General features: G+C 41.9%; 5 protein-coding genes, 1 non-coding gene and 1 pseudogene across 6 annotated transcripts; 2 read left to right on the top strand and 5 right to left on the bottom strand.

Moving 5' to 3' along the window:
• Nucleotides 1-1,060: 1,060 nt before the first annotated feature.
• On the top strand, nt 1,061-1,156 carry Trnai-uau. Its single transcript has 2 exons — nt 1,061-1,098; nt 1,121-1,156. It is a non-coding gene; the product is annotated as a tRNA-Ile (tRNA).
• A 5,934-nt stretch (nt 1,157-7,090) lies between these two features.
• On the bottom strand, nt 7,091-7,993 carry LOC119816525 (putative vomeronasal receptor-like protein 4). Its single transcript, XM_038333270.1, has one exon. It carries the CDS (start codon nt 7,991-7,993, stop codon nt 7,091-7,093), a length of 903 nt encoding a protein of 300 aa, XP_038189198.1.
• A 10,476-nt stretch (nt 7,994-18,469) lies between these two features.
• Nucleotides 18,470-19,478, bottom strand: LOC119816542 (putative vomeronasal receptor-like protein 4). Its single transcript, XM_038333288.1, has one exon. It carries the CDS (start codon nt 19,364-19,366, stop codon nt 18,470-18,472), a length of 897 nt encoding a protein of 298 aa, XP_038189216.1. The 5' UTR covers nt 19,367-19,478.
• Nucleotides 19,479-26,169: 6,691 nt separating this feature from the next.
• On the bottom strand, nt 26,170-27,587 carry LOC119817098 (vomeronasal type-1 receptor 4-like). The gene is made up of 3 exons (XM_042055325.1): nt 27,418-27,587; nt 27,179-27,310; nt 26,170-27,031 (listed from the first exon to the last, which is right to left on the bottom strand). The coding sequence occupies exons 1-3, from the start codon at nt 27,585-27,587 to the stop codon at nt 26,170-26,172; spliced, it is 1,164 nt and encodes a 387-aa protein (XP_041911259.1).
• Nucleotides 27,588-28,398: 811 nt separating this feature from the next.
• On the bottom strand, nt 28,399-29,360 carry LOC119816520 (annotated as a pseudogene).
• An 8,334-nt stretch (nt 29,361-37,694) lies between these two features.
• LOC119817097 (putative vomeronasal receptor-like protein 4) lies at nt 37,695-38,582 on the bottom strand. Its single transcript, XM_038334292.1, has one exon. The coding sequence runs from the start codon at nt 38,580-38,582 to the stop codon at nt 37,695-37,697; it is 888 nt and encodes a 295-aa protein (XP_038190220.1).
• Nucleotides 38,583-53,511: 14,929 nt separating this feature from the next.
• Nucleotides 53,512-54,509, top strand: LOC119816543 (vomeronasal type-1 receptor 4-like). The gene is given in 2 exon segments (XM_038333289.1): nt 53,512-53,554; nt 53,557-54,509. Coding segments are annotated over 2 exon segments (993 nt in total). The 5' UTR covers nt 53,512-53,514.
• Nucleotides 54,510-60,948: the final 6,439 nt, after the last annotated feature.

Genomic DNA, 60,948 nt, shown 5'->3' with positions numbered 1-60,948 from the left:
TATCTTGAAATTTTCAGGCAAATGGATGGAGAAAGAAAACATCATATTGAGTCAGATAACCCAGGCACAGACAGACAATTATCATATGTACTCACTCATAAGTGGTTTTTAAACATAAAGCAAGAAAGCCAGCCTACAAACCACAATCCCTGAGAACTTAGACAACAATGAGGACACTAAGTGAGACCTACATAGATCTAATCTACATGGGAAGTAGAAAAAGACAAGATCTCCTGAGTAAATTGAGAGCATGGGGACCATGAGAGAGGGTTGAAGGGGAGGAGAGAGACAAGGGGGGGGGAGAGCAGGGAAAAATGTAGAGCTCAGTAAAATCAACAATAAAAAAAAGAAGTACCCTTTCTCTAGTTTCCCTTCATCAAAACATGCTTTATTATGGGATCTTTAACACAGATGTTTCTCAAATATCTAGTTTAATTTTAAACGGAGACAGGTAGAATTTCATACCCAATCCTGGGATACTTTCCCTACTTTCAACTCAGGACTTTCACACAGTTGCCTGAGGAATACAGAGCCCTGGTTCCCTCCCAGACTGTGTGTGGCGACTGCACAACACAAAAGCAAAGCCCCAGGAACGTCCTAGTCTCTCTGGAACTAAGTACTTTGGTTTCTCCAGCTTTTGTTTGACCGAACCAAAGCAGAAGAAAAAACGCAGCTTTTGGGGGATCCCATTTGCCGCCGGGGCTCCACGTCTTCTTAGGGAGTTTTCTTTCACGCTAAGGTAGAGGACAGGGAATAGCTTTGGAGCCACGCAGATAGCAGCCTCCTCCTGGGTTGCGAAGGCTGTAGTACCTAGCCGCTTGGTGGGAAGGCTGGAGGATGTGCTATTCTTCCGCCTCGGCTTCAGAGCCGCAGTCAGGGCATCCGTGGTTGAACTCTGCGCGCCTGCACAGCACCACCAGAAGAGCCCGCTCCGGGGGGTGGGGCGGGGTGACGGCGGCGACACTCAATGCCTGCCCGGTGTGCATCCATACTGTGGTCTAGCAAACGTTGGATGTTGCACGTAGGACGTATAACGAGTGACCGGAAGTGTTTTGCGGGTGCTCCAGTGGCGCAATCGGTTAGCGCGCGGTACTTATACAGCAGTGTGTGCGCGAGAGCGATGCCGAGGTTGTGAGTTCGAGCCTCACCTGGAGCATTGTTTTCAAGTTTGAGGCAGGATCTTCTAAACACCCTCCTTCTCCTGTTCTTTAATTTGGCCTATACTGGCTTTGTTGTGTGTTGCTTAGCAATTGGACCTCTGCCTGTCCTACCTTGCTTTCATGCTCTGGCTGGGGAGAAATACAGTAGTAGTATTATGGTAGCAGCTTGGGCTTCACTATTTTTTTTTTTTTCCAGCGCAAACGAAAAGTCACATGATAATGCTGGTGGTGTGGGACGATAGATAGAGTCTGTTTTAGAACTTCCTGGGAATGTTGAATTAGTTTTAGATTACCTAGTAACAGGCTTCTTTCCTGCTCTTGTTTTAATGCTGTGATACGTTAGAGCCTTAGGACAAAATGTGCTGTAGCTGTGCCTGTCTAGCATTTGAGATGTTAAGGCAGGAGGATGGCCACTTCTAGATCAGCCTAAGGTACATAGCGAAATCCTGTTTATTTATTTTTTAGTTCAGGCAGAATGAAGGGAGAGCACTTAAGATGCACTCCAGCAGGTACCTACCAGATCAGCTCTGCAGATCAGGATAAAGCGGCAGAGAGCAGCTAACAACAGTCAGAACTGCCTTAGCGATTAGCATCATGGAGTCAAGCACCACCATGGAGCCTGTGCTCGAGGAGAGGATGAAATCTATCCAATCTGGTTTGGCAAAGCAGAAGCACTGGTCTTTCAAAGGACAGAAGGTTATCTAGTTGCCGCCCAGCCTCTCTGAGCTAGCAGGTTTTCAACCCAGCCTTTGACTCTTAAGTCTTATTTATAAATAGAATAGTAGAGATATAATCAAAGCTACTTTTAGCGTCAGTGGCAGAGCCTGTGCTTGCAGGAACAGAATTTCCTCCGGACTGTGGCCTGAGCCACCAGGCCGCTGCTAGAGAAGGAGCCAGTAACTGCTGAGTTGGAACTGCTGCTTGGAATAGCAGTAAGTTAAGGCACCACCATTGTACGGAAGTTAAAACAACAACCATTGATAAAGAGAAGATCCCGAACTGTGAAGGACAAATCAGAATTATGATGGACATGTGACGCGTTGCCTGTTTCATGAGGGATAAAGCAAATGGAAGAGGTTTCTGCTTCAAAGGCTCATTGTGACTGCAATATAGGAAGTGAAGAATGGGGAGAGAAGATGCCATTCAGAAAGTGATCATATTCGCAGCATGAGATACTAGGGAGGACTGGGGGATTTCTGATGAGAACATGACTAGCCTGAACCAACCTTAAAATATATAGCCTTCTGTGCCCTCCTGGAGGGGCTGTCAGCCTGTCGCTAAGGAACAGACACCGACTTCCCACCAGAGCAGTAGAAAGGTTCCCTGTAACATTTAATTGAGATTATGATTTTTCGGTCTACTGAATAATGACAGTCTCCATGTTTCTTGCTGTCTATACCTTGTTAAACTTCCTGAATCTCAGTTTGAGTTTGTGCTGTGAGCTATAGGCAACCGAAGATGTAGATTTATTAACTGCTGTGTTTGTAAACAAAGTCAAATGCTGCTTTAAGAATTAGTTGCAAGCAAACACTGCTAGTACTTTTAGCATTTAAAATTTTGATTTAAATATATTGCAATACTTTTCTTACTCTCATGTTTTAAATATACATTTTTGTTAAGTTTTCCTTTTCTGTCACATAAATAACAGAGACATTATAAAACAAAGAAAAAAGAATTAATTACAAGCTGGGAATACTGGTGCTTGCCTTTAATTCCAGCACTCAGGAGGCAGAGGGATGTAGGTGGATATCTGACTTTGAAGCCAGCCTATCTACAGAGTTTCAGGACAGTCAAGGTGACATAGAGAATCTCTGTCTTGGAAAAAGCAAAAATTATTTATTATTATTATTATTATTATTATTAATAGGTGAGTAGGCCATGGATGTGATACTTGATATTTTAAGGTAAACTCCCTTGCTTGTGTGTATTATACCTGAAAGCTTTTTAAAAGAAATGTATTTTCATGATAAAAAAATGATCAGCAAGTTATTCCTTGTGGGGTCTCTAAAAGACCAGTGGCCGCCCTGGGAGTCCTTCCTCATGCTTCATTGTGGAAGAGTTCATATTGAAGGTGAGTTTTTCCCATGTGCCTGTTCTTAGTCCAGACCTTCTTGATTTTACCCAGATCTAACATTGGCAGCACAAAGTTTACCATCACATTATTCCCCTCTGGAGGACAGCTAACTGGACTTATCTACTTTTCTGCCTCTCTGACCTCTGTGTCATTTATGGCCAAAGGGCTAAGGAGAGAAAAGTCGCAGATAATTTCCCCTGGGAAGCTGTTCCATTTAACCAAGCATTTTTTTTTTTTTGAGAAATAACTCTTTTTTAATTCAACCATCATTTGCGTGTGGATGTGTGTAATGTAAAAGGGCGGGAGGGTACATTGGTAGGTTCTAAGAGCATGAGGTCATTTGTTAGTACAAGTAATGGAAAGAGGAGGGGGAGTCTGAAGCTGGTCCTGGTGATGCTGCTCAGGGCCATCACTAAGCCACCCTCGACTTCCTATTCGTCTGGGAAAAGAGCCACCAGGGGTTTTAGAAATGAAGGACACAAAGAAAGGTCTTCCGGAAAGGCAGACAGGTGCATTAGCATGGAATTTGTGTGCAAACTGTGCTTATCATTAGACGCATATCTGAGGTGTCAGTGGAAACAAAACAAGAAGAAAAAATGCAAAAAAAAAAAAAATAAGGTCAGGTGCCTGGCAGGAGAAAACCATTTACATTTACTTCAGATGCCATTCTTTTCATCAGAATGAACAGAAATTTCTCCATGTGTTTCTCAGATGATTTCCCCTAGAGCTGTGTAAAGTCACAGACACGAACCTCCCTGGGAAACCTGGAGCAGAGGGAGCTGCAGGGAAGCAAGGTCAGGGGGCATCCTGAACCCTCTCTGTCCTCCTGTGAGTGCTCAGCACAAGCATCATCCTTTTGCTTGGTAAAGCCGTGGTTCTTGGCCTTCACCAAGCTAATGTCTTTAGTATCCTCGCGCCCCAGGTCTCCTAGTCCATAGCTCAGCAGCGTGACCTGTGCAGGTCAGTGGTGAAGGAGCGTGGATTTACAGGCAAAGTGATTAGCAAACCCCCGATGTTCAGTGTTGGCCATAGTGATTGACAGAGGGCGAGACCCTGTGCCAGTGAGGCTCTGGCCTGGAGTGTGGTCTACAGACCCACGATGGCATCATTTGAGAGTCTGTTTGCCAGAGCTTCTCCTGGTGATTAGTTGAGAACTAGGATTGTTGGGGAGATCGAAGAATGCAGGCCCATTTCCACCTTGTCTGATGGTCAGAGAGTTTGCAGACTAACAAGCTTAATTGCACCTTCTAACTCAGGAGGTGGTTACCTGGCTCTTTTGAAGTTAAGATAGCTTGGTGCCATGTAGTGTGAAGCGGCGGGGCAACAGTGCCAACCTGACAGGTTGTCAGGATATGCAGATGTACTTCTGCTCTTTTCTTTTGTAACTATGAGGTTACCTAGGGAAGGGCAGTCTTCAGTGTATGTGACGTGGGGTACCTCAGCTACCTAGAGGACAGAATGCTAAGGATTTTGTGTTCAGAGTGATAAGGCCATCAACTATGTGAGAGTTCAGATTTGTATCAAAAGTATGTTTATTGAAGATTAATTATATATCGGTTTTATTTTTAATAATGCAAGGGAAAATACAGAAAATGAAAAGGCTTTGGATAGAAATGTCAGGTGGGGCACTGCCCTGTCATTTTTACCACATTGCCCACTCCTTAAGAAAGATGGAGGATACACCCTGGAAACAGCCACAAGGTCTTTGGAGAGGCAGCCCTTCCCTCCTCTACCACGCAGAGCCCTGCCTGGAAAAGGTGGCGGTTTCAGTTAGCGTTCCACAGAGGAACAGAACCAAGGGGATTAAAAAATATTTTATATATATATATATATATTGTGTATAATAAATAGGATATTATATATATGTGCATATATAATGCTAGAATTTATTAAGTCAGTTTTAAATTAGTAACAAGAGCTAATTCCCTCTAGAGCAGCTGAGAACCCGATATTCTCTAGGTCCTTGAGGTTGGGTGCCTTACCAATCGGAGTAGTCTCCACGTAGCTGTCTCTGCCCATAGCTGTCTCTGCCCATAGCTGTCTCTCTCCATAGCTGTCTCTCCCCATAGCTGCCTCTCCCCATAGCTGTGTCTCACTGGGGCCATAACTGGCAGTTAGTCCACAATCAGGTGCCTCAGTAGTCCCACTCTGGCTCCAGAAGCCTGGAAGTTTCCTAGACAGCAGCTGGCTCTGCTCTCAGCAAAGGAATCAGCCCCAGCAGCAGCAACAGAGCAAAGCAACTCAGAGGCATGAGGGAAGGACAAGCAAACACAAGTCAGGAAGCTCTTCCCTCTGACACATCCTTTTAATGTGAACAGTTCCAATTAGGGACCATCCACAATCGGGGCAGGGCTTCCCACATCAATCAAGGCAATCAGAAGAACTCTAGGGGAGACTCCCTAATCAAAGGATTGGCAAAGAATCTAACCACAATAGTGGTCTTAAATCTATATTATCAAAACAAAGAGCAAAGAGCAGTATTTCAGAGACCCACTGCCTGGCCTACCTCTTTAGTCCGGAGAGTTTCAACTCTTGGACCCAGGAAGGAGTGCGGCTGCATTGGCTCCCCTCCGGGCACAGCACTCAGCTGCAGGAAAGAGCAATTCAACATCATTCCCTAAGGTTTGGGTCTTTCTCTGTATCCTTGGCAGGAACCGCAGTGAGCTGATGGACGGCTATGGTGAAGAGCTCTTTAGGCTCCTGCATCCCTTCAGAAGCAGCCTCCATACAGCTCAGAGCAGATGGGAGCCTCCCTGGACAACTGCAGCCCATAGTGCCCTGAGAATGTGGGACTGGTGAGATTTCTGGATTCTCTGAGTACACTTGGGCTGGAGGCTGTGGAGTTCTTGGCACCACCAGTATGCTACTGTTTGGCAAGGTCATGCCACCTCGGCTTCACCAAGCAGATCCCCAGCATTCCTTCAGCACCCTGGTTCCCTTGTCTGTAAGCCAGCAGGGTGTCCTGCACTTTGTAAGGGATTCAGGGGCCAAGGAAGTCCTAGCCAACACAGGGATGTTCACTAGAGGCCACAGTGAGTGTGTGGGAGCCAGTGGGAAAAACTCCATTGTTAACAATCTGTCATCAAGGCTTTACACATTGGTGTGCCAGTGAGGGCCTGGTTAGGGGCATTGTCTCCAGGCCTGCAATGGCATCGTTCGAGAGAGCTTGTTTTCCAGAGTGTCCTGCGGTAGGACTTTAAGACCTGACCTGGTTATGATCCCACTGCAATGCTATTAGTTTTCTAAGCAACTTTGGGACTTGGCTGTGTCATACAGTTGTCTGGCCTTGATGTGGTGATGCCACGCATCTTCTCCTCTGCTTTACCCTCTGTACAAACTCACCTCAGATAAGGGTCATCTCCTCAGCTCTGCCTACCCTCTCTTGCTCTCATGCTCTGCCTTTGGAGGCAAAATGAAATACTGATTTCTGACATTAGCTATACATGCAGCATTTCCCCCAGTGCTAATGAGAAGCTGAAAGTCACATGACAACCTTGGTGGAATGGGAAAATGGTAAGAATCCACTTTCCACCTTCCTAGAAACCCTGAATTTAAGATGGTGTGGTGCCAGACTTCTTAAGAAAATGAAATGTATTGTTATATTATCTAATTTAATGCTGCAACACACTAATATATCAAGGCAAATGGAGTTTGGTGGGGAATGCCTGCAATATCAGCATTTGGGATTTCGAAGCATATCAAAGTCAGCCTCTGCTATGTACTGACTGCCAGGTCAGCATGTGATATATATAAAACGTAGGTCTTCCAACTCTAACGTTCATCATGGCAAAGCAGTTTATAATGTACATATCCTCAGCTCATAGAGAATATGTGTAGAATGTACTTTCTACACTTCTCAGTGAGCGTGCAAGACATTAGGAACACGGATGTCTCTGCTAATTATAACATAAGGACTGAAACTAGCATAGCCAAATTCTAAAACTGCTTTAATATTTAGTAAAATAGAATCATGTGCCCCTGTGAAACCAGTGTATAAGGAGAGAATGAAATCTACCCAGTAGAAGAAAAGGAAGCAGGTCATTAGAATGAGAACGCTCCAGGTAGCTCTGATTTCTGGAGGGGAATTGTGTGCACACCTGGAGCTGTGAAGGTAGAGGACGCGCTTGTGATGCTCATACAGACGGAGAGCCATGGACCCGCTGCTCCAGCCCATCAGACTCTGAAAGATGACATCTCGAAGTGCCATGAGGGAGAGAAAAAGCCACTTGATTTTATGTCTTGATGGCAGCATATAACAATGGTCAATGAATATTCCAGGTAGAGACATGTTCAAGCTGTTCCCTGATTTGATGTAGAAGAGTAAGTAAGAGCTTATGAGAACATTAACCATCCAAAAGAGGAGGAAAAAGGGAAGGACTTGCCATGAGGTCTGTGGTTTTAGTTTTGTCCAAAGGGTGGTCCTGGGACTGATGGTGACAGCCTGGACCACACTGAGGAGACAGGTGGTACAGATGGATAAACCCCGTGCCATCCTTGCCAGAAAAACCATAGCTTTACAGCCAATATCTCCAAGGAAGTTTCTGAAATAAAACAGTGTGGCTATGTCTGTGATCCCTGTGGTACAAATAATTATCATATTAGAAAAGGCCAAATGAATGAGGATAAGGTCCATGGGCTTTTTCTCAGTCCCCAAAGCAGAAGTGTACACATACCTTATGAATACTATGATATTTCCTACAATTCCAGGTATGGCAAGAGAAAGGAAGACTATTGCCAGGGTAATGCTATTCCACTTCATCTTCTGACTTCATGCAGTGCACTGGGGAAAATCATCTGAGAAACACGTGTAAGGGTTCTCTGTTTATTATGACGACAAGAATGGTCTCAAGTTCCTTCCTTGATGATGCCTGATCTTAGTTTGTTGTTCTTTTTGTTTTGCTTGGTTTTTTCATTTTCGGTTTTCAATTCTGGTAGAAATGATGATAATTACAGTCAAGGCGTAAACGTGATAGTTTCCTGAATTCGCAAAGATCTATCATCCCTCAAGGTCATATGACTATACTCTCCCCAGACAAAAGCTAAATGCCTGGCACCACTCTGCCAGTTTTCTAAGTAATACAGTCCTGAGGATTAGCCTGACAGCCTCCATCTTTTTCCCTTATCACACCCAGTGGGACCTCAGGCTCCTGGGCAGTGTTGATGCCTCAACCTGATCCTCTTCACTGCCCCATATACAACCATCACTCAAAGTTTGTGGAACTAATAAAAAGCCTTGCAACTTCTCAAAAAGTTGTTCTTGGCCAATGGTCCAGGTTCTCAGAGGAGATGGTATGGTATTCTCTCCCCCAAGCCCTTTGATCATAAATTAGACAGAGGTTAGTGATGTAGTGGGGACATGGACATCTAGATTACTGTCCTCCATGTGGAACTAAGTGTGATTAAAGATTGTGTTCCCAATTTTTGTGGGTAGAATTGTATTGAACGAGATTTCCTGTTTACTTCACTTTATCCTGTTGTTACTCTTTCTCCTGGGATCTCTTCCCCAGTATAACACCAGGAAAACTGTTCCTGTGGAGTCTTAACAAAGGCTTGGCTTGCTGATTGTTTTAAGGTTGGTTCTGTCTAGTGATATTCTCAGTCAGAAATCCCCCAGCCTGCGAGTCCTCCCTGCTGTCTCACACTGTGATTGCCATCGTTTTATGTATGGTATTGCTTTCCCCTTTTCTTTAGTTTCTACATTGAACACGAAATGAGCCTTTGAAGCAGAAACTTACTCCATTTGTTTCACACCTCACAAAACACAGAGAGCCTCACATGACAACCTTAATTTCTATTTGTCCTCTACAATTTGACATCTTCTCCTTATCAAAATTATTTCTGACTTACCTTGAATCTCCTCTTACAAATATAACATTGGCACCCACCTTTCCCCAGGAACATGAAATATCCAAGGCTCATCTTTAGTTAGGGAAAAAGATACTCACATTCTCTCTTGATGGTTTCTTTCTTTATTCTCAATTCTTCTGCATTCTCTCTATGTTCTTTCATAGTCAATTAAAAAAAAGGCATTTCACGATGAAATTTTAAGATGTATATGGCAGCAGGAAAGCCCAGCTTCTTCTGATGGACTGAACTGGATGGACGATTGTTACATGTGGGAGCCCACATATAACTCAGTTTCTCTCTGGAGTCATTTCTGACTTAAAGAAATCATTTGAGTTCCTGCTTGCCTGCTGTGCTTTTTCCAGTAACCTTGAGGGCTGTGAGTAACATCTGTGTTAGCTCATAGGAAGGGCATTTTTGCCCAGATAAAGAACACATTTTTTCTATTAAGATTTGGGCTGGGGTATGCCAGGCAGAGCACTCCTTGTTAGAGAATAGAAGCTGCTTAGCTGAATGAGTTAATGCACCTGCTTGAGCTTCCTCCCAAGAACAGTGCAGGAAGGTGGTTAGCTGACTGTACTGCTCTTTGTTCTGCCTTTTGCCTGTAGTTAGTACATATTCTGGCTAAAAGTGAACTCGGGGCTGTTTGGTATTAACCTTCAGTCCTTCCAGTCTATCCTATGTTTTCTTTTTAAATTGATTTTTATTGAGCTCTACATTTTTCTCTGCTCCCTATCCTGTGTTTTCTGTCTTCATTTCTCTTAACCTAACATTTCTTCAGCCTCAGGGTCCCCTCTCAGGGTAACCCCAGTGGATTCCTTCTGGAGCAAGCTCCAACAGCTACACACATCTTACTGAAAGGGACCATCACAAGCCTCCATGATTCTAGTCCTTTATTATGCATTGTGTACAATAAATACACAATAATACAAGTACCTCAGATGTGCCTGAGGTATCTTGTGACCAAAGTCATGGAATGGACACAAGGGGTCCTCAGCAAAACAATAAGTTTTCTACAAGGATTCTTCAAGGTCAAGGCACTTCTAAAAAACCTGTTCATCCTAATTTCTACCCCGTGCAGTGATTCTGCTGAATTCCTACAGAGCACAGGGAAAACTTTCTTTCAGCTATTGATGCACACAGAAACTTGTGACTGCGTCTCTCAGCGTTAGCGTCTTTCAGCATTAAGATGAAAAGAATTCGAGTCAGCCTGGCTCCTCGCAGTTAACTGTTCCTCTTAATCATTAACTTGAGCTATGATCTAGGCAGCTCCTTAAGAGAAACCCACAGAATGTTACAGCTGTGTAACATTCCCTTGTATTTTTTTTTATTCATGAAAACTCTGTATAAGCTAGCATTATTATTAGCAAGTACACAGTACAGCTTAGGGAGGGGTCATGTTTTATCATAACCCACAGGTAAAAATGCCTAGTAGAATGGAATATTTCCATGAGAGAAACTCATCCCCATACAGGCACTGGGGAATCTCCCCACACCCAGTTCAACCATACCAGATACCAGAGAAAGATAGCAGGAGCAAACACGACAAGGCAGAGCAGAAGCAAAAGACATTCTGGGGTCTGTGGTCTCGGGGCCTTGCCTAACTGGGATGGATCCATCAGAGTCTCCTGGTGGGCAGACACCTTTAACTTCAGTTGCCACCTGCTGCTCCTCTGACATGGGCACAGGGACACTGGTTTTCTATGTTTTATGTAAGTGTCAGCATAATGCCTGATCAAAACCTTTGTAGGTTGCAAAGGAAGCTGTTGGTTTTAAAACCACTTTAATCACAGAGATGAACTGACAAGCCAATTTGGGGACGAATTTGAGTTGATCTCTTTCCTTAAGCTTGATAGAGCTGAGTATCCTGGAGAAGTCAATTCACTTTGGATGGTACATTGGGGAAGTAGTCTGTACTTCTCCACTTGTGCAATGATGTGGGATACCAGGTTTCAGCCAATTAGTGGAGGGCATGGGTTAGCCTTCAAGAAACTTAAATACAATATTTTCTCACAAAATCCGTCTGTATTGATCTGTTCACAATTTGATAGCTTTTCACATGGTCCTATGTGATCACTTACAGCAAAACTTATAGTGATGAAGCTGTTTTTGATTTCCTAAACAGTGTGACATGTGAGTTGAAAAAACTGCCCCCATACACAAAGACACACAGACACACACAGACACACACCACACATCTATTTCAGGGTGATTATTAAGAGATATTTACATACATATTTATTAAGCTTTCTCAACTCTTACTCTTAGCATGTAAGAAATAACAAAGAGTTTGGGCTGGAGAGACAGCTCAGAAGTTAAGAGCACTGGCTGCTCTTCTAGAGGACCTGGTTTCAGTTTCCAGTACCCTTGTGGCTGCTCCCAATGTCTCTAACTGCAGTTCCAGGGGACCCGAAGGCCTCCTCTTGTCTCTATCACACATGCACACAGTGCACAGACATACATGCAGGCAAAACATCCATACACATAAAATAAACAGATTGTCATTTAAGAAAGGGCTGAGGATGTAACTCAGTAGGTAGAGCACTTGCCTAGCATGTACTGGGTCCAGTCCCCAGCAGTACATAAAGTCCGGTAGTGAGCAACTCTAATCCTAACACTGAGATGCAGGCAGAAAATACTGAAGTTCCAGCTCATCCTTAGCTATAATGAACTGGGAGGTCAGCCTGGAATATATAAGATAATTCCCCCCCCCCCAAAATAGAAATAGCAAAAAGCAACCTGTGTGAAACTAATCAAGACAGGGTTTTTTTTTTTTTTTCTTTTTTCAAAAATAGGCCATGGACTCTAGGGGCTGATGCAAGGCCCAGTGGCATGAAAGAGAAATCCATCAACTAGAAAAGGATAAATTGCAAAATCGACAAGCTCAAGTTTGGGACCAGCTATCCCATCTGTCAAACTCCATCTTTCCTAACTGCTCTATGCCTGGCTTTGAACATTTTGCTTGGGTCCTTTAGGAATCACTAATGTAGGGATGGTGCTTGGTGTCATTCACATGTGTTGTAAGAATCAGTGGAGCAGAGATGTGAGAAACTTAGGATAGTGCCTGCCCAGTGTTAACCACGCTCTAAAGCATTGTTCTGTGATCTTGTGTCATGTCAGGTTCCTCCACGATTCTCTGCACTGCCACACTGTGTTATGTTTTGAGTCTAGGCAGGAAAGCCTCAGGAATAATAAAACCAGAACAAAGAAGGGCAAAGTCCCCTGCCCCTTTCTGAGAGATGAGAGGGCACCAGACCTAAGATACTGTACAGTGGAACCTTTCTCTCCTATGAGGACAGCACACAGACTGGACTGTAGAGAGGAAAAGCTTCCTCACACTCAAGCTGAAATCTCAGGCTGTGTCTGCTCTACCTGCCTGGGCTGTCATGAGCATCTCTGGCCCAGTGCAGCCCGTGCAGCTGCACAGGGCTCCCTTGTGGACATGGAAACAATTCCGCATTGCAGGTGGAAATGAGAGCCTGCTTTTTCTTGGTTCTTGTCACCTTTCTTTCTCACAGTGACAGAGGAACCCAGACCCTTCTCTTCAACCACCTTCCGTCCGCATTCCTACCTCACAGCCCCTCTGTGAAGGTGAAATGCAGCTTTAGTCCACTGTGACTTGGCGGAACACTTACCTGTGGAGTCTGTGCAGGGCTCAGGGTGGGTGTTCTCACAGTACAGCCAGGCCCTGTTTATTATCCTTAAGCCCGTGTTCCTAGCAACTGTCACTGCTATAAGGACAGCAGTTTGGCTTCTCCAGGGGAAAAAGGCTCCTTATGCACATCCATCCTGGGTGCCAGCTCTGCGCACTCCCTGGTGGCCTGCCATTTGCTGAGGCTGAAACTTTCTGTTCCTAATTAGAGTCCCTGTGCTGTGACAGGAGGGCTGTGAGGATGAACGGCACCCTGGGTTTCCCGGCTCCTGGGAAGTTTGCTTTTTTTCTCCAAGTCAGGAACTAAATTGGGAGAAACTTCTGTGAATCTGAACACAAGGCCTGGAAGAGAGGACTTAAGCACTTGTTCCTCCAGAGGACCCAGGTTCAATTCTAAGCATGCACACAGTGGGTCACAGCCATATTTAGCTCCAGAGGTTCTAATGCCTTCTTCTGATGTATATGGTCATCAAGCATATATATGATACACCAACATATACACAGGCAACACACATTAAATGAATAAATCTAATAAAAATAAAGTTTATTTTATTTTACTTTTCCAAAATGCTCAGTACACTAAGAACAAAGATGTTCAAGGGCCAGAGCCAATGGCTGGTCTTCAGGTGCGGTGTCCAGGGTGGAGTCTCAGGGGACAGTTTGGAGTCTGTCTGTTTGTTGTTCTGAGTGCTGGCTTCATGCAGAGCAGTCAACTCCTCTCCTTGCTGAATTCTCCATTTCTCCTCTCATTTCTTTTTTCTTCAATATCTCAATTTTCTTGCTGAATGTCTAATATGGATTGCTGACTTTCTGGTCTACATCCTGAATTTACCTCTTTCATCTTGTTTTCTGAATCTTCTTTAAGGTCACTGATTATTTGAAAACAATTTTTCTTTCATTCAGCATTTTAAACATTTCATTGTTTTCATGTATAGCATAATATGTGTGACAAAGGGAGACCCTCAGAGTGAATTCATAGAAGAATATTGCCATTAAATTCAGTCAATATAAGATGAATGAATAGAGTAAAAAAGCAAAAGGTAGCACATTGGTGCCCAGAAACTCACCAAACTCAGATGAACAAATTTCCCAAACTACAACGATGCAGCCAGCAGCACAAAGCCAGACACAGCGGCAGCTGAAGAACAGTGAGGGTAAGGACCTTGGGTAGAGTTTCTGGACGAAGCGCTGAGATAGCCTCGTGCACAGGTCACCCTGCAGCTCTGTGATGAGAGCAGATCCTGAACACAGGACAGAGATGCTCAAGACTGCTGGGGGAGACCTGCCAGTGGAACTTCCAGCATTCCGGGCCCCAGGCACACACCTTTCCGTCTCAGGTAGAGAGGGAAGGTCCTCGGGTTCACCCTTCCCAGTTCCCTGATCATCCAAAGAGAGAGCAGCATGTGTGCTTCTGAGGGAAACTGACACATGCAAGGGAATCAAACAACTGTCAGGTCTGCTCACCATGATGGCTGTGGAGCAGACAAGCTGTGGTGAGTTCTTCTAGCAGGTGATGTTTGTTTGGCAGTATGTGTATCTCCAGGGTTTGCAGAGTTCTTGGCTACCATAAAATATCAGCGACACTTCAATATCCAAGTTGTCACATGTCAGGGAGAAGCAAACCTACTGTGAATCTCAGTCCCTGATACACAGTTTTCACCTCCAACCTTCCACACACCTTGTGAGTGTGCTAAGTTTGGTGGTGAGCTTGCCCTGACCTGTGGGTCTCCTTACCCCGTCCAATGGGAATAATTCAATCTGAAGGAAACAGCTATTTACTAATGAGCAAGAAGAATACGGTAAGCAGTTAGTGTTTATAATAAACCTCATGGTAAACAAGTTTGTGGCAAGGATTTATCTTCGTGTGCTGTAATGCCTGTAGGAGACAATTTAGTGGGGAAAATAAATAGTTTAAAGGCAGTGAAGGCTTCACATGATGCACAAATGCCTCCTCTAGCCCCAATTGAAATGGCCTCCATTGCCTCTCGAGAGAATATCTAAGGACTTCCCAATGCTGTTTCCCCTTCTTGACTTTTAAATAGATTGGTTAGTGCATATTTAGACAAGATCTTTCTGCTTGAATATTGTCAACAGCATTAAATAAAATCAACCATAGGCCAAGAGTAAGAGTTTGCAACCAGTTGACAGGAAAAAAAAAAAACCCATAAAGAGTAACAGGAAATCAGTAAGACTGAGAGAGAGATGCACAGGAAGTAGGAGGGAGGGACATCTGGTTGGAGTTTTTTTCTTTTCTTTTCTTGGAGATGGCAAAGGAGAAAGCTCTTTTTCTGGGATGATGAAGGAAGCAGTTGGGTGCTTTCTCTGCCTCTCTGAGCCAGCAGGTTTTCACCTCAGCATTTGACTCCCAAGTTTTTTTTTTTTTTGATAAAATAGAACAATAGAGACTTTGTTAAAATCAACAGACCATCCCAGGTGCAACTTTTCCACAGTTATAATGCAGCCATCAGCTCCAGAATCATTCTTCTACAGGTTGACATCCAGTTATGCCAGCACCATTTGTTGAAGATGCTTTCTTTCTTCCATTGTATACTTTTAGCTCCTTTGTCAAAATTCAGGTGTTCATAGGTTTGTGGGTTAACATCCGGGTCTTCTATTCGATTCCATTGGTCGACTTCTCTGTTTTTATGCCAGTACCAAGCTGTTTTCATTACTGAAGCTCTGTAATAGAGTTTGAAGTCAGGGATGGTAATGCCTCCAGAAGTTCCTTTATTGTATAAGATTGTTTCAGCTATCCTGGATTTTTTTTATCCTCATCTAGGGTCAATGACTTTTTAAAAACGTCTTCCTAAGAAAAGTCACATGATGGGGAGAATTTGAAGGTGAAGACTGTAAAGCTCTGAGTAGCCACATCTTCATATTTTCGATTATATGGAGGAACCAGACACAAGCACAAACACCTCACAAATATGAAGTAGTTTCTGAGGGCTGTAGGCTGCAGACCATACTCTGAAGGCTCTATTCTCTGTTCTATTAGGTTCCACTTACTAGTAAAATCACGTGGTATTTGTCTATATGCAGATGACCGATTTCACTTAGCATAATGCACATGGGTCCATGCTAGTTACAAACAATGTGTCCAGAATAAGGAAATGATGAAGTTATTTATACTAACCCATCTGTCTAATCTTATGTGCTTCACTTCAGTGGCATAATTGAATCCGATTTCCCAGTTGCCTTTACTATCCACTACTTATTTAGAATTTTCATCATATGTTAAATTTTTAATTATTGTTCTGATCAAGCTTTTGTTTTATTTTCTTTCATTCTACTCCTTTTTTAAAGGAAAAATTCACAATACCAACTCTATATGCCACTCAGAGTCCAGACCATCCTAGTTCATGCTGTGTCAACAGTTATGAATCTCCTAAATTCTTTTTTAAAATTTCAAATTAAAGATTTTTTTCTGTGTGTTCTTGTGTGTGTATCTCAACATGAATATGGAGGCTATAAGGTAGCACATGAGAGTCAGTTTTCTTCACCAGAAATGGATCAGCTTGCCTGACTTGTCGGCAGATACTTTTACCCACCGAGGCATCTCTCAAGATTCCTCTCTATTCTTTGTTTGTTTATTTGCTTATTTGTTTGTTTTGTTTTTCAAGATAGGTTTTCTCTGTAGCTTTGGAGCCTGTCCTGGAACTAACTCTCGTAGACCAGGCTGGTCTCGAACTCACAGAGAACCGCCTGCTTATGCCTCCTAAATGCTAGGATCAAAAGCGTGCACAACCACCACCAGACCACCTCTCTCTATTCTTAACGTTGAACAATCTTTTCATCATTCTGATTTAACACATCTTTCTCCACTCCTTCTCCATGTTTTTATACTGCCTTTTTTTTTGAGTCAAATTACACAGACAGACTGAGAAATTGTTCATTAGTCTGGTCTTCTAGGTAACTGAAGAGGGTGAGACTCGGAGAAGTAGTAGATGTTCCCTACAAACAAGTCACACTATATGAGGAATGTGAGACGGAGCTGGAGGGATGGTTAGGAGATCTGCTCTTCTTGTAGAGAACCCTGGTTCCTTACCCAGCACTCACATCTAGGACTCATGACTGCCTGTAGCTCTAGCTCCCTGTGATCAGTGCCCTCTTCTGGTCTGTGTCGGTGTCTGTACAAACGTGGCACATACAGAGACACATACATAAAATAAATCTTTATATTTGAAAAACAAGCTAGCTATTTAATAATCTGTATCACAATATGATACACATCACTCATTTAAATAATTTGTATATACAATGCAACCAAGCAAAATATAAAAACTTATATATCATTGTAAAGTAAAGCCATGAAGAATCCAAAATGTTACAGGAGTTTAGTCAGATAGGACAGAGCAGGTTTTTTTTTTTTTTTTTTTAAATTAAGGCATAAACCCACCTCTAGCAATTCTATATCTTCATGATCTATGATTATATTAATAAGTATTTTTCAGAATGGGTCTATCATATTCTTAGAACCATATCAGTATCTTATTGTGTGGATCTAAGTTAAGAAATCAAGCAGCGAATCCTTCATTTAAATGGATGTAGAATCAGATCCTTTTGCAGCTCTTTGATGACAAACAGCTGGATAGTGTGGACAGCAACCAGGCATTAACAAAGGGCAGCTGCAAACAAGCCTCCGTCTCTTTTCTTTTTTCTTTCTTCCTTTCTTTTTTTTTTTTAAAAAGCAGAACCCTTTATTGAAAACTTGAAACACTCTTCACATCACACCTCCATCAAAGCTCTTAGGTAGCCTGCACAGAAAACTGAGCTTTTCAACATAGAGGGTCAGCCTCCATCCAATCACACTTATTTATTCATTTTGAAAAAGGCATTCCACATTTTATTACTCAGCACAGAAAGTATAGACAGATAAAACATGAAATGGTATTCATTAACCTGTTCATCCTTTATGTACAGTGTTTATTCCTGCAGAGAATGATCACGAATATAAGACTAGTGAGAAGTTTCAGGGCATTTAACTTCTATGACTGAGCATTGGTCATGTAGTGACTGCACAGAACATGTCAGCCTCTCACAGCTCAATTCTGTAAAATCTTTTCTATGGGTGGAATCTTACACACACTTTGAAGAATTCCAAAATAGACCTGCGGCACTAAAATTTAACACAGTTTCAGGAACAAGATATGGTATTTCTTGGACTAGCATGTCTAAATCACTATTTGATAAAATTTACCAAATTCATCTTTATGTTTCCAGGCACGATAGTAGTAAACCAATTTTACAAATCCTTATTAAGGCCATTTTCTCAGTGCCTGACAGCTGGTTCACTTAAGAGCACTAGCTGGTTTTGTTGAGGATGCAGGTTCAATTCCTAGGAACCGTATTTTGATTCAGAACCGTAACTCTTACTCCAGTCAGTACCAGGTCATTTATGACCTCTTCCAGCCTCTAGAGGCACCAGGCACACACATGCTGTACAAACAATGCAGTCAAACTATTCCTACACAAGGAATAAATACAAATATAAAAAGCTAAATAAAATAAAATTTCTTCCCCATGTGGCCATAGAGAGAATGAATTTTTGATATCACTATAATTTGCTAAGGTCTTTCTCTCTCTTTGGTCAAGTCTTGAGTCTCTAAGAAGATTGTCTGAGAATAAACACATGCTTAAACTGCCGTGTGAGATTTTTGTCTTTCCTACAACATTGTAGAACTGAGAGTTCTTTCACACTCGTTGAACATAATAATGAGAGAGATAGTTTCTTGAATTCTCTCACTGAACATGGCAACACTCAGACAGAAGTCTGTCCCTGTGAATCAACACAATAGGGCTAAAAGTTGCATAACCAACAGCCAGAAATTTTTGAATATTTACTATCCAATAATTGCCCACAAATGAGAGACTTAAAAATAGAGAAAAAGCACAGTCAGCCCAATAGAAGAAAAGAAAACAGAGCATCAGAAGGAGGACACTCTGAGCAGCTCTCAGCTCAGGGAGAGTTCTGTAGAGAAGCTTGGAGTTCTGAAGGTAGAGGACATGCTGGTGGTGCTTGTGGAGAAGAAGTACCATGTAGCCACTGGCGCCTCCCATGGCTCCCTGAAACACAGCATCTCTCAGGACCATGAGAGGGAGAATAATCCATTTTGTTTTCTGAATTTCTATCATAAAATAACAATAGTTGTCACCATTCTTAAGCTCTGATACATTCAGGCTTGTAGTTGTGACAGAATAAATTAGGTTCACACCTATTAAAGCATTGAGTATCCAAAAGAATGAAAAGAATGGAAGGATGTGCCATGCAGACTTTGGTCTGAGCCTCCTCCACCCGGATGCTCTGGGACTGATGATGATGGCCTGGACCACAGTGAGGAGACCGCTGGTGCAGATGGAGACCCCACGGGCCACCCTCTGCAGATAAAGGAAAATCTTACATCTTATGTCATCTAGGAAGTTTATTAAACCAAAAACTGCTATTGGCGCTGGCAGTTCTCTTGCAAGAAGGATTATGATGTGTGTAAAAGCCAAGTGGATGAGAATAAGGTGTACAGGTTTCTTTTCAGGGCCTCCCCACCAACTGAACATATAATTCACAGAAACAAAAATATTCCCCAGAGTGCCAACCATCGTCATTAAGAGGAAAATGATTTCCTTTATGAAATTCAAAACCATTTTCTGGTAGAAAACCTTTTTCCAGGCTGCAAATATTTTTCAAGAAAGCATCAGAAATGTTAGACATGGACCTGAAAAGTGCACTTTTCATAATAGCATTTTCTAGTGTGCAAGAGGCAGCGGTGGACATATGTAATATTGCAGATTAGGTCTTTGAAAAGCCTGTTTATCCCCAGCGTGGATCCGGGATATTGTGTGTGCTCTGGCAGCTGAGTTTAGTAACTGCTATTCAAAACTAAAGTTTTTAAGAAGGTTTTTATTTATGAGCTCTACACTAGCAAAAATGACTTGTTCAAATTGTGTGTGCGTGTATATGTTTCTGTCTGTCTGTCTGTCTGTCTGTCTGTCTGTCTGTCTGCATGGATTATCCTGATTAACTCTAAGCATAGCTGAATTGAACTCCATTGTCTCCATCCTAAAATTCTTCCTCTGTTTCTCACTATATTTCATTTTCCCCACCCGATTCCCCAAATCTGAGGCTCTTGCTGACCCTGTCTGCCTTCCCCAAATCACACTTACAGACACACTGAGAACCCTGCTGGGTCAGCACCTGTAACATCTCTCAGATCTGCTAACTTTACCCTCCACACTGCCACCTTCTTTGTTTAATATTCCTTTATTCTCTGCTTTTCGACTAATTGAACAATTTCTAGATTTGCCTTTGGCATCAAAGCATCAAAACTTCTATTTCACCATCCTAATAATTTAAAATTTGCTTATTGACTATTCTATGACTTCACTGCATAAATATGTGTACTGGTTATTTTTTAAGGTAGTCCTCAATGTCAAATCAAATTGGGCGACCTTTCAATTTAGGACCTGACAGTTAAAGCTGAGTCATAACAAGATAGCAGAAAAATTCATGCACCCACCTGGGAGTAGCTAGGGAGTGTGTCTAGCAGAAGACTGACTCTAGTGCTTCCTAGGAGAGGGGGTACGAGAGAACTGTGACCCCAATGAATGAATTCAGGACATCTGTGACTCCAGTGAGTGACCTCAGGGCATCTCAGGCAGCATGGACCAGCTCTCCACCAGGGGAGAGGATGAGGGGGATGGAAGAAAGGGATTAATGAGGTGTTAGCTGCAGCCGTGAGTTGAATGCAGTCATTAGACTTATGACTCCTCAGTATTGGCTACGAACAGTACAGTGGTTTAGGCATACTGGGATGCGTAAGATTCTCCCATTAAAGAAGTCATGGTGGCCTTTGCCTCTGTGGGGTCTTGTGAGCAGAAGTTATGTCAGATGGTTTGGAAATGTGCTTCTCTGCCTGTTTCTTTCCCACCCTGTTTATCAGGCAGGCTGCATTGCTCCTCATTGGTCTGAGCTGATTCCAGAATTCAGATCTCGACAGGATGTCATTCAGAGATCCCTCCTCATTTAGCAGGGATTTGTGGTAAGCATTGGCAACTTTTCTGAAAGAAGAGGAGTCTGCATGTTTCATGAGTTTGTGTGTTCTGAGTACTTGGAATGCCTCTCTTTACATTGCTCTTCTTCCTGTAAAATCCACAGGTTTGTTTTAAATGTCAGTGTCTTTATGATATCACCAGGGTCCTGTATAAACTGAGCTGTGTTTCCGGGTTTGGGTTTATGTTGCCTCATGGTTCTAGAAATGTCAGTTATTGTTGTTCAACTGCTCCTCTGACAGAGGGGAAATTATTGCCTGTATTATCGGTGCATCCTAGAAATCATAGTAGCACTCTAAATATCTGCACATAATGAAATATGCTTCAGACATTAATACCAAGCACGTCAGCATTCATGAACATATTTACAAAAATATTAAGTATTTAGTCAGAGGTTGGAATCTCTTAAAATCCCTTCAATAATTTACCCTAAATCCTGATGGAAAATATTATCATTTTTCTGTTTCTTTAAAGTTTGACTTCCTGAGAATTCCTACTTTTCTGCTCTTCTCTTTTTTCCTCCAAAGTTTCAATCACATTTCAGAACAGATTCTGATATTCTAATAAAGGATTTCTTCTACTGGAATGCACTGTCCCAGGAGGGAGACATTATTTCCACATTATAATGGGCAATACTATAGGAAACTAATTTAAAAGACAGGATGGACTTATGTTTAGCTATATGGATGATCCCTTGTCTGAGAATAAACCTCAATAACCTGATATTGGTTACATCCATCTTTCCTGGTTTTCTAAAACCAAGCAAACAAAAGCAAAACAGATTATTTGTCTTTGCTGCTAAGCAGTGGAATAAAAAAATGAGCTATTTCAAGATGCTCTAGTTCACAGCTTTAATCCTTTGTAGCAGGAATCTCAAGATGGCAATGATAACTCTTACACTTACTGGTTTATGTTTCTCCACACCCAGCAGGCATACAAAGACTGTACTGATATAAGTATGTATAATATTATGTGATAGATTGCAGAGACAAAGAATGGATACAGAAGAAAAACCATCTGTAAATTAGGAGTTATGATGTTATTATAAAAGAAAACACCTGCCAATATTTGAAAAGTGGAAATGCATCAAACCTGAAAAGAACCAATGTTACAAACACTAGTGATACTGTAGGAGTCACAATGCTGGCAATCATGGTGGCTAAAACAAGAAAATTTATTTTTCTTTTGTCTTGTTATTTTTGAGACAGAGTCTCAATAATTCCCTTGCCTCAGTCTCTCTAGTGCTGACATTACAGGAGTGTGTCATGATTGTCTCCAGGGTTTACAGACATCTGAAAATGGTCTATATACTATTGATTCCTTTAGGAAAAAACAAGAAAGAAACCTTAATCAAAGGGCCAGCCAGAGCTCTGTCATGATACTCCAGTCTGAGGATGGAGAGCGATCCCTCAGCATTTCTTTTCCATCTCTGTAAGTCCAAGAACTAGTCTTCTTTGATCTTTCTGGAGCCAGGGACCAGGCTTCTCGGGGACAGAAGGAAAGTGGAGGTCCTGAGGATCACAGAGCCTCTCAACTGCTCCCTGGGTTAGTCAGACAGTCTTCTGCTTTAATGAAATTCTCCATGGCATAGCAGAGGGGATGGAAGATCTTACCTCCATGTACTCACCTGGACCTCTGTGGTGCAGACAGGCTCTGGAGCAGCTCTGGGAAGGTGACACTTCTCAGGTCTTATTTGTACTTCAGGATTTGTGGGTTCTTGGCTGCCGTCAGGTATCAGACTTGAAGTTTCATGTGGTCACAGTGTCAGGGGAAGGAAGGCCTCTGCAGAGCCCTGGTCCCTGAAGTACAGCTTCCCTCTCTCCACGATTACTACATCTGCTTTGCTCAGAGATTATTTCAAACTTAATTAGGGTTTAATTATTCTGCGAGGAAGGATGTGAGTTGAGAAAATGAACGACTAACTAAGTTTCTGTGTACGGAGCTCCCTGAATCTCTTGAGTGTTTTTCATTTTCTCAGTGTGCCAAGTTGTGGTCTGAATGACAGACCAAATCCTTCCCCCACTTTTAAATTCTATCTTAAACAGGAGTAAAATAAATAATTCTCAGCTCTAGGCATTCTGCTTACTAAGTAAATTCCAAACATGATTGAGGACATGTTTAGAGTCCCTTGTGCCAGTCTATGGCTTGAGAGAAGACCAATTTAAGATGCACAGATCAAGTCACTGGCTTTCCTTTCTTAAATCCATTCCTAGACTGGAATAGAATGAATGCTGCTCAATACTGGAGATTCATGCGCAAGTCCCACACATGGACTAGAACAAGTTGAGAGTCCTTTGTTCTACCTCTCCCCGTTGTAGTGATGGTCTTTGTTGTAACTGATTCTTTCATTCCTTCACATTAAATGTCATATGGGACTTGGAATGAACATTTTCTTGGCCTTATTCCAAAAGCAATATTTACTCGCTATAAAACTTCAATGACATTTCTAAAACTTATGTGTCCCAAGAGTGAAGTTTCCATACACATTTCATTCTAGTTCCTAAGTGGCCCTACCCAGCACAGATGAAAAATGATGTAGATAAATATACAGGGATAAGACGAGAAGCAATAACATTATTATTTTGTTCTTGAAAAGAAAGCACCATTGGGTTGACATAGGAGATGATTTCGAGGTCATGACTCTTACTCTGTGCCCTGCATGATGCTGTCTCCATATACATAGGTGCAGCTGACACATACTAGAAGCTAAAAATGCTCCTTCTGTAAATGAAATGACAGCTTTTGAGGAAACAAGAATTTCTGTCCTCTTTATTGAATGTGGAATTCAGGACTAGAAAAACTAAGTTGTATATTACATATGTCATAGTAGGCAGAAATTGAAAAAAAAAACCAAAAGGGTTGTTGGCCCAAGGAGCCCATGGAATCCCCAAACAATCCAGGCTATTGTCAAGACTCTAGGTTTCTCCCCACAAACTGAGTCCAAGGCTCCATTGCTTAACACCTCATGATACTACTCACTGAACTTGGGGATGTCAAGCAATGCTTAAAAAGAGTCTTCATTTCTATGTTCAAGGTACTCTGCATTCTGTCAAAAGACAAACATACACACAAACCCAGCCACAAACCCTCTGTCTACAATAGTGTACTGCCTGCAGTATATGATAGGACTACGGTAGCACAAAGTGTACGACAGTAACCAACCCCACAAGATGAAACCTATGCTAGACACTGCTTGATTAACCAAGAACCTGAGAATAAATAGCTCAGGAACCTAGGGTAAAACCAAACAATACAGGTCTAAAGATGGGAAAAATGTAGTGATAATGTGACTCCACCAAGTGCTTATGAAGAGTCACTTGTTGAGGAGATTCCATTCCAAATAAGGTTCTGCCTCCTCAACACTGCCACACGGACATCACACTTCTAATCCCTGGAACCCTGAGGGACCCTTAAACCATATTGAAACCACAGAAGCTGCTTAATATGCAAATAATGTTTAACATGTCTGAAACTCTATAGGTCTGTCTTATGTGAACATGTAATCCATTCCTCTAAATCATTTTCATCTAATGAAATTTCCATAGTCATTTACCCAGAATTTCAAGTCAAATGCTCTCACACTTCATATCCTAGTCTTCAGTCAACATTATTGAGCTTGAATTATTGGAGATCTAGCTAAATCATACTTCCTCTATAACTGCTCTTGCCAAAATTCTACATTCCCACATTTTTAAATCCACGGAAATTGCTTGATTACATCCCACATGAAGATATCATGCTCTTGAATCTTTCTGTTCAAGAGAACCTGCTCTTGTATAGGGATTTTGAGTTTGAGCTACCACATTTTCTGTCTGCCAAGCCACCCTTTCCCCAGGCTCCTCCCAGATGAGTAGGTATAGGGAATGTGAAATAGAATTGCTACTTCTTGATGTAAGGTTGCTCTAAAAAGCAACTACCATTGCTTTGATATCACTATCATTGGTTTTGATATCACTATATCAGAACCATGCAGTCCTTTTGTTGGCTCTCCTTGTCTGATTCTGGTTTAACATAATGCTATGCTATGCTATGCTTTGCTATGCTTTGCTATGCTATGCTATGCTATGCTATGCTATGCTATGCTATGCTATGCTAGTACATTAGGGCAAAGCAAAATCCTGCTGGAGTAGCCAAAAACCCGATTTCATGAGTTCCTTCATGCTGGGTGCTCACCAGTCGGAGTAATCTCAACATAGCTGTCTCTCACTGGATCTGTAACTGACAATTAGTCCACAATCAGGCGTCTCAGTAGACCTACTCTGGTTCCAGAAGCCTGGAAGTTTCCTAGACAGCTGCTGGTTCTGCTCTCAGCCAAGGAATCATCCCCAGCAGCAGCAACAGAGCAAATCAACTCAGAGGCAAGAGAGAAGGCCACGCAAGCACAAGGCAGGAAGATCTTCCCTCAAACACATCCTTTTAATGTGGGCAGATAACATTAGGAATCACCCACAATAGGGGTGTGACAACCCACATCAATCAAGGCAATCAGGACAATTTTAAGGTGAGGCTCCCCACTCAGAGGACTGACATAGAAACTTTTCATATTAGTGGTCTTGAATCTGTATGATCAACACATTAGGAACTTAGTTTATCTTAGCAAAGAACAGTATTTCAGAGACCCACTGCCTGGCCTACCTCTTGCTTTACTCTGGAGAGTTTCAATCTTGGACCCAGGGAGGAGTGCGGCCGCATTGCCTCTCCTCCAGGCACAGTGCTAAGTTACACAGGGAGAGGTTCAAGCCCACTCTCTGTAAGAAATGTTTGGGTCTTTCTATCTGTCCTGGGAGGGAGTGTAGTGAGCTGATGGACAGCTTTGGTGAACAGTCCTTATGGTCCTGGATCCCTTCAGGAGACACACTCACACAGCCCAGAGCAGACAGGAGCCTCCCTGGGATGACTGCATTGCAGTGTCTTGAGGACTGAGGTATCCAGGTACATTTGGGACCCTCTGGTTTTCCTGGGCCTGAGGCGATGGAGCTCTCAGGCTCCCCGTTGTTGGAAGAAGGGGGCTGCTTGTTGGTTCCCAGTTGCTCAGCCCCGAAATAATCACACAGAAACTATATTATTTCAATCACTGCTTGGCCTATTATCTCTAGCTTCTTATTGGCTAACACTTATATCTTAATTTAACCCATTTTGAGTAATCTGTGTATTGCCATGTGGCTGTGGCTTACTGGGTAAAGTTCCCAGTTTCTGTCTCTGGCGGTGGCTCCATGGCTTCTCTCTGACTCAGCCCTTCTTTTCCCCAGCATTCAGTTTAGTTTCCCCCACCTATCTAAGTTCTACCCTATCAGGCCAAGGCAGTTTCTTTATTAACCAATGGTATTCACAGCATACATAGGGGAATCCCACATGTTTGGCTCATAAAGAGTATGTGTAGAGTGTAATTTCTACACTTCTCAGTGAGTGTGCAAGACATTAGGAACATGGATGTCTCTGCTGATCAGAACATAGTGACTAAAACCAGTATACCAAGTTCTAAAAAATGTCTTAATATTTAGTAAAGTAGAATCATGTGTCACTGTGAAACTGATGTAGAAGGAGAGAATGAAATCTACCCAATAGAAGAAAAGGAAGCAGGTCATTAGAATGAGCACACTCCAGGTAGCTTTGATTTCTGGAGGGTAATTGTGTGCACACCTGGAGCTGTGAAGGTAGAAGACGTGCTTGTGATGCTCATACAGATGGAGAGCCATAGACTGGCTGCTCCAGCCCATCAGACTCTGAAAGATGACATCTCGAAGTGCCATGAGGGAGAAGAAAAGCCACTTGATTTTATGTCTTGATGGCAGCATATAGCAATGGCCAATGTTTGTTCCAGGTAGAGACCTGTTCAAGTCACTGCCTGCTTTGATGTAGCAGAGTAAATTGGAGCTTATATGAACATTAACCATCCAGAAGAAGAGGAGAAAGGGAAGAACATGCCATGAGGTCTGTGGTTTTGGCTTTGTCCAAAGGGTGGTCCTGGGACTGATGGTGACAGCCTGGACCACACTGAGGAGACAGGTGGTACAGATGGAAAAGCCTCGTGCCATCCTTGCCAGATAAACCACAGCTTTACAGTCAATATCTCCGAGGAAGTTTCTGAAATAAAACACAGTCGTCGTATCTATGATCCCTGTAGTACAAATAATAATCATATTAGAAAATGGCAAGTGGATAAGGATAATGTCCACAGGCTTTTTCTCAGACCCCAAGGCAGAAGCGGACACATGTCTCACAAATATTGGAACAGTCTTTATGCCCAAGGTAGTTTTAAACCTAAATGCACACCAAAATTTAGTAAAGATACATCATTATTTGAGAATCCCACAACCAGGACTGTTGCATGCGTTGCTTTGGGAAGTTTCAACTCCTGAGCAGGGAAGGAAGGTGGCCTTGGCACCCCTGCCAGGTGCTGTTTAGTACTCCTTCCGTGACTGTGGAAGTTTTCCATTTCTTGCAAGGAGTTTAGGGAGAGCTTTGGTGAACAGCCCTTTGCCACACTGCGGCCCACCAGGTGGTGCACACAGGGCACTGACAGGAGCCTCCTTAGGATGCCTGCAGCACAGGGAGCCTGGATGATGTGGTCTCAGAACAAAATCTGGACTCTATGTGTTTTCCTCGGTGGGAGGCTGTAGAGTCCTCAGAGCCCTAAGTCCTATTGCCATAGAATGCCAGACTGCACAGTAGCCAGCTCCCCGCTGTGTCTTGAGGACGGCAGTCCCTGTGTCCACAGATGAACATCATGTGCCTGACTAGCAATAGAATAGGGAGGATGGAGCCCTAAACTCTGACTGTGTGGCTGGCATGCAGGGCAATTTAACAAATTCCACATGTTCTATGTAGGCCCTCATGAGCGAATGGAAGTGAGAGTCAGCAGCTGGGGTGCAACGTTCCTGGGATATTTTTACACAGCACCGTGCACAGGAGTGAGGTTCTCAAGTGGGGCTTGTTTTCCAAAACATAATGGCCTTCTCTAAATATGCCATTTACCCTGTACTTTTCTATATGACCAAACATCAGTGTCACGAGTGTGCTTGTAAATAAATGCCTTTATTCTGACCAATTCTTTAGTGCTTGGTACCCAGCAATGCCAAGCATTCACCAAGTGCAATGAAACAGCTTCTCTCCACGGTCATCCCCACTTTGCAAGCAACCTTCAGATAAAGGATGCTTCCTGACATCCTTCTCCTTCACTTGCTCTTCTGCTCACTGGATTTAACACAGTCCCCGGCACATAGTAAGCGCATTGTACATAAGTAGAGGCGTCGGTGATCACAGAAGTACATTAGAAGGAACAAGAAGACAGGAAACTTTTGTGCATCCAAATGAGACTAAAATTCTAGCATGTGGAAAAATCAAATTCTAATTTCAGGTGACTGCATGCCCTCCTGCATTTGCTGATGAAGGATGCAGCGAGCTAAGCTGCATGACAGGAATGGTGGGGTGCTGGGATAATGAGAATCAATGCAAACACTCTAGAGCCTGAACCAACCTTCAATATCCAGGACGAGCTCTCTGAAAAAATAAATCTGTTATCTCAATCCATTTAGTGTTGTGATACAATAGAATGGAAGAGCAAAGCCATCCCAGTGTACACAGTTTAGTTCATAAAGAACTGGGTGAGAAAAGGAATTTCTTATTTCTCAGGGGACACAGCAGGGCTTAGCAACATGGACATCCCTGACAATCAAGACAAAGGGACTGAGGCTAGGATAACTAAGTACTAAAAATGCTTTTATGTTGAGTATTGTGGAATCATGTGTCACTGTGAAGCCTGTGTAGAAGGAGAAAATGAAATCTGCCCAATAAAAGAAAATGAAACAGGTCATGAGAGTGAGAACCCTCTGGACAGCTCTGATTTCTAGCCTGGAATTATTTGCTGACCTGGAGTTGCGAAGGTACAGGACACGAATGTGATGTTTGTACAGATGGAGAGCCATGGACCCACTGCTCCAGCCCATCAGACTCTGAAAAATGACATCACGAAGAGCCATGAGAGCGAGGAACAGCCACTTAACTGTGTTGCTGGATGGCAGCATCCAGCAATACCCAGTATGCATCCCAGCTTCAGACCTGTTCGTGCTCCTGGATGCCGCGATATAGTGAAGCAAGTTGGAGCTTACCAGGGAATTGAAGATCCAAAAGAGAAGGAGGAAGGGGAGAACTTGCCATGCAGTCTGTGGTTTGAGCTTTCTGCAAAGGGTGGTCCTGGGACTGATGGTGACAGCCTGGACCACGCTGAGGAGACAGGTGGTACAGATGGAGAGGCCACGGGCAACCCTTTCTAGGTAAATTATAGTTTTACAACCAATGTCACCTAGGAAGTTTCTGAAATAAAAAACAGCGGCTATGTTTCTGACCCCTATGCAATGGATAATGATTGTGTTTACAAAAGCCAAGTGGATGAGAATAACATCTATACTTTTTTTCCCTTAGGACTCATAGTGAGAGTATACACACGTCTCACAAATAAGATGATGTTCCCTAGAACTCCAAGTCCAGTAAGTGAAATGAAAATTAATCTCTGGATGAGGTCTCTCCAAATCATCTCCATGATATTTCCAGAACTAGAAAAGCCCTTTTGAGAAAGACAAGGAGGTAAACACGATATGGTCCAGTCCTGTGGGTGTTCTGCGTTTTTTTTACTGAAAAGAACAGCGTAGTCTGTATGCACAGAGTTCTCTGCTGTAGATGTCTGATTTCGTTCTTGTCCCTTCTGTTCTTGCTCCCACTGACATGAAGATGATGCTGATGTCAACTGGACATAAACTCCATGCTGATGCATTAGCTTCTTTACACAAGACAGTTCGTTATATATTAGCTCTTAAACTTTTGTCCAGGAGAACATTTAAACAAAGGGTAGCACCATTCAATTTCTGAGTCATGATATTAAAAATCAACTTAGATGTCCTCTCTTCCCACATCCTCTTTCACATCCTGTATACATTCATCTCTCAAGTATTGAACTAATAGAAAATCATAACTACTCCAAAGGTGTATAATAATACTTGCCCAAATGGTGTTGCTCCCAGGGAAAGTCACTTGAATTTTCTCTGTCTCCGACTCTGAATTGACCTTTATAATAAAGAACACATAGATTAATTAGGAAGAGAAGTAGCTGGCCCATTTCCTCACCTTGATGGTGTGATTAATTTTTTGTTCTCTATCAATCCAATTGTGGGATTTTATTAAAGGAGACAACCCCGCTACTTATGTGCATTTACTGACCATTCCCTGAGAATGTTCTCCCAAGAAAACATCATATCTCAGCTCTCAGCTTGGGCATTGTTTCTTTGGACTCCCAACAATGCTACCTTCTAACAGTCTGATTTCCAAGGCAAATCAAATCAGTGCTTTTTACCAGTCAGTAATGACAAGCAGCCTACTACCCCACACTAACCTGTGCAATTTTACACAATAGCCATTTTTGTTTTCTCGTCCTGCTTAATGTTAAAATGAGGATTAAATCATGAATGTATTCATTTTTCCACTTTTACAAATCATAAATAGTTTTATATGGGGAAATTAACTCTATTTTCTTCCACTTTTTAGTATTCTGTGCTGCTCACCAAATTTATCTCCAGATTGCTTTCAGCTTCTCCCAAGGACACGTAACACTAGCATTCCTCCTGCGACAAGGGTACATGTGATGTCTTCTTTGTGATCTGATTCCAGCTACAATTCTTTATAGCTAAGTGCTGCCCAGAGGTCACAAGTGTGTCTCCCACAATTTCTCTGAATCCTCCAGTCCGTGCTGTCTGTTAGTCTGCTTATGTCGTTCCCTCGGTGCTGAGAAACCCTGAGAGAGGCTTTAGTGTATCAGTTCCCTTGCATAAGCCTGTTACGGGATGCTCAATAAATTGATAACTGAGTGTTGTGGTTGTAATAATCTGTATAAATCACAGAGAGGAATGGAAAGAAAAGGTGTTCTGGCTGTTCTCTTTCTTTAAGGTGCTGGGGAGGTCAGTCCAGTTTGGAATACACATTCTGCAATGTCTGCTGTATGTCCTTTCATGTATGCAGGAGGGAAATTTCCAAACTCCCACACTTCCAGTGAATATCATGGACTATATTTAAAAGCATTCATCAATGTAGCTAATTTTTAGTCACATTATCTCTGTAATGATCTTTTTATGACTGTATGTTTTTAAAGGTGTACCGCTTGTTTCTTTTAGGTACCAATAATGTATATTGAAATAAGGAAGCTGTCACTGTTTTCTGAATAGTGTCCCTCTTGCACTGCAAAAATTATCTATTTTCATCTATTCAAGGAACTGCCAAAGGACACTTATATGTATATCTCCATTCATTCATTTTGAGTTTAGTTATTTTATGTGTACGAATATATGCCTGGGCACTGCTTGTGTCCCTGATGCCTGCAGAGGCCAGACAGAGTAAGGTATTGCATCCACTGAAACTGGATTTGCAGATGGCTGTTAGCTTTGATGTGGGTGCTGAGAATTGCAGGAGTAGCAAGTGCTCTTAACCCCTGAGCCTGTTCTTCAAACATATATGTACAACTTAATACGCTTTCACAGGCTCCTTACCTCTACCACGCTGGAACCAATCAATCCCATCTGTGTGTATCCAGTTAAATGAGGGATTTCGCTGCAATGATGTGGTGGAGTGTTGAGCACGTTCTAGTTGGTATTAATAATTAAAATCCAGAGCCAGATATTGGAACAAATGCTGAAAGATCAGAAAGAGAAATGAGCAAGCCACAGCTAATTCTTACCTTGTTAACTCCTCAGCCAAAAGGGTATCCTGTCTCTACAAGTCCTCACACTGAATGCTATCTTATGAAACCTTAGATTGCATCTGCTCCTGTCTCCTCCCACCTCATATTCCTCTCTCTGCCCAGCCATATCACTCCTGTCTCCACTTCCCTAGTGGGATTAAAGACATGTGGTCCCAAGTGCTGGTATCACCTTTGTGTGAGCATTGTTTCTCCTTTAGACAGATTCAATCTCCTATAGCCCAGGGTGGCCTTGAACTCACAGACATCCATCTGCTTCTGTCTCTTGAGTGCTGGGATTAAAGGTGTGTGCCACCACCGCCTGGCCTCTATGGCTAACTAATGACTTAGTGCTGCACTCTGATCTTTAGGCAAGCTTTATGTGTTAGATTATAAAAAATATCAGTAGAGTAGAGGGTTATATGTATTCTAGAAGCTGGAGGAATACTAAAACTTTATAAACAGAAAGTTCGGGATTCACAAGAACCTGTTTTGTGACCACCCACTGTGGATTAAAATTACAGCTTTCTCAATTCATTTATTCATCATGCTAGGAATATTATTTGGCTTCTTTAAAAAGTATTTTTCATAGGCAAATTGTATTTTGTGCAATATTGGCATATTTTAGGAGTCAATGAACTGACATACATAGTGCCTAGGGAAGTGCCCAGCATGCTATAAGATCCGTTTTCTAAAATCAGCTCTTAGCATTTGTAGCCTCATGCCTGCTTTATCCACAGTTCTCATATTCTGTAGTTTACATTGTGTCTAGGTAAGGAGAAATTCACACACACACACACACACACACACACACACACACACACACACACTGAAATCATGGTAAGGAAAGAAAGGGCACTCCATCTGCAAAAGACTAGTCACGAGGAATTATACAGCTCAGATCTAAGTCCCCAGTCCTGGGAGGAAAAACACCCAAAGATTGTGCAGAAGCCATGGGAGCAAGAGCTTCCACTCTGGGCTGCGGCACAGGTGCCCCTGTCTCCTACCCCGCCCGTCCTGTGTAATGAGCAGTCTGGCCCAGTGGTCACACACACTGTCCACATGGGTACCGAAGCCCTTCTGGATTACAGGTAGGAAATGGTGAATGTATTTTCCCAAAATTCTGCCACTTTCCTCTCCCAGAGTGACAGGGAGCCCAAGTCCTTGTCTCCTGCATCTCAGCCCTCCACAGTTTCTTTCAATAACCAGGCAGCTCCACCCCACCATGGCATGGCAGCACTTACCCATGCAGTGTGTGCAGTGGCTCAGGATGGGTGTCCTCAGGGCACCAGGCAGGCCCTGTTATCAAGCTGAGACCTTAATGCAACAGGGTGTCATGATGTTATCATCAGGAGTTTGGCTTTGTCAGGGGAAAAGGCTGCTTTTGCAGTCTCCATCCCTGAGGCCAGCTCTGCCTTCTCCCTGGTGCTCTACCATTTGCTGAACCCAGAAACTTTCTGATTCTAATTACTGTGCCCGTGAGTAGGTGATGAACAGCACTGTGCAAAGGGGTCTGGGCTTTTTGAACTTAAATCCATTCTTTCCTCTTTCCATTCATTTACCCCCTCAACCAAGAGCTGCTTTGGAAGAAACATTTTATAATCTAAAGTGATTACTTTCAGAATAATTTTCAAACATATTTTTTATTAACATCAAAAGATCATTGAGTACAACAGACAGGGCTATGATCAGGGTCATGTTTAGGAAAAGTCACCAGGAGACCCAGACATGGTTTTTGGAGCAGCCTGGCCCCAGGTGGCAAGCAGGCCACTCAAATCAGCCTCTTCCTAAATGCCTTTGCTTCTCCAGCTCTGCCACTTTCCACAGCACACGGGCAGTCTGCTTCTCTTCTCTCCACCTTATATTTGCTCATCATAATGGCGCCTATCTGCCCATCACCAGGTGGGCCTGTAGATGTCTTCAGACAGCTCTAACTGTGAGGACTCAGGCTTGCTGTGAAATAACCCTTCTTTACACTGTGAAAATATGTTGTTCGCATTGTTAAAAAAAACACTGATTGGCTGATGGCTAAGCAGGGTTTTCATGGTAGAGAAGACGCTTATGTAGAAGTGTGGAATCAGAGGAGACTCCATGAGATGAAGAGTAAGCAGAACGAGAAATACTTAGATGAGGTCAGTGAGCCTTGGGGCAGCCCATAAATGAATAGAAATGGTTAATTTAAGTTATAAGAGGTAGATAAAAACAAGCCTGATCTATGGCCTGAGCATTTAGAATTACTATTATTTATATATAAATATATATAGATATATAGAAATTATATATACTTTATAATATATAATTATATAATTTATATAAATAGTAAGTCTCCATGTGGTCATTTGGAGAGCAAACTGTCGAGACAGAACTGATTGGTGGTCCAGATGAAAAACTTTACCTACAAATGTCAGACAACTTCCAGGGCCATGTATATCCACATAAAACCTAAAAAAGCTTAAAGAAAAGGTTCCAAACATATAAAACCCAAACCAAATAGAGTTTCTTATTCCCTCAGTACAAAGAGGCATCTCCCAGCCACTGCCTGTGGGCTGGAGCCACCAGCATGAGCGTCACCTACTTTCCGTGAGCTAAGTGGCAGTGCATGGTAGGTTTAAGGTTTTGCTCATGCAAAATAAGCACAATAAAGACAGATCCAGACAAAAGAATCTCTAAACAGGTTACATGGTGTTTAAAATGTACATAGTCTTGAGAGAGAAAAGAGAAAGAGTATAGACAGTCACAGAAAAAAGTAAGTAGTTTAAAAATAAAAAAAGTAAAGTCCTTACTAAAGGAGAATATATATATATATATATATATACATATACATGTATACAATATGTAACATACATAAAGAAACCACTTAAAAATGGAAAACATACAGGAAGTGTGGATCCTGAATGTTATTGTGTTGCCTTTAAATTTTGTGATTGCTGATGAATGAGCAATAGCTGCTATGTGACACTGGATTATGGAGGTTGCTAGATTAAAACAACCTATATATTTTAAAAATGTCTTGACTTTAAAATGGAAAAGATGTGTTGTTTTGAGGAAGAGGTTATACTTTTCCACAGAAAACAAAAGTTATGGATTCGTGCAGGGTTGAAAAAGTTCAAGTTTGATTGAGAAAGACCCCTTGAGAATCCTGTCTACAGACATAAAGAAAGAAACCTAGAAAAGCTACAAGACATGTGATGGATATTTTACCTGCTCAAACATAAAATAAAAAAAAATCGTCTTTGGCTAAATTGTGCACAACACAAAGTTTATACTTGTATGAATGCAGATATGTATGTTACTGTAAACGTTTATGTATTTTCAGAACATGGGGATCAGACAGCAATACAAATGAATGGCCCAGGTGATTCAGCCCTCAGAACACCTGTGTTGCAATTTCCTCAGAGTTCTGTATCCAGAACAGCTTCAAGGCTGCTGATTGAGATGGTTCAGACTCACAGACTACTCCAACTAAGACTTAACTCTTATTCTTATTTTTTCCAACGTTACCCTAAAGATGCCAGTGCTCCTAGACAATAGAAAGCAGTCTAGAGAAAAAAAATACCCACATTCCCAAGAGATAGATTATGAATATTTGTCATCATTTGGGAGAGCGGCTTTCTTATACATTGTTATTGCCCATGGTTAAAAAAAAAGAAACAAAAGAGTTAGATTAAAGGATCTCTTTCTGAAGAACAAAGTGGGGATATAATATAGAAATGATGAGATAAAGAGGTAGATTATTGAATCTACTTTAATTTAAAAAGCAACTATTACATATTTTACATTGGTATCAATTTTTTATATTCATACAAATTTAAGGTTGTTTTTCTTAGAACATAATGTGCATATGTTCCTGGTATTGTTTAAGGTATTGAACATTAATAAGGTAATATAAATTTACAGTACTTCAAATTTAGTATCATTAGTCTTTTTTGTTGTTGTTGTTAGTTTTTCAAGACAGTTTTTCTCTGTATTTTTGGAGCCTGGCCTGGAACTAGCTCTTGTAGACCAGGCTGGCCTCGAACTCACAGAGATCCTCCTGCCTCTGCCTCCCGAGTGCTGGGATTAAAGGCGTGCGCCACCACCGCCCTGCTCGTCTCATTAGTCTTATAAGCTATTTAGGATAACAAAAAATGCAGGTTGATAGTTAATCACCTATTACAATGAAATTTGTAGTCATTTTAGGTAGGCTTTCAAGGCCAAACATATATTTTAGATAGACAGGTCATCTTTAAACACTTTATAGATCTACAAAATATGACATTTAAGATGTTTTAATAACATAAGGCTTTTTATGCTAATGAGACATGTCTGCTCCTGGCAGCACCAACCCACTTCAGAGAAGATGATGAGCATCGAAGAAACTCCTTATGGAGTTTGCTTTGTTTGTGACAAAAGTTAGGCACTGGACAAGAAACTGCCCTTGCTCCACTGCTGACAGTATGCTGTCCAAACCTGACAAGCAGGACACAAAAGAAAGCAACTGCAGTACACTCTTTCAAAATTACTGCTCCACAGAAAAGTCTGTCGGATATTCTAGGCCTGTAGACTGAAAATGGATGCCCTAACATTACAGAAGAACTTTGGGTGTCTGTCCAGGCAGTCAGCTATTTCTTAGTTTTGAAAGTTGCTGCTCTGTACCTCCTGTTTATTTCCTTCTTGGAACCGAAGACTATATAGTTATAATTATGGCTTTCTGTGTGATCAAATTTAAAAAAGAAACTCACAAAAGCAGTGTAAAATGTGCAAGGTTGAGAGACATAAAAGAATAGTTTTGGGTTTGTAATATAAGTTAGGAAAGAAAGTGAATTGGGTACGAAACTTTGGACTTACCAAGGCAGGATAAATAATGAAATATTTTTTTCTGAATTTATCAAATGTAAACAGAATTACATTGCGAATGTAATTCTTACCTGACATTTCTTCTTAGTGTATTTAATTATACTATGTTAAAGCTAAAATCTTCCTTTTTAATTAGACAAAAAGGGGAAACGCAGTGGAATAATCCTTTGGTACACTGTGAAGATGTATTGTTCGCTTTGTTACTAAAAAACCGATTGGCTGATTGCTAGGCAGGAATTTTGGGGCAGAGAAAATAGTAGGGACAAGAAGGGCAGAGTCAGATGAAACACCATGAGATGCAGAGAGAGCAGTATGGGAAATACATAGATGAGGTAAACTAGCCTCGGGAAGCGCATAGATTCATAGAAATGGATTAATTTAAGGCATTAGAGCTAGCTAAAACTAAGCCTGAGCTATTGGCTGGGCATTTATAATTAATGTTAAGTCTCTGTGTGTTTTCTGGAGAGTGTCTGGAGGGACAGAACTGATTGGCCATCTAGATGGAAACTACACCTGCCCAGACTGACCTGCGGATGTCTTCAGCAAGCCAGCACTGTGAGGACCAAGGCTGACCTGTGAATTTGTTTTTCCAAACTAAATGTAATGCATTTATTTTTATTGTCATCATTAACAGGTCAATTCTATAATTCAGTGGGAGTCACTGTGATATTTACACTCTGCCTGTATCATGTATTGATGGTGTGCTTTCATGACTGTTTCAGCTACCAGAAGTGGTGATCATAAACGATCCTTTATAGACACAAGAGTATATCAGCTATTTCATGAAGGAAGGCCAAATGGAGAAAGAGACAGTTGCAGCTTTGAACTTTCTTTAGCCTCATTATTAGCTAACCATGGTCACTATTTGGTGAGTGAGAATCTGCTTTTATATGCTGAAATATTTTAGTAGATTTGGTATTATATGCATCAAAGCAAAACTATCATTTTTAATTGGTTTTTATTGAGTTCTGCATTTTTCTCTGCTTCCCTTCCTGCCTCTCCCCTTCCATTCAGCCCTCCCTTAAGATCCCTGTGCTTCCAATTTACTCAGGAGATCTTGTCTTTTTCTATTTCCTATGTAGATTAGATCTATGTAAGTCTCTCTTAGTGTTCTCATTGTTGTCTAAGTTCTCTGGGATTGCGATTTGTAGGCTGGTCTTCTTTTCTTTATTTTTAGAAACCACTTATGAGTAAGTAGATGTGATAATTGTCTTTTTGTGTCTGGGTTACCTCACTCAAAATGATGTTTTCTAGCTCCGTCCATTTTCCTGCAAAATTCAAGATGTTGTTATTTTTTCTTCCGTGTAGTACGTTTTCTATTTTGTATGCTAAAAAGATAAATGGACATTTATCAATACCTGATCTCTCTTACGGAGTATGACAACATTTAGTCAAATGTTCATCTCTGTGGATCAGTATGAACGGGCTGATAACTGCATAACCAAGGGTGAGAAACTCTGGAACATATAGAATTTTCTCTATAAAGAAAGTAAAATATAAACAAATAGAACAATCTGTTAAATAAAAGAAAAGGAAACAGAGCATCAGAAGGAGGACACTCTGAGAAGCTCTCAGCTCAGGGGGAGTTCTGTAGAGAAGCTTGGAGTTCTGAAGGTAGAGGACATGCTGGTGGTGCTTGTGGAGAAGAAGTACCATGTAGCCACTGGCCCCTCCCATGGCTCCCTGAAACACAGCATCTCTCAGGACCATAAGGGTGAGAAAAATCCATCTTGTTATCCTGCTTTCTGGCAGGAAATAGCAATAGTTGCTGCCCCTTTTACTCTGAGTTATGTTCACACTCTTGATATTTTTAATGTAATACAGTAAGTTCATGCTGATCAAGGAATTGAGGATCCAAAAGAGGAGCAGCAAGGAAAGAATGTGCTGTGGAGACTTTAGGTTGAGCCTCTGCCACCTGGAGGCTCTGGGACTGATGGTGACAGCCTGGACCACAGTGAGGAGACTGCTGGTGCAGATGGAGAGGCCCCGGGACACTCTTGCCAGGTAAACCACAACTTTACAACTGGTGTCATCTAAGAAATTTCTAAAATTAAAGGCTTCTATTGTCTTCAGCATTCCCTTTGAAAGAAGCATTATGATATTTGTGAGCGCCAAGTGAGCAAGAACGAGGTGAATAGGTTTCTTCACAGTGCTTTGGAACATGTGCATGTAACTCACGAAAACTAAGACATTTCCCATAGTGCCAAGCCCAGTGAGATAGAGGAAGGCTGTGCCCTTGACAGGATCCAAAACCATCCTTAGATCTGATGCAGAAATGCTTGACCCAGCAAATGCCTTTGTAAAGAAATCAGTGACTCACGATAAGCATCAGCAAAAAATTCCTTTAAATCTGCTTACTTTTCTGGAGGAAAGGGAATGATATATATTATTGTTCATCTAATGACACAGAACTTACTTGAAGACTTGTTTTCAAAAATCTAAATTTCCAAGCTATATATTAATTTATATTCTAAAATCTAATCTACTTGTTCAAATTGATATCTCTCCCCTATGTTCTGTCTCAGCATAGCTGAAGTAACACCAAAGGCCCCAACCAGAATTTCTCTAAGAATTTTATCTTTCATTCTATCACATTTCTGTAGTCCAGTTCTGTAAATCATGCTCACCCGTCTGCCATGTGGCATATACAAACATCTGTGAAGTCCTATCGTTTTAACACATTGACCACCTCCCAAATTCAACCACAGTTTGATTTCTAACAGAGTCTGGAGCTGTTCTAGATATGTTGAAGCTTATCATATGGATTAGAAGATTAATTAGGCATCGTGCTATAAAACAAAGATATGTTTAAGATTGGAACCTGATAAAACTTTGTTTAAAACAATTAATGAAGGCCCAGCTTGCCAGCTGCAAGCTGAGTGAGATAAAGGAACTCCCCCCTCACCAATGACTCCCAGCCTGGGTAAGGGCCAAGCAGAGTGGTTTTGTGGCCCCTAAGGAGTGGAGCGGTGCTTTAGGGATGCTGGGATGGGATGGGAAGAGAAGGACAGAAGGCGCAGGGAGAAACCCCTGCAGAATGACCAGAAAGATTCGGGGGTCAAGGAATGTCTGCAGAAACACACTCACCCTCCTCTGGGTCTTCAGGTTCAGGCTAGAGGGGTTCCCAGGTGTCCAGGGAGATGCCCCCAGCTAGTTCCTTGGACAGCTGCGGAGAGGGAGCCGAAAAACGCCAGATCCTATAACCATACTCATGAATATCTTGCATATCACCATAGAACCTTCACCTGGCGATGGATGGAGATAGAGACAGAGCCCCACATTGGAGCACCGGACTGAGCTCCCAAGGTCCTGATAAGGAGCAGGAGAGAGAACATGAGAAAGAAAGTCAGGACCGTGAGGGATGCGTTCACCCACTGAGACGGCGGGACAGAACTAACGGGAGATCACCAAGTCCAGTTGGAATGGGACTGATGGATCATCCGACCAAACCGGACTCTCTGAGGGTGGCTGATGGTGGAGGCTGACTGAGAAGCCAAGGACAAAGGCGCTGGGCTTGTTCTCTATGACAAGGACGGGCTCTGTGTGAGCCTTGTCAGTTTGGTTGCTCACCTTCCTGGACCTGGAGGGAGTTGGGAGGACCTTGGACTCAACATAGTGTAGAGAACCCTGATGGCTCTTTGGCCTGGAGAGGGAGGGAGTGGGGGTATGGGTGGAGGGGAGGGGAGGGAAGGGGAAGGAGGAGGGAAGGAGTTGGCAATTTTTAATAAAAAATAAATAAACTGGGAAAAAACAATTGATAAATAAAGGATCTGGCGCCCTCTTTTGGTCTCTGCGGGCACAAGTCATGAAACCCGGACAGTTACTGGTAGGAAAAGCAGATTTTAAAAAATAAAAATTTTAAAAATAATTGGTTGGCAAATCCCTGGTATGAACTGATTGTTCTCATGGAGGGCCAGGGTGGCGCTTTGCCGCTGTCATGTGACATTTAGGAGCAGCTGTGTTTCCAGGTGGCTTTGTGGCTGTTGGATCCCTGCCTTTCCCAGCACAGGTAACGCGAGAGCGGCAAGGCGGTGTGCGATTGGTGCGGCTGTTTTCAGCTCGGGCTGGGACGGGCTCTGACTCTTCTCAGAGCTTCAGTCTCCCTGTCTAGCAATGCATGTCACATGACGGGCACTTTCTACGCAGCAAAAGAGATCAGGACGCTCAATTCAATCTTTGGATTTGTCCAAGTTTATGTTCTTGAAATTGCAGTTCTGCAAGCCTCCTGCCTTTCCTTTGTATTAAATATTAAAGATCGTGGTAGATCTCCGTCCTGAAGGTCTCTGACAACGTGAACTGTGTGCTCTAGGCTGTGCCCAGGGCAATAACAGGCGGCCCCACTCTTCCAGGAATATCAGGTATTGCCTTTCAACCCCCCCGACAAGCGGGGTGATTTGTACCTGGATTATTGCACTGTAGGGAGCAGAACACTGCTGTAGATCCTTAGCACATAATGGAACACGCTGCGGCTTTTATAGCAATCACAGGAGTGTAGATGAGCAAGCCTGGGATAAAAACCAAGTATTTCATCAGAGATGAGAATATGCTAAAAGTGTGGACCCTCAACACATCTCAGTGTCCTGATGGACTTCTCAGCTCTATTCAGAGTTCTTCTGTCTGTCCATCTGTCTGGACTGCCTGCTTCTTTCCAGCCCTCTGTTCCTTCCCACGGACTTCAATGATCGTATGTAATGAGTGATGCCTCTCTTTTCTGACTGAAATGGATATGTCGGAGGAAGAAGTCACCATAATATTACAGACTCCCGGAAAGTCTTTTAGGAAAGTAGGGGTTTTTACTCCTTTTTTTCTTTTTATTTATTCTTCTCTGATACAAGACATCCTGACTACAACCTCCCCTCTCCCCCATATCCACTGCTCTTCCATTTCTCCTCAGAAAACAACAGGCCTCCCAAAAGTGTCAACTGAACACTGCATAACAAGATGCAATAAGACAAGGCACAAATGCTCATATCAAGGCTGAATGAGGCAATCCAGTAGGAAGAAAAGGGTCCCAGGATAGACAAACGAGTCAGAAACGCCTCCATTCTCACTGTTAGGAGTTTCACAAAATCCCCAACTAAGCGATCATAGCACATATACAGAGGACCTAGGAGAGACCCACTACAGTCTCCGTGATTGCTGCTTCAGTCTCTAGAAGCCACTATGAGGTCAGGTTAGCGGATTCTGTGGTCCTTATTCTCCTGGTGTCTTTGATCTCTCTGGCTTTTAGAATCGTTCCTCCCTATGGACAAGTGTGCAGCCTTGTCTCGGGTCAGCTACCTGTCCAATGGGTTTACTAGGGTGAAGTATCCATGGAAAGGGGTTCTCACTTGGCAAGAACCAGTAAATAACAGGACAGCATAGGAATCTGCAAAATCCATGCAGTTTGCAGGCTCTTTTCTCTCCCATTCTACATTCTTTGGGCGGTTCTTAGTTTTACTCGGTCAGTCACACGGGCAACAGCTGTGATTCCCCTGGAAATTCTGTTCTTTCCTGGTCATTGTCCCCTAAGATTCATCAGGGCACTGATGCTTCTCAAACCTCTTATCTGGAATTGCTAACTACAACTCCCAATCCTGGGAGATTTCCTGACACAATAGAGACAGTCAGGTACACTTGGAACATTTCCATGTCTTACAGTTCTGGAAAGGAGAGCAGGGCATGCATACACAGAATATGGAAAAGACCTTAGGAATACAAATAGTGCCAACTGTTGTGAGTGAATTCCCTGGACACCAAGCATAGACTCAACAGTAGAATCTGGTATGTTCCAAGAGGAAAAACTGCATTGCAAAATGAGGGATGGATAGATCGATCTTTGCCACACGTAGGAGTTTATATTGGTGGAAGAAGGTATGGGATAGTGGGATGGGGGAAAGGGGCTTTATCAAAGTCTGCCTTTTACAGAGACAATGAAACATGGGACCCTCTTGTGGAAAAGAGAACTGCATAAAAATATCTTGCAGACAAGAAAGAATTGTTTGTGTTTGACTATTGTTCTTAGAGCACTGTATCCATGTCTATTACTTTTTAACTTTATAACTGCAAGTAGCTGCCAACAGACATGAATGATGCGAGAACAGGACGTGTCTGGCTGGATATTTAGTTAAGCCTGAAAAAAATGCCAAGATTTTAGTTAAGGCTGCAAAATGCTGAACTGTCTGTCTAGAATAAGGTTATGTAGGAGGTGGGAAAGTGTATTTGAGGTAACACAAAGGGGAACAATTGGGGCTTTAATAATGATTACAACATGTTTCTTAAAAGTCAAAAATAGGAGCCAATAATAAAACTGTTCATGTAAGCCTGGTAGAGAAAACTCTTAAAAGTATGAATAAAGACAACTTGTGCTATATGAGGCCACTTGAGTGCAAGACATCTAGTGGTCCTTAGTTTTCCTTGCACGAACGATGCCCCTTCTACATCTCAAGACCTCAGCCTGAGCCAAAGTTGGACCCTGGCACCAACCCAATCTTCTGAGGGGTTCCCAGAGCTCTGTCTAATGATTGGCTTTGGGTCTCTGCTTTGACCTCATAGCATGACAGTCACAACTCTGACTCCAGAAAAGTAGTTTTCTAAATTGATTGTGCAGAGAGGACCAGTGGGAGGGGAAAGGAGAAGAAAAGGTGGTAAGGACAAATATAGGAAAATACCATGACTTATGCATGAAAATGTCATAATTGTACCCATTGTTCCACACAGCAGCAAAAGAAAAACAACAGCAGCAGCAACAGCAGCAGCAGAAACAAAAGCAAAAAAGAGGATGGCTTTGCATTCTGATAGATGGATAATGTTCCATCTGGATTGCAAATCAGCAGGAACTGGGAAGTGAATCTGTCAGACCCAGCTTTCTCAAATTAAAATATAAGGTTATTGCCCCTTGACTCATTATATTAGGGTGAGATTATCTTGGGTTATAGTAACTCAAATCTAGCAAGTTTATGACTTCATTTCTTTAAACTTTTGTTGTTGTGAGATACCTGGGTCTCTCCTAGACTGGCCTTGACCTCACCGAGGTCCACCTGCCTCTGTCTGCCTAGAGCTGGGATTAAAGGTGTGTGTCACCATGCCAGTCTTATTTTTTCATCTTTCTAGTTCTTAATAGCCCTCACCACCGTCTAGAAACTTATGGAGATACTGACTTACGAGTTTTGTACAACATCAAATGTCAGGATGGAGACTTTAAGGATGGATTCACAAAAGAAACCTTCAAATTAAACAGCACCAGGCCTGGGCAGTAAGCAGTCAAACTACAACAGACAAAATTGCAGGCACAAGAAATTTAGAAATTCACCAAAAATTAAATGGATGGATTAAATTTGCATTACTGGTATCCTTATAAGGCAAGTGAACTTTGAGGTTGGAGAAAATGGGCATTTTCCATAGAAATCTGAAAACTTTCTATTTATTTTTAGTTATTGGAAGAAAGGAGGACCCATTAGACAAAGATTCATCCCAAAACTCTCGTGACAACAGACCCTGAGCACAGGGAATGAAGCACCTGTGTTTTACTGATGTCACAGCTCCTGGAATTGACCCCAGTTATTTTAAAGGTCAGAAGAAGACTGAAAGTGACCAGGCTCAGCCTCTTGCCTCTACTCCTTGGCTTCATCAAAGAGAGTCGGCTGTGTGTCTTTAACAAACGTCTTTAACACGGCATACATGATTAATAGAAACAGGGAAATCTACTCACCATGATGATGAGGGGCAGACAGGCTCTGGGTCCTTCTGGCAAGTGAGCCTTCTCGGGTTATATTTGTGCCTCCAATGTTTGTAGAGCACTTGTCACCATAAAGTATCCTCAAGACACTAACACATCATGTGTCAGGGAAAAGGAAGCCTCTGCAAGACCTCAGTCCCTAATGTATGGCTTTCCCTCTCCCTCCTCAATTACTACACTAGTTTGCCTCAAAAGTTACCTCTGGATTAATTAGGCTTTCATTATATTATAGAAACAAGCGACATGAGAAAATGAACAAGAACAAAGTTTCCATGTCTAGAGGTCCCCGTGCTCCTGATCCCTTCTTTATCTTTCTAAACTAAGTCTACAAGTCAGAATAGAGAGCTGCTTCTGATCCAGAAAGAAGTCAGTTCTCTTTCCCAAGTCCTCTGTTGTGTGGAGGCCACAACAAATGACATCCAGCACGTTACACTCTCTCTTCTGAGCACATCCCAACCATACACCTGAGCAGAACAAGATGTCTTTGCTTCCTCTGAACACATTCTAGGTCACAGTCTGCCATAGAGATGGGTTTACTCCTTCTTCGTTAAATAAATGGTATTCCCAAACCAGATGGACCTCCCTTTTCCACTTCAAATTCTGTCCCAACACCCCTGTATCCTTGTAAAGCAAAGGCACTCCTGATACCAAATGTGGATAAAGACCCTTGGGCTGTGAAGGAAGGAAAGACCTTTATTGCCTTCTTTTTTGCTTTTGAAAGGGAAATTGAAGCCTGGATGTATTAAATTGTCCCATCATATTTTCAAGGGTGAATATAAATAGAAAAATGAAAGCTTTAGTTTTAATGAAGCAAAAGGACAAGATTAATCTTATTTCTTTCTTTTAAGACATTTTTTATCATACGTTGTAATTATATTTTTTTCTTCCCCCTTTGAGATGTTTTCAAAGTTTTGATTTCTTTAAGACAATAATCCTCCATTCTCGTAATAAACCTAGAATCAATCCTAGGAAAGAGCCTTATGTTTGTAAGGTGTGCATGTATTGTCATTGGTGCTAAGCAAAAATATGGACTTTATTCTCTCCCACTTGACATTCTGGAACATTTTGTTTTTTATTATTATGGAGAGCTTGACTGTAGAGAGAGACACGGGATTTTAATTTTTTGACTAGTGGAGAGCGAGCGGCATTTACTGGGATGAGGAGATACAAAATACAGTTCTGCGCTTCTGCTCTTGACTGTCAAAATATCTGATTGCAAGGCTTCTTCAAGGATGAGTCCTCATAGGGGCATCAGAGAGCCAAGAAATGCTGGGAACCCATTCTCCTGTGGCTGCCATGAGAATCAGGATGTCCTGGATTAAACTACACTTTGTACAGTGACATAATATACACCCTGGAGCCTCCCTGAGCCTTGTCTCTTGCTTGAAGCCCTGCACGAGGGACAGGATTCTCCCTTTGCAGGCCATTTTGCCTTGCACCAGATGCTATAGTCCTTATTATCTTGTTGCAGACCTAAAGCTGAGTATTTCCGAATCCACCTGACCTCTCCTCATCTACTCTTGACTATAACAGCAGTGTTTTCTCCTACAGCACAGTTCTTCCTCAGTGAGAGCACCTGATGTTTTATTTCAGACTTGTGGAGATACCAGCACCAGCTGGGGGTTTCTAATCTGCCATCTTTCCCCGTGTCACTGTTATCTGTCATAACCAGCAAAGCCTTTGCTGTCATAGTATCACATGGAGACGGCATCCCATCCAACACAGTAAGAAGCAGTGGAAACAGAGGCAGTGTTTTCTTGAAAATTCCACAGTTCTTTTTCTACCAATGTTTCCCTGGCATTGGCGTTTTAGAAACAATCAACATTTGGGGTTCCTTCAGTGACATGTGTCTTAGTTAGGCTTTCTATTGCTGCAACAAAGCACCATGACCAAAAAGCAAGTTGGGAAGGAAAGGGTTTACTAGGCTTACCCTTCAGCATTGCTATTCATCATTGAAGGAAGTCAGGGCAGGAACTCCGCCAGGGCTGGACCCCAGAGACAGCAACTGAAGCAGAGGCCATGGAAGTATATTCCTTGCTGGCTTAGTTCCCACAACTTGCTCAACCCACCTTCTTATAGAACCCAGGACCACCAGCACAAGGATGGCACCACCCACCATGGTTTGGGTCCTCCCCTGTTGATCACTGAGAAAATGTCTTACGGATGGATCTCATGGGAGAATATCCTCAACTTAGTATCCTTCTTCTGATGACCCTAACGTGTTTTAAGTTGACGTACAAAACCAGCCAGTAAACATGTTAGATTACATCTGAGAGAACCTAAAGATGGAATGAGAACAAAGAATATTTTCAGTAGTTGAGCTCTTTTCAGGGGAGTATTAGCAGCTCCTTTATTATCGAGGTCTAGCTGTCATTGAATGTTCCACTTATTTCATGACTTTGGCCACTGTATTCTGTAGGTCATTCTAGTAGTTTTACTTCAAGAAGACAATGGTAGCAGCTAGAGAGACGGTTCAGTGGTTAAGAGTAGTGGGAGCTCTTGCATTGGACCTGGGCTTGCTTTCCAGCGCTCACAAGGTGACTCAAAATCATTTGTAACTTCGGGTCCCGATGCCCTCTTCTGGTCTCTTCAGGTACTGCATGCACATGGCACACATACATTCACAAACAAACAAAATAAATAAATGAATAGATCTATTAAAAAGAAAGAGAATAAGATCATGCCATATACAGAAGAAAAAGTTGTACACACTCACTGTGAACAGAGCAAACAAAGATCATCTTGCAAACCGTCCAAGCCTCCTTCAGAGAACTCCAAAGCCAGTCAGGTCTGGTATCTTGTAATGGAATACTGGGTCTCAGTCAGCAGAAGTTACAGTTTAGGTGTGTTGTTCATTACGTTTGACTCACCGTGAATCTCTGGCTCTAAAATGACTGAGAAACCAAATGCACCAAGAGAGTGACAGCTCAAATGATAGATGAGCCCAGCAAGAGGATGGACACAGAGATCAAACTTTCTCCTCTCCCTCCCGGTGGTGGTCATGTTGTTGGCAGCTTTTTTTTTTTCTTTTTTCTTTTTTTGGTTTTTCGAGACAGGGTTTCTCTGCAGCTTTTTTAGAGCCTGGCTTGGAACTAGCTCTTGTAGACCAGGCTGGCCTCGAACTCACAGAGATCCGCCTGCCTCTGCCTCCCGAGTGCTGGGATTAAAGGCATGCGCCACCACCGCCCGGCTGTTGGCAGCTTTTGATATAACAAATATAAGGCAGAGGCATGCTGGGACTCGGCTGCGTCCTAGTCTCAGTTCTGCCTTATGTGTTAAACAGTCACCTTCAGACTGTGTGTGGCCTAGAATGACCGCATTTATAAGCACATTTGGTTCCACTTTGAGTACAAATGCAGGGGAAGGATGTCTCTGAACCTCACTGAAGATCTGGGCACCACTGCCTTCTAGCATCACCTTATCTGACTTAAAGTCAAAAAGGTACTGTTTACATATTTGAAAAGGTACTATTTACATATTTAAAGATTAAGATCATATGATCATGTGAACATATTAAAACCATTCAGACAAACAGGCAGAGAACTTTTTGAACACACCAAGCCAAAGGAGGGTGTAAACTCCTCACCTGGACCATCTCAGAGGAAGACAGCAAACACTGTGATAGCAATGGTCCCCACCAACTTGTCATCTGACCCCTTGGTGTGTGTGCTAAGGGCCCTAGAGGTAGAGAATTCCCCACTAACACTAGACCTCCGCTCAGCTCGGTCATTGCTGTTGACACAGCCCTCCAGACCATCATGTTTGGAGCCCTTGTCTTGCACCTTGCCCCTGCAGCCCTTCGGGTCCTATACCTTAACCTTAAGTTTAGTCATGACCCTGAGTCTCCTGTGTATTATTCAGCGTCCTCTAGACCGACAGCCCTTGTAGAATGCATGAGTCTCTCTCTAGAGATATGGAAAGGGGATTTCTCAGAGTGATGTACAGGCTGCAGTGCACCTAATCCAGCAATGTCTGCTGTGGATGGAAAGTCCATGACCCCAGTAGCTTCTTAGTCCACAAGGATGGATGTCTCAGCTTCTCTTCAATAGATGCTAGAATACCAAAGAAGTAGGCTCTAATGCCTGAAAACACTGGACTTATAAGGAAGACAAGAACAGGCAGGCAAAGAGCAAAAGCTTCCTTCTTCCAAGTTTTATTATAAGCTACCAGCAGAAGGTGTGGCTCAGATTAGAGGTGGGTTTTCACAGCTGAAATGATGTGGATTGAAGGTGTGTCTTCCCATCTCAAGATCGGGATTAAAGATGTGTCTCTTCCCAGCTCAAAAGATCTCTATTAACTGAGAGTTTTCCTACCTCAAAGATCTGTATTAAAAGTATCTCTTCCTACTTCAAATTGAGCAAATATCCCTCAGAGGCATGTCCTCCATTTTGGGGTTTACTTAATGCCAGATGAAGTCAAGATGACAACTAAGAATAGCTATCACAATCCTGAATCCTGTAGGGTTGGTCCACAGGATGGGAAATAGGTACAGCTGTCCCATGATCACAATTTCAGGGCTGGCTCACCCACACCCCCACTAACAGGGTTGGATCTGCAACCAAGCCTTTATATTGTAGAAAATGTCTGGTGTGTAAGAGGCAGTCATGGTAAATGCAATCATGCAGATATTTGACAAAGGGTTTTAGCCTTTATTCTGTAGAAACTTTTGTGGGTCAGCCTGGAATCTCTACTGCTTTCTGGATGACTTCTATTCAAAAATCTACTTTTTAATTCAGAATGTTCATGAGCTTCATGCCATCCAGACAAATGTACTTCTTTAAGTCCACATAGAGACAATGGTGAGAGCCATGCTTTTGAAATACAAGCTAAGTAAATTTGTTTTTATAAAGTTAGCTTGCCTCATGTATCTATTGCAACAAAACTAGACAAACACAAACACCATGACTATAGACTTATTCTCTAGCACATTGCTTTTTTCTTTGTTGACCACTCTATATGTCTGCTGATGCAGAAATTGACAAACATTTGAGCAAGTAAAAGAAAAAGGCTCAAAAGAAAAGAAAGCTGCTGATAGCCTGTTTAGAAGAAATGGATTTAGTAAGATAGGACCTTAAATGTAAAAGAAAACATACCAGCGGTATGAATATATCAGAGACTAATAAAAGCAGTAATGATTGCTATTTTCTTTCTATCAGAAAGCTGCATGATGAAATTGACTTTTTCATTATAATAATTCTAGGAGATACCCTGTTGAAAGGCATCGTGATGACCCATTGGCTACATAGTATTTCTGCTTAAAGAATACCACCTTCATCTACAGATCACTAATTTTCTCTACAGAACTCATCCCGGATGAGCCACATGAAGGACTCTCTGTCTGATATTTTTCTGTCTTTTATTGAACAAATCAAAGAACTACAAGCTTTAAACTGCTTTATTTTTCTCTAAACTTAAAAATAAACAAAACACTTAGAATTTTTCTAAACAAAATAACAGAGACAACAAAGGGATTCTTGCTGGACCAGAGATAATTATTTTATTTTTCAATTTCTATCTATCATGATATATGTAATGTACAACTTAGTTTCTCTGCATCTAGATTTCCCCCACTCAACAGAGAGGATAGAAATCCTGGTTTCCCCAAAAGCTGTCACTTCATTTACAGCAGAAACATTTCTAATTTCTAGTATATGTTGGCTTCACCCACATGTTGGAGATACCGTTATACAGGGCACAAAGAGACACCAACTGACCTCACACTCATCTCCCAAGAACCCAGTGGAGCTTTCTCTTCAAAAACAAAATGATAAAAGCTGGGCAGTGGTGGTGCATGCCTTCAATCACATTCGGGAGGCAGAGGCAGGCGGATCTCTGTGAGTCTGAGGCCAGCCTGGTCTATAAAAGCTAGTTCCAGGACACAGGCTCTAAAGGTACACAGAGAAACCTTGTTTCAAAAAACAAACAAAACAAAACAAAACAACAACAACAACAACAAAACAGAAAATGATGCCATCATCACTTCTAATATCAGGCCTACACCCACATTTATTTACATCAGGTTGTATTTGATTTAGGAAAGACTCCTAGGAACTAGGATAAAAAGTACACAAAAGGACCACTCTTGGACACACATAAATTTTAGAAGTGTCCTTGAAATTCATCATATTGTACATACAATGCTTTTAGAATCAGGCCAACATTAGGGAGGCAAATAATATTTCAAGTCTCATATATTTCATGGACAGGAATGAAACTATCAGTTTAAGCAAACACCTTAACGACTGACAGTCACAGGTAGAACAAGGGGCTCTAAACTTGTTCTGGTCCATGATTGGAACTTATCTAAGTAAGCAGAATCTCCGGTGCTGAGAATCATTTATCCTACTCTTGTTTAAGGAGGGATTTAGAAAGGAAAAAATGAGACTTGATCTGTGTCTCAGAAGTTGGTCCCCTGCCAGGCCATAGTTGGCAATTTGGGAAGACGAAAAACTGTCAGAAGATGCAGGGAGCTCCGTACACAGAAACTTAGTTAATTGATCATTTTCTCACTTCATAGCCTTCTTCTCGTAATTAAACCCTAATTAAGATTAAAATAACTTCTGAGCAAAACCGATGTAGTAATTGTGGAGAGAGAGGGAAGCTGTACTTTAGAGACCGGGGCTCTGCAGAGGCCTTCCTTCCCCTGACACTGTGACCACATCACACTTGGCGTCTGCAATACCTGATGGAAGCCAAGAGCCCACAAATCTTGACAGTATAAATGACCTGGCAAATGTCCTCCTCCAAGAGCTGCTCCAGAGCCTGTCTGCACCACAGAGGTCCAGGTGAGTACATGGAGGTAAGATCTTCCATCCCCTCAGCTGTATCATGGAGATTTCATTAAGCAGAATAATGACTAATCCAGGGAGCAGGTTCCAGGCTCTGTGATCCTCAGGACCTCCACTTTCCTTCTGTCCCTGGCTCCAGAAAGATCAAAGGAGACTAGTTCCTGGAGATGCAGAGATGGAACAGAAATGCTGAGGCCTTGCTATCCATCCTCAGGCTGGAGAATCCTGACAGAGCTCTGGGTGGACCTTAGCCTAAGTTACCTTTCTAAATGGATCAATAAGATACATAAGATTTTCAGATGTCTGTCAGACCCTGGAAAAGATCACTCCTGTAATGTCAGTCCTAGAGAGACTTGACAAGGGAATTGTTCAGGGCTAGCCTTGTTTACAGAGGGAGACTCTCCCACAAAAATTACTAGATAAGTGAAAGACAAAAAATGCTTCTTTCAGGTGTCAGTTTGCCAGCACTGTGACTTCAGCAGGGTCACTAGTGTGTGTAACATTTACACTTTTCTCTTTTGATGTATTTTCATTTTTCTAATATTGGCATAGTTTTACAACAGCCTTCTAACTCCCAGTTTGAAGATTTTCTGTCTGTATCTGTCTTTAAAGGTTCTGGATTTTATCACATACTATTATAATACTTGTCTTAAATTCAGTCATTGTATGCATGGCTGTGTGGAGAATACAACACTCAGTGTAACAGTTATCGTTACCGTCTTGAGAACTCTGCTATTTAGGATCCAGGCTGTGGAGGAGAACATCCTCAAACAGCTCATCTTAAGTGTATCCCAGGCTAAGCAGCGAAGAGCAATAATATTTTTAGTTGTCTCTTTGCCTGCATGCTTGTTTCTTCTAGAGAAAACTAGGATTGGTGGATGTAACTTATTTCGGGCTCTTGGGGGTTAGACTCAGCCTGGAATCATCCATCCATCCAAACACAAGTCCATCCCTCCTTTCAAATTAATTTCCTTTAGCATTTCCCAAATAATATGGAAGATGAGACACCTCTTCCTCCACTGACAGTGACTTCAGTAGAAGGGAATTAATTATTAGAAGATTAGAGCCTGGTCTCAAATATGACTTAAAGCCTGGAGAAGGGAAGAGAGGACAATAAAAGCAGGAATCCCCAAGAAAGCAAGGATTGAGCAAACAGAAAATTGTTAATATTTTCTACTAGTACTTGGGATTTTGACAGATTCCAATCACCAACAGAACATTTAATATTTTTATTCTAAATATGTCAGTGAATGCTGATGTGCTTTGTATTAATATCTGGAGCATATTTCATTTGTACAGATATTTAGACGGTATTGTTCTTTCTACGACGCACACAGCCAATAGTTGCCTCTTTGCTAGAGGAGCAGTTGAAAGTAATAATGACGTTTTTAGTGTCACCTGGACACAAAACTCAGACGAGGCTATGTTGATGAAGACATAGACATTTAAAGCAATCCTGTGAGTTTAACAGGAAGGAACAGAGGCATGGCAAGTTCTCAGAACACACAAACCCATGCAGCAAATGTAATATTCTGATTTTTCATATTCTAGAAAAGGTGCCCAAACCTTACAGCAAATCCCTGAGAAATGAGAATGGAGCTCCAGAATTTGAAGAATAACATCTTACCTGAGTCCAAGTTCTGGAATCAGCTTGGACTGGTGTATAAAAAACCAGTCTGCCTGACAAACAGGTTGGAGGAAAAGCAGGCTGCAAAACCAGCTGACATCATAGCTGCTCAAAAGTCCCCACAGAAGCAAATGTCACCATGAACTCTTAGGTAGTGGAACCCCTGCTCACACCAGTTGTCCCACGTACTGTGCTATGTGAAGTTGATATTGAGGACTTATAACTTTTGGCGGTATATAACACCCCATCAATCCTGTTCTCAGGTTTACCTCATCAGGATCCCTTGGTCCAGAGCTATCCCATCCTCCCTTCCATGTCCTGGGGTAACTCACTGGGGTTCCAGATGCCCTGCAGTTGTTTACTAAGATCACAGTGACTTCTGTTTACTCCTCTTCTAGAAAGCAACACAAGGTTCTGCTAGACACCATCCCTAGCTGCAGCCTGGTAGTTACATGAAAATTTTCAAGTTATATTTTGATGATTCAGTTTTAACTGCAGGGTTTTATATCGGACTTGACATTGAGAATTATTTTTAAAAAATAACTAGTAAACATTTATATGGAGTAAAATCACGGAATGATCAACATAATAACTTTAAAAATATTAGGATGTATAAAGCTTTGAAGCCAAATGCAAATCTAGAAATTATTACACCAATTAAGATGTAAATAAGAAAAAAGCTCATGCCTTTGGAAATTGGGTGGGGAAAATATGATGAAATAGAGGAAAGAAGTAGAAATTTGGTTGGAGAAATTTACAGTTTAATTCAGTCTTGCTGAGAGTTAATTAGGATAATCTTTACATGTAGACAGACAGCAGACAGATACCAAATACACACTTGAACAAGTCGATTTTGCCTTTATAGAGCTCAAACATATCTCCTTTAAAACTTTAGGTTTTATTCCAGTTCCCAAGCTCCCCTGCCAGAGCACACACATAACTCAGGGTCCACAGGGAAGAGGAGGAGCTCAGGGCCCCAGTCAACATCAGCACATGTGTCCATCACTGACTCCCGTTCACCAGAAAATGCTATTGTGTGAAATGTTTTTCAGACAAATGTCTAGCATTGCTGATGCTTTCTTGAAAAACTCTTTGTATCCAGGAAGAAAGAAATGCTCTTGAAATATATTAAAGAAATAATTTTCTTCTTCATGACTGTGCTTGGCATTCTGGGAAACATTTCTGTTTCAGTGGATTATGTGATCATTTGCTGGAGAAGCCCTGAGAAGAAACCCATCCACCTCATTTTCATCCACTCGGCCTTTGCAAACTTCCTTATCCTTTTTGCAGAAGGATTGCCAAACACAATGGTAGCTTTTGGTTTGAGAAACTTCCTGGATGACATAGGATGTAAGATCATTGTTTACTTGGAGAGGGTGGCCCGTGGGGTCTCCATCTGCACCAGCGGTCTCCTCACTGTGGTCCAGGCCATCATCATCAGTCCCAGAGCATCTGGGTGGAGGAGGCTCAGACCAAAGTCTGCATGGCACATCCTTCCATTCTTTCCATTCTTTTGGATACTCAATGCTTTAATAAGTGTGAACCTAATCCAGTCCATCACAAGTACAAGCCTGAATATATCACAGTTTAAGAGTGGAGATGGCTACTGTTATTTTATGCAAGAAAGTCAGAATACAAAATGGATTGCTCTCCCTCTCATGGTCCTGAGAGATGCTGTGTTTCAGGGAGCCATGGGAGGAGCCAGTGGCTACATGGTACTTCTTCTCCACAAGCACCACCAGCATGTCCTCTACCTTCAGAACTCCAAGCTTCTCTACAGAACTCCCCCTGAGCTGAGAGCTGCTCAGAGTGTCCTCCTTCTGATGCTCTGTTTTGTTTTCTTCTATTGGGCTGACTGTGCTTTTTCTCTACTTTTAAGTCTCTCTTTAAGGAACAATTCCTTGATGGTAAAGAGTCAAGAATTTGTGGCCCTTGGTTATGCAACTTTTAGCCCCATTGTGTTGATTCGCAGAGATGGACTTCTGCCTGAGTGGTGGCATGCTCAGTGGGAGAAATTGGGAAAATCTCTCTCTAATTGTTCTATTCAATGAGTGTGAAGAGATCTCAGTTCCATAATATTGTGGGTAATACAAAAATCTCACAAAGCAGGTTAGGCATGTGTTTATTCTCAGACAGTCTTCCTGGTGACTCACAGCCTTGAGCTGAGAGAGAGATCTTAGTGAATAACAGTGGTAAATGAAACCTCATTCTCCACTTTTCTTCTCCTTTGAATGAATTTTTAAAAACTTTTCTACATTTGAATTGCATGTAGATTTTCTTGCACTATGTCCCTGTAGCACATCAGTGCCTGGTTCCCGTAAAGGTTAGCAGAGGTCATCAAATGCCCTGTGACTGGAGCTAGAGAGGGTGCTCTGAACCAAAGTGTGGTTGCTAGGAATTGAACCTGGGTCCTCTGAAAGACAAGCTAGTGCTCTCAACTAAGGAGTCCTGTCGCCGGCACAAAGAAAATGGTCTTAATTATATTTAGTAAAACTGGTTTTACTGTCACCGTGACTGGATTACAAATGAATTTGGTAAATTTTTATCAATCTCATAGTGGTTTAATCAAGTTATTCCAAGAAATTCCATATCTTATACATGACACTGTGCTTGCTAAATGTTAGTACTATGATGCTATTTGGGGATCTTCAAAGTGTCTGTATGTTTCCATGTGTAGAAAATGTTTTACAGAATTGTGAAAAAATGATATGAACTACATCCACTTCATAGAACCCCAATGCACCATTCATAGAGTACAAATGTGCTGAAACATTTCTTTGGTGTTATATTCATGAAGGTTTTCTGCAAGAATAAAGATTGTGGATATGGGATAAGTTAGATAAGGTATATACAGTAAAGTTTCATTTTATATCCATCTATAGTTTCTATATTAATTACAAAATATAGATTTGCCTTTTTTGCAAGACTAATAAGTAGTGAGATTGAAGTAGTTGAGGCTTGTTTGCAGCTGTTCCTTGTCAATGCCCTGGTTGTTCCCCACAACACTATCCAGCTGTTTGTCACCAAAGAGCTGCAAAAGGATCTGATTCCACTTTTATTTAAATGTAGGATTCTCTGCTTGATTTCTTAAATTGGGTCCACACAATAAGATATTGACATGGTTCTAAGACTCTGACAGACCTATTCTGAAAAATTCTAATTGATATAATCATGGAACATGAAATTGTAGAATCACTAGAGGTAGGTTTATATCTTTTTTTTTTGTCACATATTACTAAACCCATTTAACATTTTGGGTGCATCATGACTCTACTTTACAGAGATGTGTACTTTTTTTTTCTGAGAAAGAGTTTCTCTGTAGCTTTTGTAGCCTGTCCTGGAACTAGCTCTTGTAGACCAGGCTGGCCTCGAACTCACAGAGATCCACCTGCCTCTGCCTCCCAAGTGCTGGGATGAAAGGCATGTGCCACCATCGCCCAGCGACGTGTAAGTTTTTATATTTTGCTTGGTTGCACTGTATATACAAAACTTTTAAGTAAGTGATGTGTATTGTATTGTGCCACAGATTATTAAATAGCTTGTTTTTTATAATATAATGATTTATTTTTATGTGTGTATCTGTATGAATGTATGCCACATTTGTACCCACACAGACCAGAAAAGGTCATTGAGTCCCAGGGAACTAGAGTTATATGTTGTCATTTTTAGGATTTCAGCAAGAGTTGAGACCCTAATGGGTCCCATGGAGGGTGAGGATCACATAGAGAGATCTTAGTGGCTGGTGGGTGGGTCCAAACTGCAGCAGGTGACAAATACACCAGAAAGAGCTTGAGTGTGGAGTTTATTGAAAGGAGGCTAGAAGGAAAGAAAGGGAGAGAGAGAGAGAGAGAGAGAGAGAGAGAGAGAGAGAGAGAGAGAGAGAGAGAGGGAGAGAGAGAAGGGGGAGGGTAGAGCTTGTCTCTTAAAAGGTCCTTTTGCACCTGCATACAGACTAGGACCCTGGGCTGGCCTGGGTACTGGCCGGTTACATCCTGCCAGATGACAGGGCAGGGCATCATAATGCCTGCATCCTAACATTCCTATCTTTTCCTTGTTATAAAAGGTGGGGAGATTAAAGGGAATAGTATGTGGGACAGGGATAGGAACACCAGGTTCTCAAGACTGCTTCCTGCTGATTTGTGGATGTTGAAATCTTGGGGAACCTGAGATAGCTGGGGTACCGGGCACATCCTAGGGTATCTGGTTGTTTCACTGCTCTCCAGGCTCTGTGGAACTCTCCGGTGTCTCTTGGACCTGGCGAGGTGTTGGCAAAGCAGAGGACAAGGCTAAGTTTAGGTAAACATAATTCTTTAGGTCCTGGTAATGAGGGGAGGGTCTGAAGACCAGGGAAAGGTGGGGAGTTGTAGGCTGTTAGGACCAGGTAATTCAGTGAGGGAGGGATGCTTCTGAACTGTTTGAGGTGAATCCTTCAAGTTAGCTCCCTGGAACTTACAAGAATTCTTTGAGTTTGTGAAAATGTGAGTTTTAGGCACATTAACATTTCCTAATATAACAGTAGTATAATGAGAGAAATACAGAACAGGTTTTATTCTTTAAAGCATCTCAGATCACTTTGGCCTTTTTCAATCACCTATGCTTTCAATCCTCATAACTTCATAACTTGCATTACACACTTTAGAACACTTTCTTAAACCCTCAGACATCCTCAATCCTCACATCTTAAGCTTTGCATTTTTACACGTGACCCTAAAGCACCCGTTCCTTTCCCATCACTATGACAGCACCTTAACATTCAGGAGAAATCTGTTTTGTGAGTTTATTTCTTCTCTGAGCCTAGTAATGAGATAATTTGTGTCTTGACCTAGTATTGGATCTAGGAGAGCGAGGCCTGTGACCTGAATTTTACAGAGAGAACTGAGAAGGCAACTGGCAAAGCTACCAGTCATCAAACTGCATCAGAGAAGGATAAATTTTACCTGATTATCAGTTTTAAAATGGCAGACTTACTTGATTGGCTACCTAGACAGCCACCCCAGGTCCTCCAGGGTCGTTGAGGGCAGGTCTTAGGGCAACATTCATCTTTTGACTGGCAATACAAGGCCTGACAAGCTTTAGAAGATTCTGTGGATTAGAAGTTTGTCAGAAAACCAAACTTGCCCTGAGCAATATGAGGAAGTTGATTCCAGTGTCCCATCGTCTACATCTGCAGAGATTTGCAGCAGTTGAGGTGAAAGGCAGTAAACTCAATGGCTAGCACTTTCACGCGATGAAGTGAGCTATGGGTGGAAGTTCCTCTCTGTCCATCTGTCTTCTTCAGAGGAAGTAGGGGTTGCTGCCAGGAGCCAATCTGTCTTTCTGTTATGAAAAGCCTGAATTAAACATCTAGATGCCAAATTCTGCAGGTTTCTGAGCATTTGAGTGCTGTCTATTGGTTATATATTTGGGTATATATGAGTTATGTCTATAATGACATTAGTGCAGGATTCACTTGAAGAGCTGGATCCAAGCTGAGAGGTTGTGGAGGAATGTTTTACCCAGAGTCCTCCAGCTTGACTGTAACCGGCTTTAACTTAGCAGGACAGATTTATATTTGCAAGGGACAAAGGAGTAAAAGAAAATTTTGCAGTAGAAGTGTAGCAGTAAAAACTGACAGTAGTGGAGAACAGCTTACAGAAAATCCCTAGGTTAACTTTTGTTAATCTGAAATCCACCTTTATAATGTAGAACATATTTTAAAGCAGGGTTGAATCACATATACATTATGTGGTAACAGATCTAAAAATATTTTTTATCAGCACACACCAACTTAAAATATACGAGACTTGTTTTTATGTCTAGAAAAAGATAAAATCAACAAATTTCATTATTAGGACTGTTCAAACCAATTTTTTAGCAGTAAGCACATGTACATATATGCGCAGTTGAATTTAAGGTGTATACACATACACACACATACAAATTAAAGTTAGCTTAAAAATCATGTGAATAGTGAGGGAGAAGAAGCCAGCTTTTCCATTTCTGTTTCATACAAGGCAGCAATCAGACAGGGCTTTTAGAGAGAAAGAGAGAGAGAGAGAGAGAGAGAGAGAGAGAGAGAGAGAGAGAGAGAGAGAGAGAGAGAGAGAAAAAGTGGAAGTCGCAGATTCCAAGTCACAGGTGGACGTTGTTCTGACTGTACTTGATACTATGAGGAGTAAATATGTTCTTGTGACATATATATTCATTTGGAAGAAGGAGTTGAAAAGAAACCTACCTTATTCATATCCATCTGAATTTTATCAACATTATAATGCTTCTTTCAAAAGAATTTCTCCAGATCACAGCGACCATTTGTTTGAGAAACTTCCTTGATGATACAAGCTAAACGGTGTTGTTGACATATACAGGGTATCCCAGGGCTGTTCTGTGGCACTAGCAGTCTCTTCTGGGAAGTTCAAGCCATCATAGTGAACTCCAGAGCCTCCAGGTCAGGCTGAGGTCTGCACAGCAGGGTCTTCTCTCCTGTTCCTTTAGATTCACAATTCCTTCACCATCATGCATCTCCTCCATCCATGAGGAATTGAGCATGAACACATCACAGCTGAGGAAGCTGGCTCAGCACTGCTCATTTCTACGGGAAGGACAGAAGGGGAAATGGACTTTCCTCACTCTCAGGCTCCTACTCCACACAGTTTTTCAGAGAGGCATGAATGGGGCAGTGGATACATGGTATTTCTTTTCCACAAGCACCACTGGCGTGTCTACTATCTGGAAGATGTCAAAGAAATTCTTGACACATGCAACCTATCATGGTTAAATTAAGATTTAATTGACGTGGGATTCCCTTCTGTATGCGATGAATACCATTGGTGAATAAAGAAACTGCCTTGGCTTGTTGATAGGGCAGAACATAGTCAGGCAGGGAAAAACTAAACTGAATGCTGGGAGAAAGGATGCAGAGGCGGAGAGAAGCCATGCTGGATATAGACACATTTGCTGGTAGTCCTCGACCTCATGGTGATGCACAGATTAATGGAGATAGGTTAAATTAAGATGTAAGAGTTAGCCAATATGAAGCTAGAGCTAATGGGCCAAGAGGTGATTTAATTAATACAGTTTCTATGTGGTTATTTTGGGAGTCTTGGCAGCTGGAAACCAAACAAGCAGCCTCCTTACTACATTTAATCATGGCCAAATGAACATTGTAAACAGATTTCTAAATCCAGCTAAATAGAAGCAGTAATTAAAATGCTCCCAACAAAAACCAAAACAAAAAGCACCATTCAGAGTCTGATGAACTCTGGAGCAGGGGCCCATGGCACTCAATCTGTATGAGCATCACAAGCGCGTCCTCTACCTTCACAGCTCCAGGTGTGCACACAATTCCCCTCCAGAAATCAGAGATACCTGGAGTGTTCTCATTCTAATGATCTGCTTCCTTTTCTTCTACTTTGTAGATTTCATTCTCTCCATCTATACAGGTTTCACAGAGACACATAATTCTATTTCTTTTAGAACATAGTTATGCTGCTTTCATTCACTATGTTCTGATCAACAGAGATCTCCACGTTCCTGATATCTTCCATGCTCACTGAGAAGTGTTGAAATTACATTTTATGTCTATTCTCTATTAGCTAAAGGTATGTGCATTGTAAACTGCTTTGTATGATAAATTCTGAGGTGGGGGATAATGTTTTCTATGTCATGTTATGGATTTTATGACCTGCTGAAAAAGACCATAAACTCAATCCAATTATACCTAAAACATTTATGGATTAGCAGCTAGTATGCTGCTAGCTTTAAAGCCAAATCCCAGACATGACATCAAAGCAGCATGTGGGGAAGGGTTTTTAAAGGGGAAAAACACAAGCAGACCTTCTGTATCTACCTCAGCAAGCAAAAACTGGTCTGCTCTTCCAAATTAAAGTGGATAAGGTACTCACAAAACTCTTTGGGTATCTACATAAGCAACTTACAAAAGCCAAAAAAAAAAAAATAAATGAGTCATATCATAAAAAGTAATATCATATTTCTGGGTGGGACTAACTGACTCATGATTACTGGGAACTAATTTTCCAGGCATTAGAGTCAGAGACAAAAGGCTGTGGGTACCAAGGTGGATGCCTAGCATAAAATGGAGTTTCTGTAGCCATCACAGTAGCACAGGCTGACCTGGCATTCAGTTAGCAGCACAGGCTGATCTTGAGCTGCTGCAGCATCCCAAATGCTGTGGTTACAGACCTTCCCCACCAAACTGCCAATTGCTTTAATGCTGGAATGTATCATGACATTAGATTAAATATTATAACAATACATCTCCTTTCCTTAAGAAGTCTTCCCTTGCACTATCTCAAGACTAGCTCAGGATTTCCAAACAGGTGGAAAGTGGATTCATATCATCTTTTCATTTTACCCTTGCTATTATACGACGATTAGAATTGTGTGAACACTGGGAAAGTACGGGCAGTAACCCTTCTGTCAGATATGGATATTTCATTTTATCTACAAAGTCAGAGCGCGAGAGCCACATAAGAAAGTGGAGGTGGAGAT

The sequence above is a fragment of the Arvicola amphibius genome, chromosome 6, assembly GCF_903992535.2.
Source record: "Arvicola amphibius chromosome 6, mArvAmp1.2, whole genome shotgun sequence".
NCBI classification, from domain to species: Eukaryota; Metazoa; Chordata; class Mammalia; order Rodentia; family Cricetidae; genus Arvicola; species Arvicola amphibius.
The sequence above is the reverse complement of the archived record's forward strand: the minus strand, read 5'-3'. Positions and strand labels throughout refer to the sequence as shown.

Coding starts and splice junctions, on each gene's coding strand:
- LOC119816525 (XM_038333270.1), bottom strand. CDS start 7,993: ATGAAGTGGAATAGCATTACCCTGGCAATAGTCTTCCTTTCTCTTGCC.
- LOC119817097 (XM_038334292.1), bottom strand. CDS start 38,582: ATGGTTTTGGATCCTGTCAAGGGCACAGCCTTCCTCTATCTCACTGGG.
- LOC119816542 (XM_038333288.1), bottom strand. CDS start 19,366: ATGGTTTTGAATTTCATAAAGGAAATCATTTTCCTCTTAATGACGATG.
- LOC119817098 (XM_042055325.1), bottom strand. CDS start 27,587: ATGTGGAATTTGTTAAATTGCCCTGCATGCCAGCCACACAGTCAGAGT. Junction 27,311..27,417: donor GTGCAGTCTGGCATTCTATG/GCAATAGGACTT, acceptor CCTGTGCTGCAG/GCATCCTAAGGAGGCTCCTG. Junction 27,032..27,178: donor CTTCCACAGTCACGGAAGGA/GTACTAAACAGC, acceptor GTGTGCATTTAG/GTTTAAAACTACCTTGGGCA.